Source organism: Prunus avium, chromosome 5 (assembly GCF_965620075.1).
Source record: "Prunus avium chromosome 5, drPruAviu1.hap1.1, whole genome shotgun sequence".
Classification (NCBI taxonomy): Eukaryota; Viridiplantae; Streptophyta; class Magnoliopsida; order Rosales; family Rosaceae; genus Prunus; species Prunus avium.
The window spans coordinates 11,745,723-11,817,175 of NC_142288.1; the positions used below are offsets into that span (position 1 = coordinate 11,745,723).

General features: G+C 39.7%; 5 protein-coding genes, 1 long non-coding RNA gene and 1 other non-coding gene across 11 annotated transcripts; 2 read left to right on the plus strand and 5 right to left on the minus strand.

The window, feature by feature from the left end:
* Window positions 1–17,526: 17,526 nt before the first annotated feature.
* LOC148294300 (uncharacterized) lies at window positions 17,527–18,291 on the minus strand. Its single transcript, XM_088253690.1, has one exon. The coding sequence runs from the start codon at window positions 18,289–18,291 to the stop codon at window positions 17,527–17,529; it is 765 nt and encodes a 254-aa protein (XP_088109816.1).
* Window positions 18,292–20,388: 2,097 nt separating this feature from the next.
* LOC148294301 (uncharacterized) lies at window positions 20,389–22,979 on the plus strand. The gene is made up of 6 exons (XM_088253540.1): window positions 20,389–20,540; window positions 20,620–20,781; window positions 20,866–21,654; window positions 21,798–21,891; window positions 21,971–22,066; window positions 22,149–22,979. Exons 3-6 carry the CDS (start codon window positions 21,200–21,202, stop codon window positions 22,539–22,541), a joined length of 1,038 nt encoding a protein of 345 aa, XP_088109666.1. The 5' UTR covers window positions 20,389–20,540; window positions 20,620–20,781; window positions 20,866–21,199; the 3' UTR covers window positions 22,542–22,979.
* A 1,963-nt stretch (window positions 22,980–24,942) lies between these two features.
* LOC110773904 (uncharacterized) lies at window positions 24,943–26,575 on the minus strand. Of its 5 annotated transcripts, none has more exons than XR_015835734.1 (4): window positions 26,244–26,575; window positions 26,063–26,140; window positions 25,399–25,500; window positions 24,943–25,287 (listed from the first exon to the last, which is right to left on the minus strand). It is a non-coding gene; the product is annotated as an uncharacterized LOC110773904 (long non-coding RNA). The 5 variants fall into 5 exon arrangements; XR_015835735.1 differs by having other exon boundaries at window positions 24,943–25,144; window positions 25,399–25,488; window positions 26,244–26,574; XR_015835732.1 differs by having other exon boundaries at window positions 25,399–25,488; window positions 26,244–26,573.
* A 4,428-nt stretch (window positions 26,576–31,003) lies between these two features.
* Window positions 31,004–33,110, minus strand: LOC148294302 (protein FAR1-RELATED SEQUENCE 5-like). The gene is made up of 2 exons (XM_088253691.1): window positions 31,447–33,110; window positions 31,004–31,073 (listed from the first exon to the last, which is right to left on the minus strand). The coding sequence occupies exons 1-2, from the start codon at window positions 33,108–33,110 to the stop codon at window positions 31,004–31,006; spliced, it is 1,734 nt and encodes a 577-aa protein (XP_088109817.1).
* Window positions 33,111–35,399: 2,289 nt separating this feature from the next.
* Window positions 35,400–36,668, plus strand: LOC148294303 (uncharacterized). The gene has a single exon (XM_088253692.1). It carries the CDS (start codon window positions 35,400–35,402, stop codon window positions 36,666–36,668), a length of 1,269 nt encoding a protein of 422 aa, XP_088109818.1.
* Window positions 36,669–38,601: 1,933 nt separating this feature from the next.
* Window positions 38,602–41,174, minus strand: LOC110766353 (uncharacterized). Its single transcript, XM_088253693.1, has 2 exons — window positions 39,439–41,174; window positions 38,602–39,331 (listed from the first exon to the last, which is right to left on the minus strand). Exons 1-2 carry the CDS (start codon window positions 41,172–41,174, stop codon window positions 38,602–38,604), a joined length of 2,466 nt encoding a protein of 821 aa, XP_088109819.1.
* A 7,078-nt stretch (window positions 41,175–48,252) lies between these two features.
* Window positions 48,253–48,359, minus strand: LOC148294304 (small nucleolar RNA R71). Its single transcript, XR_015836219.1, has one exon. It is a non-coding gene; the product is annotated as a small nucleolar RNA R71 (small nucleolar RNA).
* Between the last annotated feature and the right edge of the window lie 23,094 nt (window positions 48,360–71,453).

Sequence of the window (71,453 nt, forward strand, 5' to 3'; positions counted from 1 at the left end):
TCCATACTTACAATAAAAAACATGGTATTAAGAGTAACAGCCAGAACTCAATAAGACCGTACCATACCAGAACTCAATAACCAGCAGTTGGCTTTCTTTTATATATTTCTGATGTTTGATTTGATGGATTGATTGATCGTCTCGGAAAAAAGTTGACAAGAAACCGTCCTTTCCCTGTGAAAACGTTAAAACATGTTTAAAAGAGAATCCAAATAGTTTGCAGTTGTTATAGAGGGCCCTGTGAAAAAGTTAAACCGTCCTCCCCCATGTTAGGTCAGTGCATGTTTAGTTCTTTCTTGTCTTTGGCTTCGGCCTTCCCTGTAACCAAGAAAAAAAAAAGGACACCATTGTCTTTGGCTGGCACTCTGAAATGGACACCATTGACCATGAGCCATGGTCGTTTGGGGAAGAGGTTTGTCATGCTTCTGCATTGTGAATAGGCTGCCGACATTGTCCAAGTCGGTGGACTTGGCTTTTCTTCTCACATAACCAATAGTTTACAAGATTTTTATTAGGACTTTGTCAAAGTTGGTGGATATTTATTGAGGTTTCTACTTTTATCTAGATTTTTTAAAATTCTTCAAAATAAGTGTGTATTAAATTTAACACTACTTATATCCGTTATTATTATTATTATTATTATTATTATTATTATTATTTGTATTAGAGGGGTTTCGATCATGAATCATGTTTGTATTAGAGGGTGAGTTCTTCCCTTCAGATGTACTTGCATTTTTGGCTGGATATACCCTTATCAGCTTTGCTCCTTTTAGCGTTCATTGATATGTCTAGGTGGTCCTTGGAACATGTGGGACATTTATATGCCTCCTGATTCTTCAGCTCCTTTACCCACCGTATGACAAGTTTAATGATTTTTGTGATTGTGATTGTGCCTCTTTTTATATTTTTTATAAATATATTTGCACAAGATACACCAAATCATTTGCATTTTCTTCTTTGTACCAAATCCCAAATTTTTCCTCCTATCTGGAGTACGTGCTGAAACCCGAATATTCTCCAAAACTACCATAAGTGCAGCAAACTCCTCAATCTCTTGTTCATGTAAATTCTTCGAAAGAACATTCCAATTTACTTAACCTGCATGAACCTCTGCCAATGAGCCAACCTACAATTTTGACCCCCAGTCAGCCTGAAAAGACGAGGAAATTTAAGCACAAAGGATAGACATGAAGTGATAAACATTAAAGTGGTGGATAAAGACCAGTTGAAGGAAGTGATGACTAGAGCTCCAGTGCTTGCTCTGCTAGATTTCTCAAAGAACTTTATTATGGAATGTGATGCTAGTGGATCCGGAGTATTTTTAATGGCATTTCTTGTTCCTTCCATTTATTCTCTGAAATGTCCATGCAGACGGAATCTTGAGCATGCTGGCGAGGAGGAATCTCGTCTGTTAGAAGGTGATATTGGGGGTGGTTTGGTTCTTCAACGACAGATATATATATATATATATATATATATATATATATATATATATATATATATATGCCAAGGAATGATCCCAAGGTTTTCCGAATTGACTCTAGCATTATAACGTGCAAAGTTTGTGCTGGTTCTGGTGGATTTTCAAGGTTTGCTCCAACACCCCACTCCTATTTTTGATACGCGCGCGCACACATATATATATGTACAAAAATATAAATGTTTTAGGTCTGCACGGGAATATATTTCAAATGTTTGCTAAAATGTCTTCTCGCCATATGTTATGAACCATCTGCCCTATGTTTCCATTTCCGGATGGTTTGAAATGGTAGACTGAACCAGTATTTTGTATCTTGGTCAAGTATGCACACAACTGCATGTTAGGTTGTGTGGTTAGTAGTAGGGCATGTGTTGTTGAACTCTCATCTATGACCCTGAATATTTTGTATCTCGGTAAATAATGAAGGTGTTTAGGGGTGGTAGAAATCCACCTAACTCGAGCACGAGAATTGGCTGGGCACGAGAAGAATAGCGGCCGGGCTTCTCAACTACGAAGTTGGGCCGAATGGAACTGGGGACGGATGAAATTAGGCTCTTGGAATTGCAGCCGAGCCTGAAGCATTGGAGGTTTTGCAAAGTTACGGCCGAGGCTTGGAGAGTTTGGGCAGCTAGGCTACACGCTGGTATGGCCGGGTTATGGAAGAATAGCGGGCGAGATTCCTAGCGAGCGAGAATTCCTAGCTGATGAAATTCTTAGCGGGCGAAATTCCTAGCGGGCGAGAATTTCTAGCGGCCGAGAATTCCTAGTGGCCGAGATTCCTAGCGGACGAGATTCCTAGCGGGCGAGATTCCTAGCGGCCGAGAATTCCTAGCGGCCGAGATTCCTAGCGGCCGAGATTTCCTAGCGGGCGAAATTCCTAGCGGGCGAGATTTCCTAGCGGCCGAAGTACTTTATCAAAAAAGTGGCCGGGCGCTCCTTAAATACCTTGGTCGGCCACTCCTCTTACAAAAAGCTGGGCTAGGGCGAATTTTCTCCTTGCTCACCCCGGCGCCCTCCTCTCAACACTTGGGCAAGCAAAGTCGGGCCAAGGGAGTTGAAGTTCGGCGGGAGGTATGTCCGCCGAGTGCCCAATATTCGAATATTTGAGAACTCAAATATAGTCCAATGTAGGGCCTAGCCCAACATCCAAATATTTGGAGTTCCCATACCACCTATCTTGGCGGATGGTTGACGGATGGTAAGGCAACTCTAGAATTCTAAAAACTCAAGGGGCACAAGGTTCCACCAAATGTCAAGATGAAATCTCAGAGGTCAAGGCCCAAGCCACGGATTCACGCCCAAGATTTCCGGAGGTCAGTGTGCATGTGATGGAGGCCTCACAAGGAAACAAATGAAGGAGATTGATGATAATTCATAATATTCCAAAACAAGAGAGAATCAAGCAATCAGAATATTTCAACCAATGTAATCCCACGGATTCAAGGGGCCTCAAAAGGAAAGATTTTTAAAAGAGTTGACATTTGGCCATTCAATGGTCAGCCCATGGGCTGACGGAAGCCCTATATAAACCTCCCCAGACGAAGACAGAAGACACACAACATCAAACAGACAAACCTATCTTTCGTCTCGCACTTTTCTTTTCCTAGACTTAGGATTTTATTTTTCAAGCACCTAGTATAGTGAGTTCTTCATTTTTCTAGTGTAAGTTTATATTTCTTGTCATTTAAATTCAAGTTTATTTCGATTCCTTTACATTTCATTGTTATCGCACTTCAATTAAGTTTAATTTCAAGTTCATTTTACTTTATTGTTCTTATCGCTTTCATTTCGTTCTTGCTTTATTTATTGCTTTGATTCATTTTATCGCACTTTAATTCTCGTCTTTACGTTATTTATCTTTCGCACTTTACTTTACGCATTTTTCTTTAAATTATATTTAAGTTTAAGCACCTTTACTTTACGCACTTATTCTTCGTTTCATTACGTTTCACCTTCAATCTTCATCTCCAACCCACTCCACATTATTTGGTCGCTCACATAAAGCCTTGATCCCGAGGTAGTGAAAGAACCTAGGCCGTGAGGAGGTTCCTTGCTCGGCCGAACAATCGTTTGATTAAAGTCAAATCTCGGACGCAACACATCCATCTACTCACATTCCATTCAAGCCCAAATTCGGGGCTTGGTGGTGGCACGCCCCGCACTCAAAAAAGAAGAAGGACCAAAAACTCCTTTAGTCGGCCTACCCGGCCGAAAAGAGACACTACTACAAAAAACACTTTGCGCGACGAAATAAGTTTGTTGCGCAAAGAACAATTGGTCGCGCAAGTTCTGTCGCGCAAAGATCATCAAGAAAGGGTTTGCGCGACAAAAAATATTCTTTGTCGTGCAAAGCTACTTTGCGCGACGAATACTAACGTCGCTCAAAGCTACTTTGCGATACGAATCTTAACCACTTTGCGTGACGAATTCTAACTACTTTGCGCGACGAATACTAACCACTTTGCGCGACGAATATTATTTACTTTGCGCGACGAATATTATCTACTTTGCGCGACGAAATATTCAATTTTTAAAAATTTTTTTTTTAAAATTTTTTTTAATTAAAATAAACTAGTTTAATAGTTTGGGTGATGAAATATTTTGACATTTTGTTTTATTATTTCTCTTATATCAATTTCAATATATTAATTTTTTTCAAATTTTTACTTTTTAAATTTAATTTAATTGTATGATTTTATTTTTTTAATTATTTTAATTTAAATTGACATATTCAAAATAAAATTACATATGAAAAATAGTGGTCAAATTATCCAATATATATAACATTCAAAATGTACACATAAATTAACAAAGTACAATAATAAAATCTACAAGCCTATTGTGGTGGTAGTGGGGCGGAAGATTCCCAAATTATCCTCAACTTTAGCCGTAAAAGTCTCAACGATTCCCTACCAAAAAAAAAATATATATATATATTGTCAAATAACAAAAAAATAACATAAAATAATAACAAAAAATTGGCATAAACTCAAAACTAACTCCAAAAACACATATTAGTGAAAAAAATTTAAAATTTGGAGAGAATATACCTTTTGGCAAGATTTTGAGTGAGTGAGAATGAGAGAGGGAGAAGTGAGTGAGAATGAGAGAGAATTTGAGAAGATAGTGAGAGAGAGATGAAAGAGTGAGTGAGAGTGAGAGATGATGAAAAGAGAGATAAGAGAGTGAGTGAGAGTGAGAGATAGTGAAGAGAGAGATGAGAGATTAAGTGAGAGGAGTGAGTGTGAGAGAAAGGGTAGGATTTGGGGAGAGGGAAAGAGAGAGGAGAGGTAAGAGTAGAAGACATTGAGAAAATGGTGGAGGAGTTATTTTGGTTTTAAAAGCCATATCACTTTGCGCGACGAAATAATATATTGGTCGCGCAAAGTCTCGAAAAAAATTTTAAAAAAAATTTCCCATTTTTGGTGTGCGCCCAAATTTTTAGGGTTTTGCACGACGAATTTTTGGTCGCTCAACGTTTTGCGTGACCAAAATATTTCCACGTCCCATTTTTGGTGCCCACCCAAAATTTTAGAGTATACTTTGCGCGACGAAACCTTATATATTGGTTGTGCAAAGTCGTATTTTTTTAAAAAAAAATTTCCCATTTTTGGTACCCGCCCAAATTTTTAGAGTATACTTTGCGCGACGAAACCTTATATTGGTCGCGCAAAGTCGTAATTTTTTTTTTTAAAATTTCCCATTTTTGGTACCCGCCCAAATTTTTAGAGTATACTTTGCACGACGAAACCTTATATTGGTCGCGCAAAGTCGTAATTTTTTTTTATTTTTAAATTTCCCATTTTTGATACCCGCCCAAATTTTTAGAGTATACTTTGCACGACGAAACCTTATATATTGGTCGCGCAAAGTCGTAATTTTTTTATTTATTTAAATTTCCCATTTTTGATACCCGCCCAAATTTTTAAAGTATACTTTGCGCGACGAAATAGTATATATTGGTCGCGCAAAGTCTTAAAAAAAATTTAAAGCTACTAATAAATATATATACTATTCAATTTCTTAAGTGTTATACGTACAAAATAAACAAATTTAAAGCTACTCAACGATCCAATCATCAAACTTGTTTGTTTATACTTCGAGATCATATACGCCAAAATTCAGAAGAAATAAACATTAAGGGATCAATTAATGGGACAAAACATTTCGATGGTTATAAAAGAAAAATCAAGATTTAACGGTTATTTCAACTCTGATTTTGATGATTTTTTACAGCTACACTCCTTGACCCTATATGAATACAATGACTGCATTCGATCGTCAATTTAAAATATTTACACTAGGAGATACCACAAAATCTTATGTTATATTTAACAAAAGTATAAATAAACTCTTAATTGTTAGTGAATATATTGTTTTGATGGCATATGTATTCTATGAAACTAGTTTCAACGATCCAACCGTCAAATTTGTTTGTTTATACTTCGAGATCGTATACCCCAAAAAATCAGAAAAAATAAACATTCAGAGATCACGGAATGGGACAAAACTTTTCGATGGTTATAAACAAAAATCACGATTTAACGGTTATTTTAACTCCGATTTTGATGATTTTTTACAGCTACACTCCTTGACCCTATATGAATACAATGACTCAATTTGATCTTCAATTTAAAATATTTACACTAGTGGATACAACAAAATCTTATGTTGTATTTAATGAAAGTATAAATAAACTCTTAATTGTTAGTGAGTATATTGTTTTGATGGCATACACATTCTAAGAAACTAATTTGAACGATCCAACCATTAAACTTGTTTGTTTACACTTCGAGATCATATACGCCAAAAATCAGAAAAAATAAACATTCAGAGATTAAGTACTAGGACAAAACTTTTCGACGGTTATAAACGAAAAATCATGATTTAACGGTTATTTCAACTCTGATTTTGATGATTTTTTACAGCTACACTCCTTGACCCTATATGAATACAATGACTCAATTTGATCTTCAATTTAAATTTTTTGCACTAGTGGATACCACAAAATCTTATGTTATATTTAACAAAAGTATAAATAAACTCTTAATTATTAGTGAATATATTGTTTTGATGGCATATGTATTCTATGAAACTAGTTTCAATGATCCAACCGTCAAATTTGTTTGTTTATACTTCGAGATCGTATACCCCAAAAATCAGAAAAAATAAACATTCAGAGATCACGTAATGGGACAAAACTTTTCGATGGTTATAAACAAAAATCACGATTTAACGGTTATTTTAACTCCGATTTTGATGATTTTTTACAGCTACACTCCTTGACCCTATATGAATACAATGACTCAATTTGATCTTCAATTTAAAATATTTACACTAGTGGATACCACAAAATCTTATGTTGTATTTAATGAAAGTATAAATAAACTCTTAATTGTTAGTGAATATATTGTTTTGATGGCATACGCATTCTACGAAACTAGTTTCAACGATCCAACCGTCAAACTTGTTTGTTTATACTTCGAGATCATATACGCCAAAAATCGGAAAAAATAAACATTCAGAGATCAAGTAATAGGACAAAACTTTTCGACGGTTATAAACGAAAACTCACGATTTAACGGTTATTTCAATTTCGATTTTGATGATTTTTTACAGCTACACTCCTTGAGCCTATATGAATACAATGAACCAATTCAATCATCAATTTAAAATATATATTTTCTAACAAAAACCCAATCCGAACTACAATAATATATTTTATTTATTTTTATAAAGACTTTGCGAGACGAATATTATTATTTCATCGCGCAAAGTCATCCAAAAAATTTTAAAAATAATTTTTTATTTTATTTATTTTCGTAAACACTTTGCGAGACGAATATTATGATTTCGTCGCGCAAAGTCATCCAAAAATTTTTAAAAATAATTTTTTATTTTATTTATTTTTATAAATACTTTGCGAGACGAATGACACTTCGTCGCGCAAGACTTTGTGCACCGAATTTTTGTCTTTCGTCGCGCAAAGTCATGCATAGATTTTTAAAAATATTTTTTTATTTAATTTATTTTTTAAAAGACTTTACGAGACGAACCACACTTCGTTGCGCAAGACTTTGTGCACCGAATTTAAGTTTTTCGTCGCGCAAAGTTACTTATCGCGACGATGCTTTGTCGTCGCGCAAAGTGACTTTATGCGACGATTTGTGTTTAGTTGCGCAAAATTTAGTCGCGTAATATTTTGAGCGACGAAGTTTAATTTTTGTCGCGCAAACTCACTTTGTGCGACGAATTGTGTTTCGTCGCGCAAAGTTTGGTCGCGCAAGGGGTTTTTTTTACTAGTGAGAGGAACAGAAGGTAAGTAATTATACAAGCCGTTGAATACATATATACGTACATATATAAACATATATTATATATATATATATATATATATATATATATATATACCCCAAATTTCCTTGTTTTTTGTTTGGAATGAGCCCCATGAACATATAAGTTTAACAGCAGTATACCCCAAAAAAACTACAAAATTTTGTCAAGTAGAAATAAAAACCTCCTTCTCTTGTGCCATGCTTGTCCGTGAATGTGGCTGATTGTTTGGGGCTGTTGAAAATCACAACCGAATTTGAAGCTTGTGAAGAGGTTGCAGCCGAAATCTTGGAGTTATCGGCCAGTTGCGCTGGAAGATGAGGCCAGATTTTTGCTATCAATGCCCAGTTTTATCGGCCGAGAGCCATAGATTTTTGGGCAAGAGTCCTCGGGGTTTTCGTGGAGACTAAAGTCTGTAACTATTTTGCAAGTCGGCTGGAGGTTTGGAAGGTAAAGTTTCATGTGCTGTTTCGCCAACTTCAATAACCGGGTGGCCCATGCAAATTAAAGTGAATGAATGAAAAAGCTGGATGTTTTTGAGAATGTGCAGCCGAAAGTTTCTCTGTCCTATTTTATATATATAATAAGTAGATGAACGAACAAAGTATGGCTGGAACCTCTTGGTTATCTGCCTATTTGGTTGAAAAGCTGCGGCTGAAGAAAATTGGGCCGAAGGTTTTTGGAATCCACTTGTCTTATTATATATATGCGACTGAAGGGCTTGCCAATACACGGTTGGAGGCTTTGGGGCTTTGCAAATTGACTGAAGGGTTTGCAAGTCAAGAATCTAATTGCATATATATGTATATAAAAGAAACGAATACAAGGTGCGGCCAAGGTTGGATGTTTTTTAGAAGATGGGCCAAAAGTTTTTGTGTCCTATTATATATGTATAATAGGTGGATGAATGAGAAAAGCATGGCTGGAGCATTTGGATGATCTGCCAATTTGGCTGAAAAGCTCTTTGTCTTAATATATATATATATATATATATATATATATATAGGAAGGTGAGTGCAAATGTTCGGATGAAGCTTTGGTTGGCATGCAAAGTATGGCTGAAAAGTTCTTTGCTTTATATATATATATATATATATATATAAAGTGAATGAATAAATGTTGCCAAAGTTTGGAGTTTATGGAATTGGGTTGGCCAAAAAGTTGGTTGGGAGAGAGTTGGCCAAAAAGTTGGCTGGAGAAGTGCGATAACAATGAAATATAAAGGAATCGAAATAAACTTGAATTTAAATGACAAGAAATATAAATCGAACAAGAATTTAAATGACAAGAAAAATATAAACTTACACTAGAAAAAGGAAGTACTCACTACACTAAGTGCTTGAAAAATAAAGTCCTAAGTCTAGGAAAAGAAAAGTGCGAGACGAAAGATAGGTTTGTCTGTTTGATGTTGTGTGTCTCTTTCCTTCATTTGGTGAGGTTTATATAGGGCACTCGTCAGCCCATGGGCTGGCCATTGAATGGCCAAATGTCAACTCTTTAAAAATCTTTCCTTTCGAAGCCCTCCTAAATCCATGGAATTGCATTGATTGGGATATTCTGTCATGCTTGATTCTTCCTTGCTTTGGAACACTCGGAGTTACTATCAAATTCCTTGATTTCTTTCCTTGTGAGGTCTCCGTCACGTGCACATAATCCTCCGAAAATCTGGGCTTGAATTGGTGGCTTAAAATTGGGCCTCCGATTTTAATAGAATTTTATTACATATATTATATAAATATAAAATAACACAAGAAGGGCTAACACTCTCCAGCCCGGCTGCCCATTCTTATTCATATATATACATATATATATAAGCCACCAATCTGTAAGGGCTCCAAAGGCTCCAGCCACATATGTATATTTATTATATGTATATATGTATTCCCAATTTGGAGACCAAAGGTTCCAGCCTCATTCACCCAGCCGCAAAGAACTTAAGTATTAATTACCAAGTCTCAATTCATCCACTTTCAAGCCTCCAGCCATATATATATAGTTATTCTCTTATCCGGATGTCCGCACGTTATTATCGTGCGGATCCTATTGTAAACAGGCAGGAAAACAAAGAGGGGTAGTACAAAATACACTGCGTCCGCACGATAATAACGTCCGGATGTCCGCATAAGAGAATTTCTGTATATATATATATATATTAATACAATCAACCTAAAACAAAACCTCCAGCCCGATTTGAAATAGACCCAAAAGCTCCAGCCGCAAAGATCCCTCATATTTACTTATATATATATGTAGGTGTAAAAGGCAATTGGATTTCTGCCCTGCCAAACCTTTTTTTGTTTTTTTTTGTCTGAACCATGAGGTGGTCCTGGATGGGCCCCAACTATGGGTGGCACCTTTAAGCCTTAACCACAACCCAGACTAATCACCACTCACACCGGGTCGGCCCATAAGGGGTAAAGTGTTGGCCAAAGTGGTGACTCCGTACGAGAGCAGGGATCGAACCCCTGACCTCTCTTAAGGAATGAGAGTGCCGAACCACTCACACCAACCACCTTAGTTGCCCTGCCAAACCTTTCAGTCACATATCCAGCCGCAAAATTCCTTCAACCCGTGCTCCAATTCTTGGCCGCTAATGCTTCAAGACTTCAACTCAAAGGCCCGTCACAAATCCCCTCAAAACCCGGCCGAGATTCCCAAAAGCCCCGGCCGTAAACCTTCAACAGCCCGGATTGCTCCAGCTGCCAAGCTTCCAAGTTCCTGCCCCAGCAGTCCCGGCCGTGACACACTCTGAGCCTGGCCATACTTTTCAGTTCCTAGCCCCGGTCGCAATCCAACAAAACCCGGCGGCTCAAGCTCTTCAAACCTCGGGCTCTCTGCAAGACCTTTGCCCGGCCGCGATTCCATTCTCAAAGCCCCGCCGACATTCTAAGAGTCTAGCTGCCTGGGTCAATTCTCAACAGCCCCAAACAATATATATATAACATATAGAAATAAATCTAAATACTCTCAAACATGAAAACGGAATAAATCTTTACTATTTTCAAACTTTTCCAATCTGAAATGCTAAAGGGCATTTTACTATGTTTATACGAAGGTTCTTATAGTTTAATAAACGAATAAATTAAGTACAATGCCAATGCATGAATTTCTATTTTCTTTTACAGGTTTTTCCTAATAAACTAAAGCATCAAAACTTTGTTCTAATAAACTACAATATTGAGCAGTGTAGACTATTTTATTGGCTGTTTGGAGATAGGAAAATTCACCCAGGCACCTTGGAATTACGGCCGGGTTCTTGGGCAAAGGAGTTGCAGCCGAGTCCTTTTGGTTTGGAATATTAGAATTGTTGTGGCGGGAGGTATTTGAAATGCCGCAAATTGGGCTGAAGGTCTCTAGGCTTAAAATTATTTGTTATATATATGAATGAATGCGGCTGGAGGGTTTTTTGTTTAAGCCCTCCCTATCCTACTTTATGATAGTATAATATATATATATATATAAGTGAATGAGGACATGCAGCCAGGTTGGAAAGTTTAGGCCTTCCTCATCCTTATGCTTATATATATATATATATATAAAGTGAGTGAATGCATTCAAAGTTGGGATGATGGTTGGATGAATAAAAAAAAATTAAAAATATATATATATATATATAGTAAATGAATGAATGAAGTAAGTGAATGAATGCGGCCAAAGCTTGGAGTTTTTGTAATTGATGTGGCTGAAAAGTTTTTTGGCAAAACAAATTACAAAGGTGCGGCTAGAGCGGGCTGAAAAGTTTGTTATTGAATTAATAGATTGCAAATGGTGAAATTCAAAGATGGGAAGACTTGTAGCCAATACCAAGACTTATTGCATCTCAAATCAAGGGGAGAGTTTTCACAATCCCAATGACATTTTGGGCAGTTCATGCCTAGAACTCCGGAAGACATTAATATTGGAAGGATTTTCAAGATAGAATTAGTTGTGGCCATTTAATGGCCAAATCCTGTGAGCTGAAGGAAGCTCTATAAATAGGTCATCAGAAGAAAAGAAGAAGGGCTCCGACTGAACACATGAAACCAAAGTATCAAAACCAAGAAATCGATTTCCGAAGTGTGTAATGAAGTTGATAGTAGACAAAGCGCTGGTTTATTTACCACCTGCAGTAGTACAGATATCATCACTTTACCCAAAAATTTTAAAAAAAAATTCTAAACAAAACAAGCGGAAGAATTGGAAATAGTCGTCAGAATTGAAAATACTTCTCTGGTGGAGTCTCTTCGAGAAGACACTTCTATGGTACCCGTTGAGAAAACACTTCTATGGGAGAAGACAAATCTTTGTTGAGGAGACAAAAACTTTCTCATTTATTGTACTTTCAGATTCCAAAAATATCCCAACTAAGCCATTATTTCATTTTGTATATTAATGTATGAATCAATATGAAAATAGTTTTTAATTGGATTGTATATAATTACAAACGTTTAATTTGGAAAGATCTCTACAAGGTTTCTCATTTACTCCACCGTCACGTCTTACATGTAAGTTTAACAGCAGTATACCCCAAAAAATCTACAGAATTTTGTAGTAGAAATAAAAAACCTCTTCTCTTGTGCCATGCTTGAATTTAAAAATAAAATAAAATAAAAGTATCAAAACCAGATAACTGTTATACCTACAGGTCTCCAGCTACATCTTCTACTCTATTAGTTTTGCTACTTACTTTTTCAGATCCGTGTACTTGTGTAGTGCCCCTATGATCTGAATTTCTACTAGTTTTCTACCTGTAAAAGAAAACACAAGAGGACCTAGGTTTTGGATGTATTTTCTAAGCAGCTCCATTTTTCTTTATGTATTTTGAGTTTTCAAGGAAGTTGGAACCATATATTTTCTTAAAGCAAGGCCTAAAAATGTCTAATGCTTCTTTGGTTGCTACCAGTTGGTTTTTAGAAGAACAATAATGTTATTTTATTTATTCAACAATAGATGGGTACAAGGCTTTATAGAGGACTAGGCTTATTGACCTTTATCTACTAGAAACTGTTTACTAGGCTTATTGGCCTCCTTCCTATTTTCTGGCTTATTGCCTCTTCTCTCTTAGTTCACAAGAGGCAACATCTATTTATAGATATAGGTTGCCGACATTGTCCAAGTCGGTGGACTTGGCTTTCTTCTCATAGCCAATAGTTTACAAGATTTTTATTAGGACTTTTCTAGGATGCCTACAACAATTATGTCTTAAAGCTAGACTTTGTCAAAGTTTGTGGATATTTCTTGAGGTTTCTACTTTTATCTAGATTTTTCTAATAAATTCTTCAAGATTTAACACTACCTATATGCATTATTATTATTATTATTTGTATTAGAGGGGTTTCAATCAAGAATCATGTTTGTATTAGAGGGTGATTTCTTCCCTCCAGATGTACTTACATTTTTGGCGTTCATTGATATGTCTAGGTGGTCCTTGGAACTGTGGGACATTTATATGCCTCCTGATTCTTCAGCTCCTTTACCCGAATATTCTCCAAAACTACCAATAGTGCAGCAAACTCCTCAATCTCTTGTTCATGTAAATTCTTCGAAAGAAAATTCCAATTTACTTAACCTGCATGAACCTCTGCCAATGAGCCAACCTGCAATTTTGACCCCCAGTCAGCCTGAAAAGATGATTCTCTGGTGGACTCCCTTTCATGACCACAGCCTTCACGTGAGTGACAAGACAGAGGAGGCTCTATCGTATTCGTACCCGTTGTTGGGTCATCAAATTTGCTTGTTTTTTGTTTTCCATGAGCCCCATGTTTCTCATCTCTCATTTATTATTGTACTTCTCAGATTCCAAAATATTTCAACTAAGTCATTATTGTACTTTGTATATTAACGTATGAATCAATGTGGAAACAGTTTTTAATTAGATTGTATATAACAAACGTTTAATTTGGAAAGATCTCCAAATGATTGTAACTTGTAATGAATGAAGGAATTAATTCAGAAACATTTTTAAAATTTAACAATAAATTCATAATGGGTTTGTTTGATAAAAATGTTTATGTATTTTCTTTTTATGAATTATACATGACTAATAATCTACTTTATAATTGTTTATGAATTACTAAACCTATTACTTGCTCTATGAAAAATAACTAATAATCTTTTTATTGCTTGTTTTATGAAAAATAATTTACCTAGTATGACATCACATGCATGTTTTACTCTTCTTTTTCTTCTGTTTGGCTGCTGCTACATCCTCATCAACATGGTCACCTTTGTCTTTACTCGTTGAGAAGACAAAGCCTTCTAGTACTTATTGAGGAGACAAAGCCTTGTAGTTTTCTATATAAACTCCCCAACTCACCACATTCACTCTCACCCCTCACCCCCCTCACCTCAACTTCCCCACTGCCTCCAGATCAAAACTAACTCTCTCTCTCTCTCTCTCTCTTCAGCAAGCACAAAACTGAAACCAAGTCTCCTCCTTCCTACCCATTAATTAGCAAATTCCACACAATACAAAACTCTCAACCATCATGCCTAACGATCAACTTGAGGTACATAATTTATACGTTTCAATACATGAATTCTTTTTCTTTCATTTTTGACATTTCTTGCTACTAAAAGGAATATTAATGTTGTATTTTGCAGATCAAAGCCATGAAAAAGAAAAAGAAAAAGAAGAGGCATAGTATCGTTGGTTAACAGAAAGTTGGAATGGGTGGAATCGGTAAAAAGAGGTATAAATTTTTTACATCTCTCGTTTGTTGCTCTGTGATATTACTAAACCTATTACTTGCTCTGTGATATTTTTATTTTTTAAATAAATGTGTGGGTCTTACCACCGAATACGTATATGGGTAATTAAAACTTGAGTGTGGGCCATGGGGCACATGGTAAACCGTTGAAAGGAAATAATAATAGGGAGCGGCTCAGGTGGGAACATCTTTTTGCGAACCTCTATTTGGGGCTCTATCTCAGCCATTGAAGTGATCTCAACGGCTGGATAGAAAAAACAAGCTCACAGTAGAATCGGGTGCAATGTGGTTTCTCTTTTGCCGCGCGCGCCTTTTTTATTATTTATAATTCCTTGCACCATTTAATTAATTTATGAATTATCAGTGCAAACCCCAAAATCTGCAAACCCCAAAATCTGACAACAAATACCCAAAAGTCATAACTTCACCCAAAAACCAGATTAAAGAAAAAAGAGGTTTTCATTTGTGGAAAATATCAACTTCTCACCCATTTCTGAACTTCTCATCTCAAGACCCATTTCTAAACTTCTTCATGATCGAGTGTTGCATCTGATATCAAAACCCTTTCCAGTCGCGCATTCCTTCCCTCCTCCTCCGTAATCGAGTGTTGCCTAAGAATCATCAACGGTATGTGCAAAATCTGCATTTCTGAACTTCTCCCAAATCGAGTTTTGATATTATAAAGAAGCATCAGCCAGTTCTGTGGGTATGTGTTGATCATATTTTGATTATTATGGATATGGGTAGCCGATTCTGTATCCAAATGTGTTGATTGTATGCGAGTAGTATGTATATGGGTATGATTTTTGTATCTTGCCAATAGGTGAGTAGTACGGTACGGATATGGGTATCAGTTTTGTATCTTGCGAATAGCTGAGTATGGATTTGGGTATCATTTATGTATCTTTCCAATAACTTAGTAGTATAGATATGGGCATCATATTCTGAATTTGAATGTGTATCATTTTTCTATCTTGATAATAGGCAAGAAATATAAATTTGGGTATCCGATTTTGTATCTGAAGGTGTTGATAAAAGTGCAAATAGTATGGATGTGGGTATCATTTTTGTGTCTTTCTAATACGTGACTAGTATGGATTTGGATACCAGATTCTGTATGGATATGGGTAGCCGATTCTGTATCCAAATGTGTTGATAGTATGCAAGTAGTATGTATATGGGTATGATTTTTGTATCTTGCCAATAAGTGAGTAGCACAGATATGGGTGTCAGTTTTGTATCTTGCGAATAGCTGAGTATGGATTTGGGTATCATTTATGTATCTTGCCAATAACTGAGTAGTATAGATTTGGGTATCATATTCTGAATTTGAATGTGTATCATTTTTCTATCTTGATAATAGGTAAGAAATATAAATTTGGGTATCCGATTTTGTATCTGAAAGTGTTGATAAAAGTGCAAATAGTATGGATATGGGTATCATTTTTGTGTCTTTCTAATACGTGACTAGTATGGATTTGGATACCAGATTCTGTATCTCAATGTTTATATATTAGATATTTAATATTTATGTCTACTTTTACACCAGATGCTAGAGCTTTGTTTTTCTCATTTGAATAGGGGATCTGAGATAGTGAGTAGTATAGATATGACTTTCAGATTTTGTATCTGAACGTGTTGAACTTTGTATGTTAACTTGGGTACATGTTGTATGTTGCAGGTATAAAATGGAATATGGGTTCGAACTTTGTTTTCCGGAATCAGAGGTGTATTCAGCTAGGGTAAATAATTTGTGTGTGCCGAGTACTGTACTTTCTAATTTTATGTTGCAGTTCAATGAAGAACACAGGAGAAGATTTAGAGGGTCATGCTTTGGGCACTTGATGGACCTAGATAAAATTCAATTTAGTGGTCAACTCGTGCATGGTCTGGCCCTTCGCCGCGTCGCTGGACTCGGTGTCAAGGACATGCACGGGCTTAGTTATGCAATAGGGTCCAAAGTGGTGCAGTTCACTGCAAAAGACTTCTGTCTAATTAGTGGGTTGAAATTTGGAGTAGAGCCTTCCATACGTAGTGCAGATGGTGGTGTGCATCAGCTGCTTAATCGTCATTTCACCAACAAGAATCACATGACCTTACACGACATAGAAAAAGCATTCTTAAACTCCAAAAGGGGAAGTGAAGACTGCTTCAAATTGGGAATGCTTTACTTTGTAGAGTTTGTGATATTGGGGAAAGCCCCCATTGTTAGGATCAATGAGGACTATGTACACTTAGTACATAATATGGAGGAATTCAACAACTTTCCATGGGGTTCTATATCATTTGAGTACCTACAGGATTCTTTGTTGTTTGCTCCTGGGAAAAAAGACATTGATGAGAAGGATCATGAGAAAGGAAAAGGACAGAGCAAGGGAAAAGAGGAGGTGAAAAGGGCCGTGAAAAAAAGGAAGAAAAAGGTGGAGAACGAGAACAGTGCCGGTCTTGAATTTTTTAGGGCCCAGGGCAAAAGTAAAAATTAGGCCCCTATATATACTTAAACTTAGTGATGAACTCACTCTTATTTTTCAACCAAGATCTAACCTGTTCAAATTAACTAAAAATTTAACATTCAAGCCAAATAAATTGTATCGATTCAAACTTCAATATATTAAAATTTAGAATAAAAAGTTATAATATATAAACAAAATAAATACTTATAACAATTCAATAAGTTCGTTTTCATCCAGCAACAAGCAACTAGCCAAAAGAAAAATTCTCTACATGTTGAATAGCCTAAGCAAAACAACATCAATCTATTTGAAATCCTTTTGCATCCTTAGCAACCAGCAAAATAAAAATGTCTTTACATTCTCAATAGCCAAAGCAAAGTGCAGTAGCCTACTTGAATCTCTTTGCATCCTCAGCAACCAGCAAAACAAAAATGTATTTTCTTCCTCAATAGCCAAAGCAAACAACAGCCGCCTACTTGAAATCCCTTTGCATCCTCAGCAACCAGCAAAATATCAACATCACCACCTGCAAGATAAGGTGAAAAACAACAAAATCACAACTAAAAAGGTATTATTTAAATGATTTTCTTCTTGCATTTTGAGAAGCAAAATCCTCAATGATGCTTTCAAATTCAAGCTTTTCTAACATCTCCTTTTCAATGGATAAGATTGCTAGCCCATTTAGCCTTTCTTGTGACATGGTAGACCTCAAGTAAGATTTCAATAATTTTAATTTAGAAAAGCTTCTTTCTGCAGATGCTACAGTCACAGGTACAGTCAATAGTATTCTATAGGCAATCAAAACATTTGGAAAACAATCCATATCTTTAACAAACTCTACAATTTCAAGTGTTGTGTTTACTGCTGATGGTAAAAGATATTGCAGCACCTGTAACTCTGAAAACAAATCACTTGCATCAACATCAGAAGACTCACCATTTCTTAAAGTAGTTTCAAGCTTCAGACAACAATTTTTCAATTCCTCATCACCCAATGAAGTTAACTTCTTTGAATTAAACAAGAACCCAAAAATACCATCATATTGTTGCATTTGTTCAAATCTACTCCTTAATGAAGAAAGAGCCATATCCACTACACAGATGAAATAATTGACTCTAAATGATTCTTCAACTGATTGTACTGTCTCATCATTGGCATTCTCATCAAATTGTTTCTTTCTATGACTTTGACGTTTTTTAGGAAATTCGGGTTCAATCCCCATATCACAAGCAATAGTTTTAGCTTCAATCATAGCAGATGCAAATCCATTTTCTCTATAATTCTCAAAAAAAGAAATGAGCCCCTCCAAATTTTTTAAAGCAGTATCAATGCACATATCTTTATATTGTAACTTTTTGCTGACTAAGTTAATTTTCAACAAAATATCATGCCAAATAACCATGCCTAATAAAAACTCAAAATTTTCCAGTTCATGTGTTGCTAAACTTTCAGCTTCACTTTTTGCTTTAGCATCTTCACTAGTTTCTGCTACTTTAAATAAAGCTTCTTTTATTTGAGCAGCTTGGTATCTTATTGCTTTAACACTCTCTACACGACTTTCCCAACGTGTAGTTGACAATGTTTTGAGAGTTAAACCATCTACATGATCTTGTAAAATCTTCCAACGCTTTGTAGAATTAGCAAAAACACAATAAATGCGTTGAACCACCCCAAAAAAGGATTTCGCTTTCACACAACAGTTTGCCATATCACATAGTGTTAAATTAAGAGAATGACAACCACATGGCATGAACAAAGCTCTAGGATTTATTTCAAGTAATCTTCTTTGTACACCTTGATGTTTTCCTTTCATATTAGAGCCATTACCATAACCCTGTCCTCTAACATCATCAATTTTAAGACCAAGAGACTCTAGGACAGATTGCAATTCATTAAAAAGTCCTAATCCTGATGTATCTTTCACAATTAAAAACTCTAAAAAGTACTCTTCTATTTTCACTGGACTCCTTGACACATCCACACACCGTATTATCAAAGTCATTTGTTCCTTGTGACTTGAATCAGGAGTGCAATCAAGTATCACTGAAAAATATTTTGCTTGTTTGATTTTCTCAATGATTGCACTTCTGACTTTTGAAGCCAGCAAAACTATCAGCTCATTTTGAATCTTATGGCTTAGATAATAATAGTGAATCTCATCATTTTGAATTCGTCGAAAATGTTCTCGCATTATTGGATCAAATTCTGCAACCATTTCCAATATACCTAAAAAATTACCATTATTTTCTTCATAAATTCTCTCTTTTGTTCCACGGAATGCAATATTATTTTTAGCAAGACATTTGACAATAGAAATTATTCTTACCAAAACATGTTTCCAGTGTTCCTTCTCTCTCCTAATTTGTTCTTGTATGCCTTTATCAATTGTTTCATTTTTTTTCAATCTGTTATGTAATTCAATCCAAGAACTCATGTTAGTTATGTGTTCAATGCTGTTTTCATGTTGTTTAAGCCTCTCACTAAGATGTTTCCAATCTCTAAGTCCTTCGTTTGCTAATTGGCTTCTACAACACATTGTCTTAAACAACTTACAACAAAAACAAAATACCTTATCCAATTCCTTTGAGTATACTAGCCATTTTCTATCATGAGTCTCCCCATTTGGTAACTTTCTCAAGTAATAAGTTGAGGAAAAATGTCTAAAACTTTTGTCCTTGGGAAATTTGATATTATTATCTCTTGCAGGACCTTTTTCCACAAGTAAAGCTCTCATTTTTTCATCTAGATTATCCCAAATTCTAGGATCAAAAATGTTTAAAGGAAAACTTGGTTCTACACCCTCAGGTTCAGTGTCTTCATTATTACAAAGATGGTCAAAATCTTCATTCTCAACATGTTCATCTTCACCTAAGTCACCTACCTGTGCATTAAAATCATTCTCAGTTCCTACTAATTCTTCCACATGATTTTGTTGTTCAGATTCATTGACTAAATCATTATCAATTCCTACAAATTCTTCAACATGATTTTGCTGCTCAGATTCATTGACTAAATCTTCAGTTGAGTTATCAAGTGAACTATTTGTTTTGTTTTGAAAAAATTTATCCAGAGCTCCCTTTTGAGATTGAGTTAATTCTTCTCTCTATCTTTTTCTTTTTCTTTTTTGACTTCCAGATGGGTGTTTCTTAGAGAACATTGTTACTTGAAAACAGAAACAATATACAAGGAAAGCCAATGCAATTTTAATACTTCAAAGAATAAACAAAAAACAACATAACCTGGAATTTGAGAAACCCCCTTCGAGAAATCCCTGTCCACAGAAACAAATTTGATATTTCCAAGAAGAAGAAGAAGAAGAAGGAAAAGCGACCTAGAGGAGTGGAATAGATGCACAAAAGCGTTCTTCTTTTTGAGGAGTGGAACAGACCATCGTTGGTTTAGGGTTAATAGTTATAATAATCTAATATAATACTTACTATAAATAAAAAAAATTTGGGCCCCTCTAAATTTTGGGCCTAGGGCGATCGCACTGTTTGCCCCTGCTCAGGGCCGGGCCTGAACGAGAAGCGTATAAGAATTAACAGACCAGCGTGGAGTATAAAGGGATTGAGTTTTGCTTTCCAGGTATTGTTTAGTTAATAATTTATGTTTTGTAAAATTATGTTCATAAATAAGTATTGACTCAGGAAATGATTTGGTGTAGATTTGGGCTTATGAATTAATTCCTGAATTGGAAATGGCTCCCCTGAGATATTGTAAGCGGAAGGATGAAGCTGAATTAGTGCCTCAGATTTGCTGGTGGGAATCTACAGATAAAAACCCCGAGTTTAGAAAGCTGAACGCGTACATTTTTCAGAGCAAAGAGGTATTCACCAAATAATATCTTTATTTGATGAGTGATGTTGTTATGTGTATTGTACATAACATGTTAACTATGTTTTTGTGACAGCCTCTTTCGTTGCGCCTGCTGCGACCAAGTCTACGAGAGATGCAGCAAAATTACTGGAGTTGGGGATCAGATTTTCCTGAAGGTGATGCACCTAATATTGGTCCTCAACTATGTAAGGACCTTGCTGAAGTAAACCATGTTGTGCAGCAGTTGAGGGATGAGATTGCATTATTGCATCACGAGAAAAGTGAGCAGTGGGAGAAATTTGTACATTTCAAGGACTCTACCGCTCATGGAATGGAAGTCATGAGGTTAGAATTGGTTGCATTGAGAAAAAATTATAGGCGATGGAGGTGGCAATGTGGTTCCGCCATCTTTTGTAAAGGTGACCCCAATGGAAAAAGATGATTCTATAGGTGGAAATGAGGGTCACGATCATCAGCCTGAAAATGTTGTTGTAAATGATAAGGGAGAGCTGGAATACATACCCCCTGAGATAAACTGGGATGATCATGCATTGGTTTGTCGGACCCTAGTTACATTTCTTCAAAACCCTTGTCGAAAGAGGAAAATCTCAATTGAAGATGATGAAGCAGATGAAGATAAGAATGATGTTGATGATGGTGTAACTGTTGTCCAAAAGAAGAAGGTTCGAGGACGGGGTACGACTGTTCAGCCTGCCATGAAGAGGCCGAAATCTGTGCTAAGAGAAACTCCATGGCAAGGGCAGGAGTTTCCCAATATTGAGGATGACACAGTTGGTTTTACTTTTGACCCCCTGAGGCCAATTCCTCATGATTCCCTTCTAAAGATGGCGAAATTCTTGTGGGAATGGGGCCAAGAAGAAGAGTAAGTTATCCCGGTTTTAGCCTTTAATGAATTTCAAAGATTGTATTATGACAACTTATTGACCTGTTGGTGAATCCGATTGCCTTTTCTCCTATCGAACTTGGTGAATCTGATTTGATTGCAATATTTGTTGACAATTGCAGTTCGCATGTGAGATTATGTGGAGAAGAAGGTGTAGACACTTCACATGACTTCTTTGTTCGCCTTCTGAGCAAGAATGGATGGTTGGATGACACGGTAAGTATAGAGAGCTCCATTACTCCACCATAATATGAGATTTATTAGGTTAATATTGAAAACAACACTTTTGGTGTAGAACATTGACATGGGATTGTATCTGGTACGAGAGCGGCAGAAGAGGTATCCAAATTTAGTGGGTTCGGACTGGACGATAGTCGATACTCTGTTTCAGGTATAACTCTTTCATAATTAAGCATGATGACTTGGTTCAATTGGTATCTAAATTGATGCATAACTGATATGGTGCTATGTAGAAGTATGCTACAATAGATTTGAAGCATATGCGGCTTTATGGGGGAAAGGACGACAGGCCCCATAGTAGAGCTCTAGTGAAAATGGTTAACGGCGAGCTGCATAAGTGGAGTAAACCTTGGATGTCTGTTAAGAAGGTTTTTCTGCCTTACAATTGTGTAAGGCAGAAGCACTGGGTGACACTCGCTTTAGATTTAACCACTTGTGAAATATTTGTGTACGATTCCAAATTAGATTTGTGCAGAACTCAAACATTGATAAAAGCATTGCAGCCGGTTGCGAAATTGATCCCTATGTTGTTAAAAGAAGTTGGATATGTTGGTGGTTGTCCTCTACGAACAACTGAGTGGCCAGTGAATCGAGTAACTGATGTTCCCCAACAAGTTGGTGGGTGAGTAACTTTCCACCTACAAATTTACATATGTTATTTGCAAATTGATAATGTAAATTTTTTACGGTGTCATGCTAACTTTCAAGGGGGACTGCGGGATATTTGTCCTAAAATATTGTGAATTTCTCAGCTCCAATGTAGAGTTGGTGCAATTGTGTGCTGATGCCATCCATTTATTCCGATTAAAGCTTGCAATAGACTTGTTGCAGGGATGCTGCAGTATATAGGTGTGATTGTGGGTGATGGAATTATTGAACTATTTCGGTAGAGCTCTATTTGGGTAGTTCAGGTTTTAATTTTGTTGGTAAGAATGGTTTAGGTACTGGAAGAGGATTCTGTTGAGATTACCAGATCCCCTCTGATTTGCACTGAGGGTAAAATATCTTTTGCTGGGGCTATGCCTCCTTTGTTTATAGAACAAATATTGAAAAACTGTATTTTACTAGCAACGCACTCCATTTTAGCTAATCACAAATATTTTTTTATTTTAAATTCATTATAATTATAATAAGGAGCCAAAATGACCATCTTAGCACCGCGCCGACTTTTCTTTCTTTCAGTGTTGGTTGAAGAAGTCGACATTCCCCACAATGAAATGCATGTATTGCACGTCTCGACCAATCTATAAAACACAGGGGAAAAAAATACTTTAAATACAAAAGTTAAACAAAATAAGAATACAACAGAGTTGCACATGTTCAGTCAAAAAGGGAACTTCTGATCGGCTGGTGGTGCACTTGTTCCTTCACTGGTAATCCCATAAGTGGATCCCCAAATGTCCCAAAACTGGTTCCCCGGGTGTCCTAGTAGTGGCTTTGGGATTGGTTTCGGTTTCTTTCTTCTTTACCAGTTCCGAATGGAGACAATGACATCAGGACTTGATCAACCACATATAGTATTTAAAGCATTAACTTGGGTTTTCCAACGTGCACATGCACAATCTTGGGTTTTCCAACGTGCACATGCACAATCTATACCCACCCCAAGTTATTCTTTCTTGATAGCATAAAAACATATTATATATGAGAAAGTTATTCTTTCTTGATAGCCTAAAACATATATAATATGAGAAGGAAATATTCATATTTCAGAATACTTTTTACGAATAATTCATGAAACCTAAACCCTAAACCCTAAACCCTAAACCCTAAACCCTAATCCTAACCCTAACCCTAACCCCTTACTATATAACCCCTAAACCATACCATTTTTAATAAATTTTGAAGTGTTAAGAAATATTTTTAAGAACTAGTTATAATCAAATTTTGTTGTAAATACGTTTAAACCATAAGGTATTGTGTTTTGATCACATAAGGACTTGATCAAAAATCGGATGTAATGTAGATAATATATCAAAAATCGGCATATCATCCAATTAATTATTCATTTTTACTTCAAAATTAAATTTAAAAATCTATTATAATTCAAAGAAATTCAAAAAAAATTATGTCCGGATTGGTATGACATTTCCTTCAATCATGTAGATCAAATTTCACCATTGTATTGAAATGTCGATCCAATCCTTATGTGATCAAACAAACAATAACTTAGGGTTTACAAAGTTTAGTTATGTTTTGATTTGCATCATTCATATTTAGGGATGACCCCCAAAATTAATTTTAAAACAATTGTAAACCACTTTTTGGACTTGAGATACGAAGTATTGGTGCTCAGAAATACGTATGTATTTTATTTTTTTTGTATTTTTCCCATTTATTTTAATATTTTAAACGATTTTACAAGAAAATATGATTAAAATATAACAAATGTGACACTTGTCAACGCAAGTAGAGCCCAGCATCCCTTCCACTTCCACGTGTCAGCAGGGGACGCTGCCACATCGCATCTCATCCAATTAACTATTTCTTTTTACTTCAATATTGTTTTAAAATGATAAGGGTTAGGGTTTAGGGTTTAGGGGTTATGGGTTATGGGTACGAAGTATTATGGAATCAGTGTTTTCATACGATACACTTCTCATATTATATATATATGTTTTTGTGCTATCAAAACACAATAACTTGGGATGGGTATTATATTATATTCTGCATGCAATAGTCATGCTGTCAACTTGTTCTAAGTAGGGGATGTGGAATGTCCATGTCTAGGCCTGGGCACGGTTCGGGTCGGGTTGAATTTTGCATGACCCGTGGGCCGAACCGAGTGAGACATCGGTTCTCGGATTGGATCGGGTCAAAACTCAAAGCCGAAAATGGGCCGACCTGATAGGCTCCGGTTCGGTTCGTGTTTTTTGGTCGGTTTTGGGCTTTAGCCCAAATTAGTTTTTTTAAAAGCCCAAATCACTTTCTGGCTAAAATCTGTTTTTTTTTTGTCAAATTACCAAAACCTAATCAGTATTAACAGGCCCAAATCAATTTTTTCTACTCTTTCAAATGCTGAAATCATGCAAATTCAAGTATAATCCATAAAAAAAATCCATCATTCAAATCTAAGTTTCTAAAGAACTATTAATCACAAATTTAAACAATCATCACAAAAAAATACACACAAATAATAAAACAAGAAATCCAAATTATAATGATTACAACCCATGACATAAAAATAACAAATATCCTTCCAAAAACCTTGAACAAAACCTGCATTCATCTGTCCAAAAATACACTTGTATCAGTCAACAATCAATCACCAAACATATAATTTCAGTAAAAATAGAAATAAATTGTTTGCTTATCTTCAAAACCCTTCAAAGTTTAACAAACGAACATGTCAAAAATCATGAACTACTACTCCTGAATAAGAAACAGATAAAACAAAAAAATTATATAACCTCATATTAGAGCTTCATAAAAGTAAACATAGTAAACAGATAAAACACAAAACTACATAAATAATAGACCTACCATGGAAGTCAAGTTTTTGCTTTGTTCTTCCAGTTCTGCATTCTTCCTTTCCATGTCTTTTATCTGAGCAACCAAAACGCCAACGTCGCTCTGCACAAGAAACTATAATTACATGAGAATTTAAACTTGACTTTCTCAGCAACCAAACGAAAGCTTAAAAAAAAAATTCTGAATCTTTTTCTTTTCTTAAAAAAATACAGAAACTAGTTCCTCCTACTGCAAATATCTTTTTCTGTCATACTGCAAATATATGATCACCCTTCCAAGAATCCAAACCACAATAAAACATATAAAAATTGTTCAAAAAACCAAATTCTTCCTTACTCTATCAAAAAACACACAGCAGAGACAGATTGAATGGAAGAATTGTTCAAAAAAAGCAAAAATTAATTCTCAAGTTCAGAGCATAAATCCATCGGATATAGGCAAAACATTAGCTAATTAATACTCAAAATCAAACTCGTATTTTTTCTCTGTTTTTCTCTAATTCTCTATGTTTTTCTCTTTCTTCCTTACTCTATCAAAAAACACACAGAGCACAGATAGATTGAATGGAAGAATCGTTCAAACAAAATGCAAAAATAATTTCTCAAGTTCAGAGCATAAGTATAAATTTCAAAATAAAAAAAAACCCTAGAATGTACAGAGGAGAGGGAGAATTTACCTTCGGCAAGGGAGGTGGTTGTCGTTGCTGCCTCAAGCGTGCAAGTATTAGAATTGATAGGGTTTGTGCTGTGCGTGCCTGAAACAGAGAGGGGTGATGTTGTGGGTTAGGTTAGGCTTAGGTCGACGAGAGAGAAAGGAACATAGAGCCAGACGAGAGAGAGAGAGACAAGAGATGATACCTGGCGGCAGATGACAGATCGAGAGATCGATGAAGGAAGGAGCGACGCTGATGTTGTTGTTCAAAGATCTGAGCTTTGGTGAGGTGAGAGAGAGAGAGAGAGGCGCCACACACAGCCCCTTAGGTCAAAACCACAGAGAGAGAGAGAGAGAGAGAGAGACGCTGATGTTGTTGTTCAAAGATCCGAGGTCGATTGAAGATCTGAGCTTTGGTGAGGTGAGAGAGAGAGAGAGAGAGGCGCCGCACGCAGCCCCTTAGGTCAAAACCAGAGAAAGAAAATGAAAATAGAAGAGAGAACAGAAGAGAAGTCTGAGTGAAAGTGAGTGAGTGAGAGTCGCGTGCGAGAGGTTACGGGAAAAAAAAAATAGTGAGGGATCCGCTGCAAGCAGCCTCACATTAATATTTTTTTGGCCAATCAAACGATGCCACGTGTAAAATATATATATATATAAATATTCACCGGTTCGGTTCAGGTTCACCGGTTCTGAAATTTTTAGACCCGAGAGCCGAACCGTAGACCTTCGGTTCGGTTCATATCCAGATTTGACTTTTTCGGTTTGGTCAAAAAACACTCTTTTTCGGTTTGGTTTGGATTGGTTCGGTCGGTTTGATCGGTTTATCGGTTTTTATGCCCACCCCTATCCATGTCTATTGTTGAGACTAAAGTGGAGGGTTATCACAGTGCATGGGGAGAGCCTAAAGTGGCGGCTATTTTCATGCGTATCCAACGTCTGTCAAGGCTACTGTCCATAAGTGGATAAGCCGTCAATTGAGATATATAAACATTAACTACAATCTACTATAAAACAACTAAAGCTATTGAAGGGGATTGAGTGGAGGTCGTTTTGGCGGGAAAAAGGTCATGACTTAGTATTTGTACGCTCTCCCACAGCAAGCATTTCCTCAAAAAATTCCAAGACTTATAATGTCTTCACGTAACAAAATTCTCCCTATAGTTTTAAATACTCCACCACAAAAAAATCCTGATGCGTTCTCGCATGGGAAGAATAAAGCTGCAGATGATGTTGAAGGTGTTGCCAAATGCCTTAAGTTTTCATATGAGGATGCAAGTGGTATTGGACAACCTAGGTATGAGATGTTGATGCTGGCAATCAAACGACAACAGATACGTCTAAAGTGGCATGAAGAAACCTTGAGGGAGCAGAAAAAACAAGCAAAATTTTACCTAGGAACCGTAAAGAAGATGAAATTAAAGGTTAAGCTTGCGAAACAGGATGCCTTTCGAAAGTTCTGTGCTTCAAAAGAGGCAGTTCAAATGAGGGAAGCTGAGTCACGTAAAGGATTTGATCTATTCCGCGAGTATGCTAGAGGGGTTGTGCCGGAGTACAACTGGGATGCTATTACCATGCAGTAAAATCCAAAACTGCAATGTTTTTTGGGTTATGTGGAGGACCTTCGTTTCAACCTTATGTACAGCCATGATCTTGGGTTTAGCTCGTTGGTGTCCAAACAGTATGTTTATGTATCCTTATAGAGTCATAAGTGATTCTCGAAGGTATGTTTTGCTGATGTAAGATGACAAAAAGGTTTGATTTGTATAATGTGTGATAATCCTAACTAGCAGTGTGTAAAAACTGTTGGTAAAATTGGCTCATCTAACTCTCTCTTCTTAGAATTCCAGCTTCTACCACTTACTATTATTCAACTTGTTTTCTCCTCTTGTGTTATCTTACTTCACCCCATTTCCTACACAAGCCAATGGACATAAGATAAGGCACCATCTTTGTCCTCCACGTTCCTCCTTTAGTCAATAACTTAGACTAAATGTCAGATCAAGTAGGTAAATGATATTCCACTCAGCCACCTCCCACTTACACCAGAAAATGGAGAGTGATATCTTTGAAATAAGATAACCAATTAGCCATGAGTGCTCTCCCAACTATCCAGCAGGTAGTCAACATTCATTTAACTCAGAAGTGACCCACTAAGCCTCTGAAATCTTGTGGAAAGCGATAGCCATCGAAAACACAGTTGAAAACACGTAAGGAAATGTCACAGCACGACTGGAGCGATCGGTCGTCAGGAATGGGCGACCGGTCGCCATAAGTTTTTCCTCCAGACTTTGAATCTGCTTCTAAACGACCGATCGCAAATGTCACGCGACCGGTCGCTCGTGCTTCCTGCGACCGGTCGCAAAGAACTAGCGACCGGTCGCTTGTCGATTTTGCTCCAGACTTCGAATCTGCTTCAAAACGACCGGTCGCAAATGTCCTGCGACCGGTCGCTTTTAGACAGATTCAAACTCATCCTTTCAGCACCAAAACACACTTGTATCCTTAGGTGAGCCATTTTTTCCAACAATTTATGACTGGTCGCTCCAGGCAGGTTGAGTTTGGTTTCCTACGTGTTTCTGGTTTTTTTTAATATGGGATGATTGCATAAGTGGTTCACTGTGCAAAATAAACGGTGTCTGTAACAATTTCAATTAAGATCACATAATTTCAGTTCAAATGGGGTCAACTGGTAAAACACCAATTGAAACAAAAATGTGGTCAGTCAGTGCATTTAAAAATAGTTAGTGGGAATTTACCAACAAAAAAAAAAAGGTTACCTTAGATTTAAAAATTAGTCAGTCTTCATTGGTTTTAGGTGTCCGAATTTTTTGGGAACTGCATTACATTAAATTTCAAATCTTGGAGAAATTCATATTTGTAATTGTTTTCCACAAGGTTAAAAAGGGAGGCTTGTCGTGCATCAAGTTTTAGTTTCAATTTTGAATATCCATGGCCAGTTCGACTGCTAATGCGACTGAGGGAGATTTCGATGGGTCATTAGAGTATGCCCCCCAATTTCCAAGGTCTCCTCCACCACCACTGCCATTTCCAACCTCCTCCGGAAGCGAGGGGGGACTCTGATGATCTTGTTCTGGAAATAGATGATATGCGCAACAAACTCGCTCACAACTCTTCCATGGTCCATTATTGGACAGAAAAGTGTGTTGCAGCTGAGCGGAAGTTGGCAGATTTGACTAGGAAAGTTAACAATGCTAATTACAAAAGAGAGAAGCACAAAATTCGTGCCCAAAGTAGAAAGTTCAAAGTTGAGGATTTGCAGATGTCAGAGGAAGATGCCAAGTATGAAACCACGACCATCCACAAAAGGGGTGACAAGCATCGTCAGGCCATACGTGGGGCTTTCAACGAAGGTTTCGAGAAATTCCGACGCATTGCTGCTGATGCCCACAGAGATATTGACTGGGATGCCGTAACAGTATCTGCTGCCCAAGAATTCATCTATGGCGGTGTAGACCCGACTCAACACAGCCACTAACGAGGTGGTGACTAAACCATCTTGATCGGCTAATGAGAATGCACGACTATTGATCTCCTGTATGAATCTCTTATGAAATAGTTTTGAGTTCTTATATTTTATATTTGTGTTAACGGGTGTATCATGGTGTCATGTCTTTTTAATGCTGTTTTTTTCTTCATATCTTGGAAATTGCGTAAAGTTATGCACGACTATACTCTCCTGTTTTTACCTCACTCACACACTTAGAGTGGTACACACTTAGCTCTCTCACCCTCACAGATTTGGAGTGGGATACTGATGGCTGTTTGGATGGTGTTGTCTCACTTCTCTCTCTTGCTCTCGGCTTCTCCTTTGGTGCAGCACAAGCACTCTCTCTCTGGCTCTTCTATGCAACAACCACAGCACACGCACACTTGCATGCCCATTATATAAACAAATGAAAGAAGGCTGATTTTTATCTCCAAAGAGCATCCACGTGCATGCCAAAGAGACCATAATGATGTTGGTCAAATAGCCTCTCCACCAAAAACATCATCATTTGCTAAAGACATTTATCATTTTGTCCTTATTATATTGATTTCATCATTGCGTTGGATATCCATCTTTTGACTACCGAAAGTGTATTCTTTCATCATGGGGTGGACCAATATGCCAACAGTAAAATGGCTCACATTTAGTATAGGAGGAGGCGACCGGTCGCATGCAATGCTGTGCTGATCTTTTTCACGCGTTTTTCAACAACAAGATAGGAGTGAGTGAAAGTCTTGTTTCATTTTCACAAAAAAATGCACGCAGAATTTTAACCACAACGTGAACTCACGGCAAAATGTGAGCTAAGGAAGGAAAAGGCAAATGTCAACACGTTCAGTCAATTCTGTCAAGTCCAAACACCCCATTCGTCCTTGTCGTATAACAGCATGATGCCGGTGCTAAAAGGGAAAAAATATGTCAATTTAACATAGAATATCATTATCGGTAATTTTCAACCATATTTACTAAAACATAAATTTTATGTTGAATGGAATTGTTCGATAAAACAAGTGGGTGTCATGCATTTTCATTATTTCCAGATTCAATTTACCAATCGATGGTTAAATTCATGATATCAACAACTGGAGTTTACTGAAGCATTATGGCTTGGCTTCCACATACATAAATTTATATGTTGAGTTAATCTTTAGTATCATTATCGCTGATTGTCAACAAAGAAAAAAAAACCTTCAAGATTATGTGAGTAGTACGAAATACAAGAGTGTTTCAAACGCTTGACGCACATTGAAAACCAAAGCAAACAGGTACCAATAAGTACCAGTAGGTACTCAAACTCTGTCAGTGCATATAAGTATCACAAGGTACTCAGAAAGGTATCTGTAGTCATGCAAAAAGGACGCAATAAGACTCACTAGATACTCAAACTTCGGGTCCATGCATTAAATCAAACTCCTGCATAAATGCCTCTGCCATAGAAAGCTGAGTACTTTCATTGTTCTACGTCCTTTGAGTGGGCTGCATATTCTCAGTAACTGGAGCACCAATGTCTGCTTCAGGAGATGAAGACCTGCAACCAGTGCACAACAAAAATTCATACATAATGACAAATCGTTAAAAGAAAATATCTTCAACTAAAATAGACGATATCTTTGCTTACGGGATCCCAAGTCTTGGACATCTCCTTCTATCATGATCACTCTTCCTGCACCCAGTGCACCGACGTTTATGTCGTCCCGCAGCCTTCTCACGTTGTCCTTTAACTCTTTTCGGACGACCTTTTGATTTTACTCGGTTTGGATCTTTTATTCTCACTTGGACAGAACTAGTTTCCCCCTCGTTATTGGCTTCTTCAAGAGGAGCTCTTGATGACACCAAGCTAATAAGCTTCCCACGAATGTCGTTAAATGTTTTTTTGCAGCAACTCAGAACCTTCATCATACAACAACGCCGAATCAATCAAATCGGCTGCAACTTTGCACAATGTTGATCTCTTAACCAAAATACAACCATCAACGTTATCTTTAACTTTTTTGCCATCCTTATCGAAAACTACACCAGCCTTCGCACTTTTCATCCATCTTTTTAATATATACTTCTCTGGCAAATACGCAACCTGTTTCATTCTTAAAAATGATATGATGTGTCGGCACGGAATACCACGAAATTCGAATCCACGACAGCTGCAAAAAGCTTGATCAATATCTTTTTCATGCACAATCTCCTTTGTCCTTGTAACCCCCGGTTGTACCCTCTCAATAACTTTGTATGTACAAAGAGTGTCATCTTCCTTTATAACTTCAAAGAAGCATAAAAGGCTTTCGAAGTCCTCACGCTCAAAGATGTCAAGAATTCCCCTTGTGTAAATGCCTCCCATTTGAAGCTGCATTGGTGTGAGAAATGGAGTTGGAGGTTTTTCGTTCTGATCAACATGATCAACCAATAATTCCTTGTGCCTCTGTGAAGCAAGAGCTCTTTCAAAACGTACTATAAATTCCATCAACGTGTTGTTCTTGTTAATATATTGTTTGAAAAACGAATGACAGCTTTCGGCCCGTTGACTAATTGACATCCCAGCCGAAAACACATGTTTTACATATGACAGAACCCAATTCTCCCGCAAGGCATGAATTGAGGTCAGCCACGTATGCTCTTTCAGCCCATTGTTTGTGATAACTTCGTCCCATTTCGCATCAAATTCTTCTTTGGTGTCCATATCCCATATGCAATTGCACAGCTCTAAAAAACATTCTCCTATGCCGGTTTTCTCGGTCAACTTATTCATTATATGCCATATGCAATATCTGTGGAATGTTGTAGGGAGACTTACTGCAATTGCCTTTGCAATGGCTGCATCTTGATCAGTAATGATCATTTTCGGTGCCCCACATGGCATGGCTTTCTTAAATTCCTCAAACAACCAAATAAATGCTTCTGTGCTTTCACTGGTTAAGAAAGCACAACCAAACAATATTGTCTGACGATGATTATTAACACCTATTAAAGGCGCAAACACCATGCCATAACGGTTGGTGTTGAAAGTCGTATCAAATACCACCGCATCTCCGAAACTACCATAAGCTCGTCTTGACCTTGCATCTGCCCAAAATACATTACCCATTCGTCCTTCTGAATCTACCTCTATCTTGAAATAGAATGATGCATTTTTTTCTTGTTCACGCAAAAAATGCTCATTAAGAAGATCTGCGTGATGACCAGTCACCTTTGCTCGCATGTCTCTTTGGTAATTATAGACATCTTTCCTTAAAAACCCAATATTTTCCATTCCGCCTGCTTGCACCTCAAGAATGCTTAATTGTTGATGTACCGGGATATTAACTTTTGAAAGATATGCATTATATACCTTTGCAGACTCAGTAACTTTACGGTGGCATCTCAACAAATGGACTTGGTCGTATGTTGTCATTTCATGGTTGTGTTCCTCCTTGAAGGCTACAACAATGTACTTGTTCTTCAAAGATGGCAACAAAACAGCAAGTTTAGCCAAGCAACCAGTTCGAACCCATCCTCGTCTTCTGTTCTTACCCGTAATATTGGTTGTCCCTTGTTTACAACATACAAATTCTTTCCTTATTATCTCCCCCATCACACTTGACGTTTTGGTTGTAGAACAACGAACACCAAATCCTGCTTTTAGTGCATACAGATTATATACATCTTCAATGCATCCTCAAGGGAATCAAATTCAAGTCCTAGTTTTGGTTTGAACTCCACACTAACTTCCGGTGTCACCTGTGCTTCAGACTCCATTTCACAATTCTTGCAATTTAACCCTGAAAATCATATTACCATCATAATAATATTGCCACATACATTCAAAGAGCTTTCAAATATCACAATACTATATGCAAAATATAAACATAGAAATATCAAATTTTCAACAAATGTCAAATATACTATCGAAACTTTAGTAATAATGGAGCCTGAAACGAAATATTCTATGAATCATTAGTGAATACACATGCTTTACCTAAGAATACTTTTGGAGTCTCTAGTGACACCTTAAACAACCCACATCCAAACTAGCGTAAATTATGCCCAGATACTTGGTCAAATATTTTCCTCTAGTATGCTCTAATTAACAAATATTGGATATCAGTTACCTCGTAAGTGATTTTGATCTTCAAATTTTCAACAAATATCAAATACACTATCAAATGTTAGTAAATAATGAAGTCTGAAACGAAAAATTTCAACTATTAGTGAATACAAGTGCTACACCTAAGATGCATTTTGGAGTCTCTAGTGAAACCTTAAACAACCTAATTCAAAATAGCGTAAATTATGCCCATATATTTGGTCAAAACATTTCCTCCAGGATACCAAAATTAACAAATACAAGATATCAATTACCTCATAAGTGATTTTGATCTTCAAATTTTCCACAAATATCAACTAGACTATGCAACATTAGTAAATCGTGGAGTCTGAAACAAAATAATCTATGAACCTATTACTGAATATAAATGCTACACCCAGGAGGCCTTTTGAAGTCTCTACTGAAACTTTAAACAACCTACATCCAAACTAGCGTAAATTATGCTCATATATTTGGTCAAAACATTTTCTCAAGTATAAATAGAGGGTTACCTCGTAATTGATTTTGAGCTTTTAAATTTCAACAAATATGATATTGTCGTCGATTTGAAGCGACAACCCCAAACAAATTCGATCTTCGTCTTCTCAACTATTCGAACTCAACGCTAGTTTCCAGTTTGCTCCAACACTTTCAAACGACGACTCCAGTTTTCGATTTGCTCCAACACTTTTTCCTCCAAGTCAATGCTAGTTTCGACTGTGCTCAACGATTCTATCAAGGTGTTACGCGCACCAGTTTTTTTGGTACCAGATGGGTCCTCAAGTCTTCACAAGTGCACAGAACACAATCATCAAACCAGAAAAATGAAAACACAAAATGAATTACAGTGCATGTGCTCATCAGGATAATACCTTGCTTTGTATTATTTGAATCACCAAACCAGAAAATTGAATAGCTCTCTTTCCTCAAACAAAATAGCAAATCAGAAAACAGAAGAAAACCATGTTCTTTGAGACACAGAGAGAGAGAGAGAGAGAGAGAGAGAGAGAGAGAGAGAGAGAGAGACAAATAGAGACAGAGAAACAGAACTTTTTTTGGAGGGAGATATTGTGGTCTTCAAGAGCACAATGAGTGTGTTTTGGAGGGAGGAAGCCACGTTCCAGTGGTACGGTTTTACCCACTTTCAGTTACACTTGCTTCTTATCATCCGTTAGATTTGATCCAACGGTGTTCTGATTTAGAGGTTCGCAAAATGACGTTCCCACCAGAGAATAGCCCATAATAATAAAAGCCGATGACAACACGGGGCCTTATCGTTGACAAGACAAAGGAGGCTCTATCGTATTCGTACCCGTTGTTGGTTCCTCAAATTTGCTTGTTTTTTGTTTTCCATGAGCCCCATGTTTCTCATATCTTATTTATTGTACTTTTCAGATTCCAAAAATATCCCAACTAAGTTATTATTGTACTTTGTATATTAACGTTGGAATCAATGTGGAAACAGTTTTTAATTAGATTGTATATAATTACAAACGTTTAATTTGAAAAGATCTCCAAATGATTGTAACTTGTAATGGATGAAGGAATTAATTCAGAAACATTTTTAAAATTTAACAATAAATTCATAATCGGTTTGTTTAATAAAAATGTTTATGTATTTTCATTTTATGAATTATACATGACTAATAATCTACTTTATAATTGTTTATGAATAATACTGTACATACTAATTATGTTGAAAAAATAATGTATAAGTGAAGGGAAAGGGAAGCTGTGCCTTCAAATGACTGGTGGATATGAATTACCAAGCTGTGGGACATTCACGTTGAGGCAAGGATGCTCCGCCACGTGGTCTGGAGGTGGAGCACCGCCACTCACACCTTTGTACGTTCATGGGGTGAATTTGCTCCCACTCTCGAAGACGTAGCAAACATAACTCGCCTCCAGGTCTGTGGTGATCGAAGTCCCTTTGATATTGCTCTTACTCCGGCAGAGATAGACACTCTTGCAGTCCTGCGAAAGGGCGCTCCTACTTCTCCCAGCACCTCACTCCGCTTCAGCAACTGGATACAACATTTTGGTGATGCGAATAGGCGGGGGCCTTGGCGGTTGGCTGCGTTTATAGCACTGTGGCTCGGGCGGTTCGTGCTTTGTGACTTCTCCCAGGACTGCCTTCACGAGCGAGTATTTTCTTTGGCTTTGGCTATTGCTCGTGGTGACTCGATTCCCTTAGCCCCGATGTTCCTAGGGCACTTGTACAGGTTGCTCGATCAGTGCCATATTTTGGAGAAGAATGCAGCAGGAACCATGGGCGTAGAGACTCTTCTGAATTCCGGCTTCTTGCAGGTGTTTTTGTGGGAACACCTCAAGGGGCTGGATGTGTGCCCGCTCCCTTATTCGCGTGCTCTGCAGTCTGCTGATATGGGCAATGGTTCTTTCATGCCGGATAGTCTCCCTCTTGTCTGCAGGTGGTTTAAGCAAATGCAGAGGAAAGGCCAGAATTTTCTAAGGCTGCTGGATGATATTGAGTACTTCATCTTCCGCCCATATGGCACTTCAGCGGAGACCTTCACCTTTGTGCCCTTTTATGCTGACGTTGACGACACCGTTGAAGTTCCAGCAGTAATGTCTCAAGGCTGCTGCTTCAGAAGATATTCCTTGTTGAATGCCGCATGCCTTTCACTGCCCACCTTAGGCGACAGACGCTCGGAAGTCTCTGTAATTTACTCACCGCACCGGGTCAGACGGCAGCTTGGACTTAACCAAGGCGTGCCAGCCGATCCTAACCATGGCGACCCCTGCCTACTTCACAGGGTCTTTTGGAGTAATCGTAACGTACCGGACAACGCTAGGCCCCCTTTCCTAGCCGGCAAGAGAAGAATTGGTGGTTTCTCACCTGGTTATCAAGCCTACTGGAACCGCTGCCTTGCTTCCATGCGTGAGTTCCAATCCTCCCCTTGTGACAGATTGCCTCCGACTGTCGCTTGCCTTGCTGGCCTAGTATCGGAAGAGAAAGCAATTCCCTTAAGCGTGAAGCGCAATCTGCCCTTTATTTCTAAAAGTGGTGACGTTGTCGGGGAGTTCTCCAAGACGAAGCAAAGATAGAGTCCCTGCAGTTCTGGGAAAAGGGCAACGCCGGCATCAGGTAAACAGAAACGGGAGGAGGAGCCAAGCGCGAAGAAGGAGCGGACCGCGGGTAAACCTAGAAAGTTTATTCCAAAGGTGGCGGCGAGCGGCCCTCCTCGGACTAGAGAAGTAACTTCCCCAGCACGTCCACAGCCTTCAAAATCTGCTACTTCTGGGAGCCAGAGCCATGCCGGCAAGGTGCTGGAAAGCACCCCTCTTCGTAGTAAGTACCAACTACTTCCAAGCTTTCAAGTTGTTTTGCTTCCACCCGTCCTCCTTTTTATATTCCTCGCCACACGTGTGTGTGCCTATATATTTATGTACTTATATACTTTTGCTCTGCTTTTCTCTTTTTTTTCTTTTCCCTCCTTTTTTTTTTATAGGGAAAATGGGGACCACCCCGAAGAGGAAAAGGGGCGATACGACTCCTGTGACCCCACACACGTCTCCAAAGCGCCGTAGTGTGCGCATCCGACAGGCGAGATTCACTGGTGTTCATGCAAAGAACAATGAAGCTTCCGGGGCTGGCGCCGTGGTGACCATTGATGATGATAGTGATGGTGGTGATGCCACTGAGACTGAGACTAGTGTTCCGGCAAAAGAGGATGTTGGCGATATGGATGGCACTCGTGAGGATTTTGGTGAGGGTGATCATCACGATTATGCTGAAGATGCATTTGCACATTCCAGCAACTACTCAGAAGAGCAGGGTGGCTCGGATGCTTTTACTAGTAGCAGTGTGCGTCACATCAGCATTGAATCGGTACCCGACACGTCTCATGTCCTGTTTTGCTTTTATTTCCTTGTTCCATGAGTTGCTTATTTAGCCTTTGCCCTTACCTTACAGATTATCGACGTTACTGATGATTTGAACCTTGCTGCTGCTGTTGCTGATCTTGTACAGAGTACCCAGGAGGTACCCGATGATTTTGAGGTCCGTGACTCTCCATCCTTTCTTATTTATGCTCCTTCTTTAGTAATCTTGCTTCGTACCAGCCTATTTTCTTCTAACATTTATCCTTACGTTGTCTCGTAGGTTGTTCTTTTGCTTTGACTGGCCTGACATGTTGAAGAACACATTAGCTCCAGCTTGTATAACTTCGTTGTGTTTAGGCCGTGTTTCCTTTTGATGTTCCAACACTTGTGCTGTAACGTTGCTGTGTTCAAGCTGCTGGAACCTAAGTTTTTCTTTCTTTTAGACGCTGGAGACACATTGTAATCTTTGTTTGGTATATATATATATATGCTGCCTGGTTGGTGGAATTTGTTCTTGTGAGTTGTTTGAGGTCTTTTGAGATTTTCTGACAGATCGGATATCTTTAAAACAAGGCATATGCTGCCAAAATTTTGGTAGGATCCGAATCCCTAAATTTCCTTTGCATGGCTTGTCTAATTATCAGGCCTGAAGAACACCTTCTTGTCATGCCTTAAAAGGGCCAGACTAGTGTGAGTGATTTTTACCAAAATTCCAAATGTTTTGAATTGCTTATTGAGAGAGTACAATGCTTCCATTGTTCCAGCACCTCAAAAATTGCATGCCCGTTTTTTTTTTTTTTTTTTGTAATAGCTTGGCTTATGCGTGATTAGTAAGTTTGGGATACGTAAAGGAAAAGTAGTATTTCAGAGACAGATTTTTTTTTTTTTCTCAAAATACTCCTTCATTTTCATTGCAAAGCTCATGCTACCATAGTGGTGCATCATACAAGAATTTTCCAAAATACCAAGTGAGAACATAGAAGGAGTTCATATCCGAAATGAAAAGAAATGCAATAGCGAAAGTGCAGAATATAAAATCAACTTAGCAGTAGTACGGTTTGAGCCACTTCCCGTTGATGGGATCCGTTAGCACGCCTTCTTTGACAGAGACCAAGCGATAATAGCCGCTGCTGTAAACTTCTTTGACTGCAAATGGTCATTCCCATTGCGGGGCGAACTTGGAAGGTCCCGATACTTGTCTCCTCACATGCTCGACGACTTTTAGCACGAGGTCTCCTTGCTTGAAGGCTTGCAGCTTGACTGTTCTGTTGTAAGCTTGGGCAATGGTTCTATGGTAAAGTGATGTTCTTCTTTCGGTTTCCACTCTTCTTTCATCCAAGGCCTCGATGTCAAACAAGCGCCACTCCGAGCATGTCTTTGTATCCCATTCAAGGTCATTGACAGCCGATACCCTAGCAGTGGGGATGGTGATTTCGACGGGTGATATGGCATCGAAACCGTACACAAGCGAATAGGGTGAGAAACCTGTGGTGCTCCTTGGAGAGGTGCGATAAGCCCATAAAGCATCCGGCAGGTGGATACTCCAGCCTCCCTTATACTCATACACCATGTTGCTTAGGATTCTTAACAAAATTTTATTTGTAGCCTCTGCTTGACCATTTCCTTGCGGATAATATGGCGTGGAGCGACGATGCTTGATACCATAGCCATTAAGTGTCGAACTCACTTGCTTGTTAACAAATGGGGTACCGTTGTCGGTGACGATCTTGTATGGGATTCCGAATCTGCAGACGATGTATTCACAGATGAAATTTGCAATGGCAGCCCCCGTGGCTTTTTGAAGAGGAATTGCTTCAACCCACTTTGTGAAATACTCAGTGGCTGTGAGGATCCATATATAACCATCGGAAGGTGGGTGGATAGTTCTGATCAAGTCAAGCCCCAAGTGTGAAAAGGCCAAGGAGTACGCATGTCCTGTAATAACGTGGGAGGCTTGTGACTTAAATTGGCATGAACTTGACACGTATGGCACTTCTTCACGAAATTGTATGCATCATCCTTCATGGTAGGCCAGTAATACCCAACATTTAGCAGCTGCCGATGGAGCCTCTTCATCCCCTGGTGTTCACCACATTCTCCAGCATGAATTTCCTGCATCACTTGCTGCGCTTCTGATTCTCCTAAGCATTTCAAGGGTTCACCATTAAACCCTTTGCGATAGAGAGTGGAACCGTCTATGAAGTATCTCTTCAGTGTCTTTTTGAGCTTGTGGGCATGCTTGGTGTTGCTTGGTAAAATTCCTTCAATAAAGAACGCTAAGTACGGCGCCCTCCAATCTTCCGCAAATGAAATGGTGAATGATTCTTCGGTGGAGGGTATTGTTGCACACTTCGGACAATTGGTTTGAACCTCAGCTGCTTGTTTCTTCATTTCTGGCCAATAATAACCCTTGCGTTGCAGGCGCCGATAGAGGCTGATTATTGGCTCCAAATTGCAAGTGGCTTCATGTACCTCTTGGAGTCTTCTCCGTGCTTCTGTCAGTCCTATGTAGCGAGTCAAAATACCTCCAGGCAGGCGTCTGTAAAGTTCTCTGAAGATAACCACATAGTCCTTCAAATCCTTGATGTTGCTTCCCTCGCTCAACCCTTCCTTCACGAATTTTCTCCAAACTTTTTCCTCCAGCATCCCCTCTTGAGCCATTGCTTCAACTGCTGGAACATCTCTTTTTACTACGGTGATGTTGGGTTGCTCTTGGATGAATGAGAGCTTTGATCCCAACGTAGCCAAGGCATCTGCATACCTATTAGTGACTCCCGGGATATGTTCCAGCAGAACCTCCTCGAAAGAACTGACAAGCTTTTCAGCAGTTGTGCGATATGGCGCTAATGTTGACTCTTTCATAGCAAAGCTTCCTTGTAACTGACTTAGCACCAAATTTGAATCGCCAATGATTTTAATCCTTTCTATGCCCATTTCCTTTGCCGTAGACAATCTCATAATGAATGCCTCATACTCCGCCACATTATTCGTGCATGAGAAATTTAGTTTGAACGAGAGGGCCGTGGCTTGCCCTTCGGGGTTGATGAGTACCACACCTGCTCCTCCACCGTTTGACGTAGAAGAACCATCAAAGTAGAGGGTCCACAGCTCCTCCTCTGTAACAACAGCCACTGTTTCCAGCAGCTCTCCCAGAACCTCCCGAAAGAATCGATCTTTCTTCTTCAGGAAATAGAGAAGCATGTCAATCACGGCTTGTCCTTCGATGGCCCTAGGAGTTGTGCATGTGATATCAAATTCGGACAGCTGCAATAGCCACCGTGCAAGACATCCGGACAGCACAGGTCTTGTGAGCAAGTACCTTACAGGGTCAGACTTCACTACGAGCTGTAGCTTATGAGTGAGAAAGTAGTGACGCAAGCGCTGCGCAGCATAGACAAGGGCAAGGCATAAGAGCTCGGTCTTTGGATATCTTGTTTTAGCTCCCCTTAATTGCCTACTCACATAGTAAATCGGGCCTTCTTTTCCACCATGATCGTCTTGAGCGAGTAAGGCCCCAACCGCTGTATTCGTTGCAGCTAAATAAAGCTTGAGAGGAATGGGTGCTCTCATGGTGGGCAGCTTGGTGATTATTTGTTGTACTTGCTGATAGGCCTCTTGGCATTCCTTGCTCCATTCGTATGGCCTGACCTTCTTAAGTAAGGGAGCAAAAACACTCATAATGGCAGCAAGGCCCGGAATGAAGCGCCGAATATAGGATAATCTCCCCATGAAACTTTTCAACTCCTTTGGATTTCTTGGAGGCGCAAGGGAATTTATAGCTCTTGTCTTTTCTGGATCTATATCTATGCCTGTCTGCCGTGCAAATCTCACGGCCTGGAGTTCCGGGCCGAGGGGATGTGCGTTGACACGCGGTTTTCTGCTTTTGGGTGCGGTGCGGTTGTGCGCGGGCGTGCCAGCACGGTCTACCGTGCGTCGAGATGTTGATGAGTGTAGGATGGATAAGTGGTGCGCCTGTTTGAACTCGTCTTCTAATCAAACGATTGTAGCTGAGAGAGGAACTAGTCTCGGCTGTTAGGTTCACGGCCTGAACTACAAGGCCGTTTAAGTGATGGTGTTGGTGGTGGGTTTTGGGCGGTGCTCCGGCGCGCTGCTCAGGGAGCGACGGTCGTATGATATATGGGGTGAGGGAACGAACAACAGAGATGGTGCTCCGGCGCCTTGAAAATCAAGGGTCGTTGTTGTGTAGATTCAGGTGCACCAAAATGGATTAAGCTGCATCCTCAACTTGTGATACTCGCAAGTGCACGAGCCGTTCGGTAGTATAGCGTATGTAAATGCGAGGTCGATCCCACGAGGATTGGTGATTGAATGATCCCATTCATTTCTCCTACACAAAACAGAAATGAAAAAAAAAGAAATAAATAAAACAAGAAAAAGGAAATTCCTCAAGCAAATAAGTTCCCAAGTTCAATTAGATTAATGGATTGATTCTAGCTAAAGTATGATTAAGCCATGGTGTGTGGTCATAACCTTGTGTTCCTAATTCCCTAATTTGATCATTTGTTGTCTAACCTAAAATTAAGCATTAGGAACCCATTAAGCATAGAAGAACAATTTAAACAACCAAGCATGTATCTAATCCCTGTTGTCGAATGTCCATACATACTCTTCCTATTCATAGTTCAATTCGAATTAAAGCATGGTGTATACTCTTAATTCAAACCAAGATAGCTAACATGCAAGCCTAAATGGTGATCAATCATTCAAACTAGCATATTAACTTATAAGCATAATGAATAAGAACATGAACCATAATTGAAACTTGGAAACTAATTCAACTTGAAAACTTAAGAAAAGAATTTACATAATGAAAAGTAAAGTGGAACTAAGAAAAACTTAAGGAGAATTTCAGCACAAATATTTCATTACAACAATTGAAAACTAGAAAGAGAAACTAAGAGAATTTGAGGGAGAGAAGGGAAGGGAGCTCTAGAGAAGTGTTTGAGAGCTCCCCCCCTTGGGGTCTGTTTACAAGCTTAGAGAACTTCCCTATTTATAGGCCTAGGGGAAGTGAAAATATGAATTCAATATGACTAATGCATACAACACTTGTTTTATAAAATCTGAAATGGTTGATGCACTTGTATTAGAAAATCTAAATTGGGTGATGCACTTCACCAATAGATCCCACCAGCAGCCCTAGCTCATCTTCATGTCACCATGACCAAGCTTCCAACCAGAAATGATAGCTCATACCTAGCTCACCATGACCAAGCATCCAACCAGCACATGCTGAGGTCAGCATGACCAGCAACTTCAAGGGCTTACAACTTGGGCTTCTCTTAATCAAATTAGGACTTTAAGCACTCGAAATTGAAGTTCAGAATGTATTCTTTCCAGCCATATGTTATTTGGGCCAATCAAAGGTCGGAGGAAGAAGTTAAGGCCGAAACAAATTGCTAACTCATTTTCCGCGCTGATAAGATCCATCCTGAGCATGGTTCTGTGTTTGCTAGGTACCGGACTCCAGATTTATCCAATGGGGCTGAAATTTGGATATGTTATAGTACACACCAATTGGAACAACTGTCATGAAGAATGTGGCCTCATTAGAGCTATGTAGGTTGTTGAAACAAAGCTTGCAATATGACCTACGGAACTGGACTGGCAAGGGGCTGTAGCCAAAATGAGTTTGTCTTTAAGCTCTTCATCCATTCATCCAAATTAGGCCTTAACATGCTTGAATTGCATGAATTATGCTCTCTTGCTCTATTTGCCTACAAAACACACAAAGGGAGGCAAATAACTTAGAAATCTAAGAAACTAAACAAAAGAAGTAAGTAAATAGGGCATGTATATATATGAAATTATGAGCTTAACACATATGATATATTGATGAATGAATCTTCATTACAAACTATCACTACTCCTAGGAAAGCAAGTAAAATATTGAAAGTGCATTACAGGAAAATATAAGTTGCTCCGTGGGAGGCTTTTGTTTGGTGTTTGAACCCTTTGAATGTAGCTCGAGCCTTGTATTTATAGGAAGAGTTCCTGGATGAGTAATCGAGGCTGAATTTACGCATAGTGGAGTCTGATTAGCGCAAGTGGGTGTCCAATCGACATTTGGGATCGTGAAGCATGGTGGTGTGACCCCATAAATCCTGGTGAATCTCGGCCGCCGCCCTACTCGTTGTTTCTGCGCCGCTGGCCGTGGAGACGCATTTATTGCTCTGATAGCTGGTGACCTAATCTCTCAAGCTGCAAGAATTCTTGTGAGAATGTCTATGTCTAATCACTTTGTCTTCTGTCACCAAAACCTGACTTCAGTCACTTCCCACCTTCCCTCATGCATTAAATGCTTATTTGTGGCCAGTGGGTTTGCTGCATTAAACAGGCGCTATTTCTTCGCGTTCATCGCCTTTTTTTTCGTATTTCCCCCTTAAACACTCATCTTAAACCTGTTCTAATGGCCTCCAGTACCCCCACATCTGTCGAAGTTCGGTCCCAAGCCTTCCATACTGAATTCGAGGCTATTTGCTGAGACATCCAGGGCTCGGTCCTCCCTGACATCATCGCGCCCTGGGCTGATGACGATGGTGCCCCTACTGATTCCTGCGTTCTCGGCCCCTCCATTGATGGCGGAATGCTAGAGAGGCTTGTGGCCCATTTGAAGAACAACCTAGTGGATCTCTCGGCCTTTGACGGGGGGACTTCCAAGATTGGAACGTCCTCAGGCCGCAGCAACAGTGGCCAACCGTGACCCCAGATTGGGAAAAATGGCTGCCGAGGATGGAGCACTTCTTCGGCCAGCAATGGAAGGATCAAGGCATCTACCACTTGATCAAACTGTTCGATCGGCCGCCCGTCATGGATCGGTCGCTCTTGGCCGCGGCTTTGTGTTTTTGGTCGTCAGCCACCAACACTATGAATTTTCGGTTCGGCATGATGACGCCGACCGTGCTCGACATGGCCGCCCTGTTCGGCCTTTCTCCTCTCAGCGTGGAAGTGAACGCCGCACTCGTTACTCCTGAGGCGGAAGGGAGTTTTAAGGCCACGTGGCCTACTCTTGCGAGGGTCGCTGGGAACAAGGTGAAGAACATGCTCAACTACTCCAGCTTCTACAGCAATTTTGGAGTGGAGGACAGCGTCGAAGACGACGCCATCGCCCCCCTCGGCGAGGTTGAGCATGCTGCATTCTTGCTGTACTAGTTGTGGAAGTTTGTATTTTGCACCCAGGCGAACAAGGTTACCCTGGAGTTCGCCCATGTGGCCGATTATCTTGCTCAGGGCGGAAGGTTAGCACTCGGCCCATTCCTGCTCGGCCACATCTACCGCACGCTTCACGACATCGTCACCGATGGGATGAAGCCGAAGCATGGTGATCCGCTGTGGGCTTTCCAGTTCTGGCTGCAAGCCTACTTCCCAGAGCTGAGGGCAGCGGTCGATATCAACGATGCCGAGCCGTTGGCTAATGCATTTGCCCGAGCCCCCAGGAAGCATAACACCTCGGCCCTCTGTTACAAATTTTTCTATGGCCTGGCTGAGAGGACTGGTACGCAGTTCCGAGTTTGGCTTGCTCGGCCGTTCCCCCTATTCCTAACTCACGATCTCTCCGTCATTCCTGATGTTGAGACGGAGAATGATCTGAAGGAGATCTGGGCTCCTTCCTAGTTTCGCGTGACCTTCACTGTGGCCTGTCTAAGGCCGGGGCCGAGGTTTATCTGCCAAACTTCGTGGCGCGGCAGTTCGGCCTAATCCAGACGGCCCCACTACCTCCTCTGTCAACCAACCGGCTCTCGTCATGGAGGGCCGATGTCTCTCAGCAGCACGGCGTGGCTGGCATAACCTTCCAGCTTCAACAGGGGATGACCTTCCTGACTCTAACGCGCTGGTCGCACCGTAATGCGTATGACGAAGATGGGAGGGTCTGGTACGAGGAGTGTATCTCGGCCAGATTTATCCGGCCTGTTGAAGAGGCCGCAAGGGTGGCCCTGAAGAATGCAGACTAGGACCCTCTTACTCCCAAGGGCAGTGATCGGTTCATAATTGTATATCATTTTGTACCCTTCTAGCTTAGGATTTGGTTATGTTTTTGAGTTAAACTTGTGCTTTTAATCCTTTTTGTGTTTATCTTTCAGCTTTAGGTAACAATGATGGCTTTGGATATGAAATGATGTAATCCAAGTATGTTAAAGCCTGATTTGGATAAAGGGATGAAGAGCTTAAAAGACAAACTCATTTTGGCTACAGCTCCCTGCCAGTCCAGTTCCGTAGGTCATATTGCAAGCTTTGTTTCAGCAACCTACACAGCTCGGATGAGGCAGCATTCTTCATTAAAGTTGTTTCAATGGGTGTGTACTATTGCATATCCAAACTTCAGCCCCATTGGATAAATATGGAGTCTGTTACCTAGCAAACACAGAGCCATGCTCAGGATGGATTTTATCAGCGCGCAAAATGAGTTAGCAATTTGTTTTGGCCTTAACTTCCTCCTCCGACCTTGGATTGGCCCAAATGATATATGGCTGGAAAGAAGACATTCTGAACTTCAGGTTTGAGTGCTTAAAGTCTTAATTTGCTTAAGGGAAGCCCAATTCGTAAGCCCTTGAAGTTGCTGGTCATGCTGACCTCAGGATGAGCTATTGTTTCTGGTTGGAAGCTTGGTCATAGTGAGCTAGGCATGAGCTATTGAGCTTGTTGGAAGCTTGGTCATGGTGACATGAAGATGAGCTAGGGCTGCTGGTGGGATTTATTGGTGAAGTGCATCAACCAATTCAGATTTTATAATGCAAGTGTTGTATGCATTAGTGAAGTGCATCAACCAATTTAGATTGTATAATGCAAGTGTTGAATGCATTAGCCATATTGAATTCAGATTTATCACTCCCCTCTCCCTATAAATACCACATCCATTCCACATTCAAGAGACAACAAATCTTGGGATTCACAACCCCACAATTCACTCCAACCATCCTCAAACACTCTCACAATCCCAAACACTCCAACAATCACCAAAACAACTCCAGCAAACTTCTCTTCCATTTCCCTACGAATTTCATCTTCCTTAGCCATCACCACTCACTCAAACTCATCCCAAATCACCTCCATATCCTTCATACATCTTTCTAGAAGTGGGGAAGCTCTTGGAGAAGCATTAGAAGTGGAGAAGCACTTGGAGAAGCCTTGGACACCACAAGAACTTCAGAAAAAGGGTTTTTCTACTCTTATTGCATTCATTATGTTTTCTCATTTCTGTTCAAGTCTCTTTTCCATTATGAGTAGCTAAATCCATAACTAGGGCTTCGATGTAACCTAACATGAATATTCTGGGTTTATAAGTTTGGAGTTTCAAGTTTGATTCATGATTCATGTTCTTATTCATTATGCTTATAAGTTAACATGCTTGTTTGAATGATTGATCACCATTAGAACTTGTTTGTTAACTATCTTGGTTTGAATTAAGAGTATACACCATGCTTTAATTCGAATTGAACTATGAATAGGAAGAGTATGTATGGACATTCGACAACAGGGATTAGATACATACTTGGTTGTTTAAAATGTTCTTCTATGCTTAATGGGTTCCTAATGCTTAATTTTAGGTTAGACAACAAATGATCAAATTAGGGAATTAGGAACACAAGGTTAGGACCAAACACCATGGCCTAATCATACTTTAGCTAGAATCAATCTTTGAATCTGAATTAGGAACAAAAGGTTAGGACCAAACACCATGGCCTAATCATACTTTAGCTAGAATCAATCTTTGAATCTGAATTAGACTTGTTACTTGAATCTTTATAACCCAGAATTGAATTGTTATGGTGATTCGAATGCCCTAGTCTCAAAATCTGTTTTCCAACTCTTAAAACCACTCTTTGTTACATTTGTTTACTTGTTTTTGTTTGCAATTTCATTTTGCTTCTTTTGTTCAACAATCACAACCACTCTTGTTTTAAATTCTGTTTTAGACATAACCTCCTACTTTCTTGAATTTGGTAATCTAAGTACATAACTAGTTTTAACTTCTCAGTCTTCGTGGGTACGACCTCGTACTTGTCTTGCTATACTACTAATTGCCCCGTACAATTGCGAGTTAACATAATATTAACAACAAATTTTGGCGCCGTTGCCGGGGACTGAACGAAAGTTCTTCCTTGGTTATGTGCCCAAGGTTACCCTATTCTTTTTAGTGTTTCTAATTAATCTAATATTCTGTTTCAGGTAGTTTATGTCTAAAAAGCCATTACTTGAACAAGTGAGGTCTTTGTTCCAACGTTCTAGATCTTTGAACGCAGGACCATCATTGCAACCCAGACGAGTGACCTCTGAAATTCAGAATCGTCTAGAAAGGGAGTTGTCAACTGCAAAAGAGCAAGCTCTTGCTACATTTACAAGTCTTGCTCTCCACACTGAACTTCCTGGTTCTTCACTTTCAAATTCGGAAGCAAGTTCAGACCAAGAAGAAGAAGAAATGATGGCTGCCATTGAGTTCATGGGAGAACTTGATATCCCAACAATTCCAGCATCTCCTTCAAGCATTTTGCTGCCCACTGTAGCTCGAAATTATGAGCTTAAATCTTCTCATCTTAATATGCTGCCTTCCTTTTATGGTTTACCTAATGAAGATCCATTAACCCATATAAAGGATATTTTTAATGTTGTGAGTTCTTTTCCCTTGACAGGTGTGACAGAAGATCAACTTCGAATGAGAGTGTTTCCATACACTTTAAAGGATAAGGCGAAGTATTGGTTGAATTCTTTGAAGCCTGGTTCACTCACTACATGGTCTGCCATTCAAAAGAAGTTCCTGGAAAAATACTTCTCCACGCAAAAGACCGACATGCTTAGGGACAAGATCTTGTTATTTGCACAGCAAGATGATGAATCATTTTGTGAAGCATGGGAGAGATTCAATGGGCTGCTCAACCAATGTCGTCATCATGGGATTCCATTGAAGCTTCAAATGCGTATGTTTTATAAAGGACTAACCCCTTCTAGTCATAATATAGTCACCAATTTTGCAGGTGGTTCTTTTAAAACCAAAACTCCAGAAGAAACGTACGAACTCTTTGAGGAGATAGCAATGGAGACCCAACATACGGATACAAGAGGTAAACGTGTTATTAATGGTTCTAATGATGCTTCTAGTGTGCAGATTTCAAAACTGGAACAAAAGCTAGATGCTCTTCTTGCATTAAACTCAAGAAGCCCTCCGAAGGAAGTGTGTAGCATTTGTGAATCTCATGACCATGCTACCACAGCTTGTCCACTTGGGGCTGGATACCCAGAATTTGTGCAAGAGCAAGCTAAGTTGGTAAATTCCTACAACCAAGGTCCAAGAAATGATCCATACTCTCAAAGTTATAATCCAGGTTGGAGAAATCATCCAAACTTTTCATGGAGAAATACCCAGAATCAAGCAAATCCCCCTTCATTCCAAAGGCCACAACAATCATCATCATCATTGGAAGATATAGTGAAGCAGATGGCAATCAACCAATCCAATTTTCAGCAAACTACACAAGCTGCCATCTCCAAATTGGAAGTCCAATTAGGCCAAATAGCTGCTGAAATAACTCAAAGAGTGCCTGGGAAATGGCCAAGCCAAACTGAGATCAATCCAAAGAACCCAGAAGCCAAGGCCATTCATGTGCTCAGATCAGGTAAGATCATTGATAATAATGATAATTCTAATCTTTCAAATGATGTTGTGATTGTAGAAGATAAAGACGAGGAGACCATGGCCACGAAAGGAGAACAACTCAAAACTTCTCAATCTGCTCCTAAGGCCAAATCAGATTCTCAGAAATCCGATCAATTCCAATTGCATAAAAGGGATGACAAATTTGTGCCACCACATCTTCAAGAAGATAGATACGTGCCACCCGCTCCATATGTTCCACAGATTCCATTTCCAGGCCGTCTTAAGAAAGCAAAGCAAGATAAGGCTTTTAAAGAGATTTATGATATTTTGAGTAAAGTTAATATCAATTTGCCTTTGCTTGATCTTATTGAACAGATTCCTGCATATGGAAAATTCATCAAGGACTTGAAAACTCACAAGCTCAATTTCGCTCCAAATGAAGGAGTAAAGCTCGACCAGAATGTAAGTGCTGTATTGCAAAGGAAGCTTCCACCAAAACTAGATGATCCTGGCAGCTTTGACATTCCCATTAACATTGGAGGCAAGAAGGTTGGAAGAGCCATGTTGGACTTGGGAGCAAAAATCAATGTTTTGCCATATTCAGTTTATCAAGAGCTTGGCTTAGAAGGGATGAAGAAGACTTCAATGCGACTTGAACTAGCTGATCATTCTATAAAATATCCAAAAGGTATTGTAGAAGATATTCTAGTTCAAGTTAATACACTAATTCTCCCTGCTGATTTTGTAGTGATGGACATGGAAGACAATCCAAATGGAGATCGTGTTGATCCCATTCTCCTAGGCAGGCCATTCATGGCCACTGCAGACACAATCATCAAAGTGAAAGATAGCACCCTCTCCATGACTGTTTTGGGTGAAACTGTTGAATTTAAAATGCTTAATGCTCTATCTCAACCTTCTATCTCTCTTGATTCTTGCTTTTCAATTGATGTTGTGGATCATGAGGTTTCTTCCATAATTTTGCAGAGAAAGTCTAATGATGCTCTAGAAGCTGTCTTAACACAAGAAGAGGAAGATCTTTGTGAACCAGAGTTCCAAGAAGTGGTGGCTGCCTTAGAAGTGTTTCCGCCATACCCACCATCCTTTAGGCCACCAATCGAGCCTCTTGGACCATCATCCACGAAATTGGAGCCATCCATTGTCATCCCACCAAAGCTAGAACTTAAACCTCTTCCTAATAATCTTAAATATACATATTTGGGTGCTAACGAAACTCTCCCTGTTATAATTGCTGCAGGTCTCTCCTCACATGAAGAAGAGAGCTTAATTAAAGTTCTAAAAGAGCATAAAACAGCCATTGGGTGGACCATAGCAGACATCAAAGGAATTAGTCCAAGCATGTGCATGCACCGGATTTTAATGGAAGAAGACAGCAAACCATCTCGTGATGCCCAAAGGAGGCTAAATCCCAACATGAAAGAGGTGGTTAGAGCTGAAGTTTTAAAGCTACTTGTTGCTGTTGATTATGTGTCTAAATGGGTGGAAGCCATAGCCACCAAAACCAATGATTATAAGGTGGTGCTGAAGTTCTTGAAGGATAATATTTTCACAAGGTTTGGTACTCCAAGGGCTGTCATTAGTGATGGAGGCAGCCACTTCTGTAACAAGCCATTCGAAGCACTCATGAAAAAGTACAACATCACCCATCGAGTCTCTACACCATATCATCCGCAAACTTCTGGTCAAGTGGAAATAAGCAATAGAGAAATTAAGCACATCCTGGAGAAGGTGGTGAACAATACAAGGAAAGATTGGGCAGCTAAGCTCAATGATTCATTATGGGCTTATAGGACTGCATATAAGACTCCCATTGGAATGAGCCCTTATCGTCTTGTGTTTGGGAAAGCTTGTCACCTGCCAATGGAGCTTGAACACAATGCTTTTTGGGCCATCAAGAAGTTGAATTTTGATCTAGACAAGGCAGGCCATGCAAGAAAGTTTCAGCTCAATGAATTGGAAGAAATTAGACATGAGTCTTATGAGAATGCAAAGCTTTACAAAGAACGAACCAAGAGTTACCATGACAGAAACATTCAACGGAAAGAGTTCTCCAAAGGTATGTCAGTTCTTTTGTTTAACTCACGTTTGCGTCTCTTTCCAGGAAAATTGAAGTCTAGATGGCAAGGCCCATTCACCGTGGTCAATGTTTCTCCCTATGGAGCTGTGGAGATTCAAAACCCTAAAGATGGCTCGACTTTCAAAGTAAATGGACAACGTTTAAAGCCATTCTATGAGGGAGTTTCAGCTGGCATCCAAACTGGCCATGTGGTAGATCAACTTCCCTTCGTACCATCAACTTAGCTGATTGCACAATGTCTTGCCAAGACAGTAACTAAGGCGCTTCTTGGGAGGCAACCCATGTGTTCAAGAAGAAGGTGCTCGGTAGCAATCGACCTAATCGCATCAAGGGGAAGCATTTCAATCCTTTCTCTTTACTTGTTTTGTTTTTATTTTAGTCATTTTAAGTTTCTGTTCCTTTTTATAAATAAATAAATATATAAATAAAATTTTTTTCATATAAGCTAACTTTTGGTAACCCCAGTGAGCACCTCCGTCAATACAGTGTCTAGGAGTTCTTTAGGCGACACCTTCGGTGTCTAAGAAGTTTGGGTTTTAAGCGGGACCATTGTGACCCCTCCAACCTTCCCGGATCCCCTGGCTGTGTTTTCTGAGGCCCTTAACTGGTCATCCATGAGTTGCTTATATATTCATTTTTTTTATTTTTTTATTTTTCCTAAACCTTCTTCTAAACTTTTCCCTTTATCATTTGTTTGTTCTCAATCATCTTTTGTATGCTTTCACATTGAGGACAATGTTCAATTCAGGTCTGGGGGGAAGGTTTTCAATTTCAATTTTCTTATCCATTTGTGTTTTCAATTTTCGTTCTCTTGTCACTATTTTTTTTATTTTTTTTTATTTTTTTAAAGAATGTCATATAATCAATGCTATGGAGCTGCTATTTGAGGTTTTCATATCAGAATTTTGCACTTCACAAAGCTTTTGCTCTTAGAATTCTGGTGGCTAAAGTACCACGCTCAAATTCTTGAAGGAAAATAGTGGAGACTACCCTAGTGAGCTATATCGAGTCGAATTGCTTTCTTGAGAGGGTTTAAAGTGTTCTATTTCTCATCCATACTTATTTTCTTCAATTCACTCTAATTGATCTCATTATTCCATTTTGATTGAATACTAAGGATGATTCTCTTTTGCAGATATCATGTGCTTGCTCTCATTCATGAATGAACTCATTGAAGTGATGCTAGGCTATGTGTGCATAACCATTCTATGTGCTTTCTTTTCACCCTACCTATATGTGTGTTCCATCAACCCTCTTGAAGCCAAACACTTAAAGCCTTTTCTTCTATCACCCTCATCATTTCCCTACCTTTGTATCTCAATCTGAGATACTTGACCTATTGTAGCCATACCCTATAGCTTAGAAATATACCAAGGTGTGCCAAGATAAAGTTTGAAGCAAGGAAGTTGCAGCCATGTACCTAAATAAAGATGATGTGAATCTGTGCAATGAAGTTAATGAAGATGCAGATCAAATCAACGAAGATGAAAGTGTTTCGATTTGATCTAAGTGTGAAAAATAAAGTCTATGCCAGGTGATACCATGAAGTTTGCTGCCATGCCAATCTAAATCAATGATGCCTTGCAGATTAATGAAGCATGCAACCTTGGTATGTTCTTAAGTTATTTGTTTTTCCTTCCAATTCTTCCATTTCCCCTAAACCTTAGCCTTTCATTACAACATTGTGAAAGACCTAGCTGATCTTTGAGGATGTATTCATGGGTGCTGGTAAGTATGTGTGTATCTCTATTCTTAGTATTTAATTCCTTTCATGAGATCTAACCAAATTTGTGCTTCTATTTCATACACTCACTTATGCTTTCTTGAGAGAATTAAAACATAGGTTCTGAGTGATTGAGTGTTATCTGTGAGAATTAGAGTCGAAGCATGTTCTCTATTCAAGGTTTGAGTGTGCTTGCTTTGAAACTGTGTGCCTTTGAGCTATAGCTTCCACTTGTACACACTGATTGATGACCTATCTTGGCAACTCTATGGTGTTGGAGGTATGACTAAAACTTTCTTTCATTTTCATTAGTTGATTTCAAAGTTGTTTTTCTAACCATTTTGTTTTGTAGAGTTAGAAAAACATTTGTGGGTATCGTATCTGTTAAACCCTCAGGAGACACAACTCCTCCTACTAGGGATGCCTAGAGGTTTAAAGGCTTGTTGCATACGCTCAATGCAATCGAGTTACCTACGAAAGTGGTCTAGTTAACTTCTTGTTTTGTTTTTATCTTTGTTTCTCTTTTGTTTTGCTCGAGGACTAGCAAAATCTAAGTTTGGGGGTGTGTTAAGCTCATAATTTCATACATATACATGCCCAATTTACTTACTTCTTTTGCTTAGTTCCTATAATTCTAAGTTATTTCCCTCCCTTTGTGTGTTTTGTAGGCCAATAGAGCAAGAGAGCATAATTCATGCAATTCAAGCATGTTAAGGCCTAATTTGGATGAATGGAAGAAGAGCTTAAAGACAAACTCATTTTTCCTACAGCCTCTTGCCAGTCCAGTTTCGTGGGTCATATTACAAGCTTTGTTTCAGCAACCTACACAGCTCGGATGAGGCAGCATTCTTCATGAAAGTTGTTCCAATGGGTGTGTACTATAACATATCCAAACTTCAGCCCCATTGGATAAATATGGAGTCTGTTACCTAGCAAACACAGAGCCATGCTCAGGATGGATTTTATCAGCGCACAAAATGAGTTAGCAATTTGTTTTGGCCTTAACTTCCTCCTCCGACCTTGGATTGGCCCAAATGATATATGGCTGGAAAGAAGACATTCGGAACTTCAAGTTTGAGTGCTTAAAGTCTTAATTTGATTAAGGGAAGCCCAATTCGTAAGCCCTTGAAGTTGCTGGTCATGCTGACCTCAGGATGAGCTATTGTTTCTGGTTGGAAGCTTGGTCATGGTGAGCTAGGCATGAGCTATTGAGCTTGTTGGAAGCTTGGTCATGGTGACATGAAGATGAGCTAGGGCTGCTGGTGGGATTTATTGGTGAAGTGCATCAACCAATTCAGATTTTATAATGCAAGTGTTGTATGCATTAGTGAAGTGCATCAACCAATTTAGATTGTATAATGCAAGTGTTGAATGCATTAGCCATATTGAATTCAGATTTATCACTCCCCTCTCCCTATAAATACCACATCCATTCCACATTCAAGAGACAACAAATCTTGGGATTCACAACCCCACAATTCACTCCAACCATCCTCAAACACTCTCACAATCCCAAACACTCCAACAATCACCAAAACAACTCCAGCAAACTTCTCTTCCATTTCCCTACGAATTTCATCTTCCTTAGCCATCACCACTCACTCAAACTCATCCCAAATCACCTCCATATCCTTCATACATCTTTCTAGAAGTGGGGAAGCTCTTGGAGAAGCATTAGAAGTGGAGAAGCACTTGGAGAAGCCTTGGACACCACAAGAACTTCAGAAAAAGGGTTTTTCTACTCTTATTGCATTCATTATGTTTTCTCATTTCTGTTCAAGTCTCTTTTCCATTATGAGTAGCTAAATCCATAACTAGGGCTTCGATGTAACCTAACATGAATATTCTGGGTTTATAAGTTTGGAGTTTCAAGTTTGATTCATGATTCATGTTCTTATTCATTATGCTTATAAGTTAACATGCTTGTTTGAATGATTGATCACCATTAGAACTTGTTTGTTAACTATCTTGGTTTGAATTAAGAGTATACACCATGCTTTAATTCGAATTGAACTATGAATAGGAAGAGTATGTATGGACATTCGACAACAGGGATTAGATACATACTTGGTTGTTTAAAATGTTCTTCTATGCTTAATGGGTTCCTAATGCTTAATTTTAGGTTAGACAACAAATGATCAAATTAGGGAATTAGGAACACAAGGTTAGGACCAAACACCATGGCCTAATCATACTTGAGCTAGAATCAATCTTTGAATCTGAATTAGACTTGTTACTTGAATCTTTATAACCCAGAATTGAATTGTTATGGTGATTCGAATGCCCTAGTCTCAAAATCTGTTTTCCAACTCTTAAAACCACTCTTTGTTACATTTGTTTACTTGTTTTTGTTTGCAATTTCATTTTGCTTCTTTTGTTCAACAATCACAACCACTCTTGTTTTAAATTCTGTTTTAGACATAACCTCCTACTTTCTTGAATTTGGTAATCTAAGTACATAACTAGTTTTAAGTTCTCAGTCTTCGTGGGTACGACCTCGTACTTGTCTTGCTATACTACTAATTGCCCCGTACAATTGCGAGTTAACATAATATTAACAACAGGCAGCAAAGTGAAGAAGGTATCAGCCGGGTCTCCTCGACCGAGTACCCCGGTCATGGCCCCTCCCCTGGCTAGAACAGCGGCCGTGGTTTCCACCGCGGCCCCATCCTCAACTGCAACCCCCGCTCGCAGGGCGACGCCTGTGGTGGGGGCGCCAAAGACGCTGGCGCACAGGACCGTGCCGTTCTCCCTGCAAGCTCGACCAACCGCTGTCGCTGGTAAGCCTCGCTTATTTTCTCTATTTATCATTTATTCTTCACCGGCCTCTCTGAACCATTTTTGTCTCTGGTCATCTCACTTTTGTTTCTTCTCTTTGTGTACGTAGCCTCGGGTCGCAAGAGGAGCCGAGAGGCGCCAGGTACTGAGGCCGCGCCGACCCAGAGTGCCGCGGCTGAGACGGCGGCCCTGCAGCGGCCGAGGAAGAGGACCCTTTTTACCTCTTCCTTGTTTTATTTATTTCCCTTCTTTTTCATTTCTGTTTTGTGTAGGGAAAATGAATTGAATCATTCAATCATCAATCCTCGTGGGATCGACCTCGCACTTACATATGCTATACTACCAAACGGCTCGTGCACTTGCGAGTATCACAAGTTGAGGATGCAGTTGAACCCATTTTGGTGCAGCTGTATCTACGCAACACCTACCCTCCTCTTTTCTTCTTCTTGACTTTTTTGTCGTAGGTCCTCGGCACCATTTCCTTTTGAACTTGCGCCGAGTTGTAGGCGTCGAGTTTCAACTGTTTTGAACTCTCTGAACTCCTGGGCATCATTCGCGAGTAGTCCTCCTTCTTTCCGCCGCGTTGCTTGACACCTCGAAGAAATCGAACCGTCAATCTTAATAGCTTAATAGTGTCTCGGCCAATGGCCGAGACATAAGTAGATGTGTCCACGGCCGAGTTTTTTGAAACGCGGTGTGCCCAAAGAACTTGAGGAAATAAATTACGCCAAACCATGGGTTTGCTTAATGGGCACGGCTTTGTGCACCCTGGTCCCCCCGGCTCCCCCTGTATTGAAACGTCTTTCAAGACAGATCGGATGTCTTCGATTTGAAACCTTTGAAAGGGCTTGCCCTGTCGCGCATCGTTTCGCGGCCTTTCCTGTTGGGCCTTTTGAGCACGGGGCCCGGTCATTTCGACCGAGCCGGGTAGTTTCAGAGGAACGCCGTGGGTTTGGCCGAGATGAGCTCGGCCCTCTGGCCATCGAGGTATAATCACCTGGTTCTGTTGGATGACATTATACTGGGAACCTAGATAGGTCTGCGTTGTCGTCGGAATGGCCGGATCGTATATTCGTACTGGCGGCGCGGCGGCCAAGCCTTTCTGATCGCATTGTTGTGGTAACGCTTCCGTTACGTCGCTCTGGCCGGATTGTGCCTGGTCGGCCAAAGTATGGGTTGGGCCAAGATGCTGGATCATAGACAACGTGGGGCTACCCCGCCTTAACGCTTTGGCTAAGGCATGTAGTGGGCCGCATGCTGTCTTCGCCGGATGGGTTGGTCCAGGATTCGCCCATTTGGGCTGGGATTGCCCCCAGCTATTTGCCGGCGGAAAAGAATGCTGGTCGTGGCCTGACGCTTCGGTGTGGCCAGAGGTGCCGAAGCTACTGCTTTCGCCGCAGGGCTCGACCCTTTCATGCTTTTGGCTTTGCTGTCCGGCTCTGGGAGGTGTCGCGGGCGAGGCTGCCGGCATCCTCTCCTGAAAAAGCATTCGCAATTCCAAGGAGAACCTGTCCATTGCAGCCATGAAGGATGTTTCTATCCTGTAGGCCTGCTAGGACATCAGCTCCTCTACTACTGCTTGTTCCTGCATGGACTCGGCCGTACGTTCCGTCGTTACTGGAACGCTAGCCGAGATCCCGACCGTATGTTCAGTCTCGGTATTTGTGATTGGTGAGGTGGACTCAAGAGTCTCAGAAGTCATTTCGACTGCTTTGTTTTTTAGCTTTGCCTGTGCCCTAGTCTCCACCATAAGTTTGACAATGAGATCCCACCGGGCGTGCCAAAAGTGTCTGCCGCGCAAATCTCATGGCCTGGAGTTCCGGGCCGAGGGGATGTGCTTTGACACGCGGTTTCCTGCTTTTGGGTGCGGTGCGGTTGTGCGCGGGCGTGCCAGCACGGTCTACCGTGCGTCGAGATGTTGATGAGTGTAGGATGGATAAGTGGTGCGCCTGTTTGAACTCGTCTTCTAATCAAACGATTGTAGCCGAGAGAGGAACTAGTCTCGGCTGTTAGGTTCACGGCCTGAACTACAAGGCCGTTTAAGTGATGGTGTTGGTGGTGGGTTTTGGGCGGTGCTCCGGCACGCTGCTCAGGGAGCGACGGTCGTATGATATATGGGGTGAGGGAACGAACTGTTGGAAAATGGCTCACATTTAAGGTTGCAAGTGAAGGAGGCAGCGACCGGTCGCTAGGTTTGGGCTACCGGTCGTTTTAGAGCAGATTCGAAGTCTGGAGCAAATGCATGGGGCGACCGGTCGCAGGAAGCATGAGCGACCGGTCGCGTGCCATTTGCGACCGGTCGTAAAGAAACAGATTCGAAACTGAAGCCTCAGTCCAAAAGCGACCGGTCGCCAGGAACTGTGTTTTCGATGGCTATCGCTTTCCACAAGATTTCAGAGGCTTTGTGGGTCACTTCTAAGGTAAAAGAGGGTTGACTACCTGCTGGATAGTTGGGAGAGCACTCATGGCCAATTGGTTATCTTATTTTGAATAATCTCCTCTCCATTTTCTGGTTTAATGGAGGTGGCTGAGTGGGATTGTATTACCTACTTGATCTGACCCTTAGTCTAAGTGGTGACTAAAAGGAAAGAACGTGGAGGACAATCAGATATCCTATCTCTTGTCCATTGGCTTGTGTAGGTAATGGGATGAAGTAAGATAACACAAGGGAGAAAACAAGTTGAATAAGAGGAAGTGGCTGAAGCAGAAACAAAGTGTGGTTAATCTCAAGGTGGTCAAGTAGCTGGGTACTATTGTGTTCAAAGGAGGTTAACTCACCCAGGGAGAACGTGAGGAAGAGCAATCAGTTCAAGTTTAGAGCTGAGTTGGGGTCTTGAGAGTCTAGACACCAAGAAGGGAAACACCAAGGGTTGTGAGAGTATTCACAAGTGCATCAAAGTGTTGAGCAAGGGGTGTGAGAGAAAAGAGAGCTTGGGGAGAGAATAGAGTTCCAAGGGGGTTTTTCTGTGTAAAAACCAAAGTTGTAACTTATTCTTTCATGAAGTGAATTTCTCAAGGGGATCACCAAGAGGATGTAGGCAATTGCTGAACCTCTATAAATTCTTGTGTCACTTTGTGCTTGGTTGTTGTCTCAAGTGTGTGTGTGTGATTCATCCATCATTGTGTGTGTCACAAAGTCCATCAACAACAAGATCATTAGGGGAGTTAGTGAAAGTGTTTGTCCAATTTTTCACAACACGAACAACAGAGATGGTGCTCCGGCGCCTTGAAAATCAAGGGTCGTATGATATATTGATGAATGAATCTTTCTTACAAACTATCACTACTCCTAGGAAAGCAAGTAAAATATTGAAAGTGCATTACAGGAAAATATAAGTTGCTCCGTGGGAGGCTTTTGTTTGGTGTTTGAACCCTTTGAATGTAGCTCGAGCCTTGTATTTATAGGAAGAGTTCCTGGATGAGTAATCGAGGCTGAATTTACGCATAGTGGAGTCTGATTAGCGCAAGTGGGTGTCCAATCGACATTTGGAATCGTGAAGCATGGTGGTGTGGCTCCATAAATCCTGGTGAATCTCGGCCGCCGCCCTACTCGTGGTTTCTGCGCCGCTGGCCGTGGAGACGCATTTATTGCTCTGATAGCTGGTGACCTAATCTCTCAAGCTGCAAGAATTCTTGTGAGAATGTCTATGTCTAATCACTCTGTCTTCTATCACCAAAACCTGACTTCAGTCACTTCCCACCTTCCCTCATGCATTAAATGCTTATTCGTGGCCAGTGAGTTTGCTGCATTAAACAGGCGCTACTTTATTAAATGAAGCATGGGTCCCTGCTATCACGTGATGATCTGACTTTAATATTTCTGGCCGTGATTTTGCTCAGCCTCGGCCTCGGCCTGCACTCGAGGCCGAGATGATCATGCCTTAGCATTTTTCTTTTTGTCTTTAGGAAGGCAAAGTACCTTGTTGAAACGCTGCGTTTCAGTTTTACGAGCAAGTGCCGGGGCCGAGAAAGGGGGCTCCTTCGGCCAGCTCACGGCCGTGATTTATTAGGCACAAACAATGCCACGCTGATGCACTTGGAACCCCAAGAATTTTCCGGATGACACCCCGAATGCACACTTCTTGGGGTTCATCTTTAACTCATACAGCCGACACCTTTCCAGCACCTTCCTCAGCACCTCTCGATGGCCTTCTCTAGTTTGTGATTTTACCACAAGATCATCCACATAGTCTTCCACCTCTTTTCCCATCATATCGTGAAACACTGCTGTCATGGCTCTTTGATAGGTGGCACCGGCATTTTTAAGACCGAATGGCATGACCATGTAATAAAAATTCCCATATGGTGTTCGGAAGGCTGTCTTCTCAGCATCTCTGGGTGACATTTTAATCTGATTGTAGCCGCTAAACCCGTCCATGAATGACAGCAAACCTTGACCCGAAGTTGAGTCAATTAGGATATCCATGTTGGGCAGCGGGAATTCATCCTTTGGGCAAGCTCGGTTGAGGTCTCGATAGTCCGTGCATATTCCAATCACTCCGGTCTTCTTTTTTACCGGAACAATGTTTGCTAGCCATGTTAGGTGCTTGATTGGTTTGATGAATCCAGCAGCTAACAGCTTCTCAATTTCCACCTTTATTTGCTTTTCAACTTCGGGATGAAAATTCCTCCTTGGCTGCACAACAGGTTTCGTACCTAGCTCAATATTCAACGTATGACTTGCTAAATTTGGATTTAAGCCGGGCATTTCTTCATAGCTCCAAGCAAATACATCTCTGAATTCTTTTAGCGAAGACACCAAAGCCTCCTTCTCTTCATTTGTCAAATGAATGCTGATGGAGATAGGCTTTGGGGCAGAGGGGTCGTCACCCAAGTCGATTGCTTCCAACTGCTCAGCTACCGCTGTCGATCCATCTTACATGTGTCTAGGGGCTGTCATCGGCTCCTGGAAAGCACAAGACATGGATGTCTTGTCATCTGGACCCTTATGGCTGTTTGTTTGCATGGCTTCTCCTCCATACTCGGGGCTTTCCCGTAGGATACGGTCGAGCCCCCAATCCCGTCATAAGCGGTACACGGTGCGTCCATCTGGCAACGTCACTTTCGAGCATTGGGGGTGATGGTAGGCATGGTTGTTGGCTTCCGAGTGTCTCTTTCTTTCTCGCTCAACGATGATGATGAGTTCTTCGTTGCTTAAATCATGAATTTCAGTCCATGAAGGTAGGTAGATTCAGAAATCCTTAGAGGGGCTGCTTCCAGCGCCTGTGCATTCAGTGTAAAATTCTGCCTCAGAGTAGTGGGCTTCGTCTTTGTTGAACGGCGCTTGATTCCCAGGTATGCGAAGTGGCCTTAGCCCAATTCTTCCCTTCACGCACTGATGGTAAGTAGAGACCACAAGTTTATGCTTGTTGAGCCATGGCCTTCCAAGTAAAGCATGATAAGCCACATCTACATCTACCACGTAAAACTTGGTAAGCGACCTGATTGGCCCCACCTTCAAGTTTACTTGCATGTGCCCGACTGTGATCTCACTTTTATTCCTGAAACCGCTGATGCTTGTTTGAGATTGCACTATTTTGGACAATGGAATACCAGCTGCCGTAAGCACAGACAGAGGCAATATGTTGACAGAGGAACCTATGTCCACCAAAGCTCTTCTTATAAACACATCGTTGATTTGTCCCTCCAAGTAAAGTGGTCTTCTATGATCTGGATATGGAACTTCCATGTCTTCATCCGTGAAAACGATAGCATTGTCATTTCCCAAGAATGACCCTTGTGGTTGAGTGGCGAAGCAATGAGGATTCGACTCCACAGAGATGTTCATGAGAGCTACAGCAGCTGCTTCCCTTGCTTGAGGCCCAAAGCCAAGTTGGTCAAAGAGTGACTTGAATTTCGGATTCCTCTGGAGGACTTGTGAGCCCGTGGGTCCCTGCTTCAGACTTAGATAACGTTTCATCACACTTGTTTCGGCCTCCATAAGGTTGTGAAACGTTACAGCAGCTGTTTCCTGCTGCAGAGACGAAGCCCCCAAGTAGCATTCTTCCGGCACATCCATCGAAAAGACTTCATTGCTTGTGCTATCATTCCATCCATCAGCAAACAGCCATGGGGTATTATAACTTGAAGGTTTCGAATATTTGCACCAGTAAGCCTTCTACATATTTCCGCAAGGTTCCCACATAGCCTCCGGTGACTTCGGGTCATTCTTCCAGGGGTGGCACAACTCATCGTCGTAGAGAAAATCATCAGAGCACGTGATGACAGCAGCTATCTCTTTTCCTCTTCGTTTTGGCAAGGGGTCTTCATCAATGGTTTGCTTCCTAGAGGGAAGCTCGAGGACTCCCTCATGTATTTTAGCATGTAAAATCCTCCTTAATCTCTGACAAGCTGTGGTTAGATGCCCTACAAATTGAAGGTAACGGCAGTACCTAGGATCATTTTTCTCCTCTCGGGTGGGGATTTTGTAAGGTATGAGAGGCTTGATTGCACCATCAGCAATCATTGTGTCGAGAATGGCATGGAATTCTTCGTCTTTGCAAGGTAATGGCGGGTATGTCTCCCTATCCTTTCGCTTGCTTGAGTTGTAGTCACCCGATGATTTATCGTCCACAGCTAATGTCTGATGCGCCTCCTTCTTCTCACTCCTCCAGCTTCTCTGTCGAGCTGGTTTGACAGACATACTTGTTTTCCTTACTGCTTCCAGCAGTCGAGAAAATTGACTAATGCCAATGTTTTCCAAATAGACTCTATAATCTGCCACGATATTGCTGATGCAAATTTCAACCAGCGGCTCCTCATCCTTTTCGTCGTAGTAGTCCAAAGCTAGGTCCCGGAACCTGTGTACAAAGTCAACGGGATCCTCCCCATGTTTTTGGCGAGTGTTGTTGAGTTGAGTGGTTGTAACTCTCTCCTCATGCTTGAAATACTTTTTGCAGAACCTACTGACCAAATCTTCCCATGAACGAACAGAGCCTGGTGCTAGTGTCGTATACCATGTATAAGCACGATCGATAAGGCTCTTTGAGAACTCACGGAGCCGGAGATTATGGTTGCCAGCATGTGGTCCCAAGGCATCAAGGAAACGGTTAACATGCTCCTTCGGGCTTCCTTTCCTCCCGTCAAAGAGGACAAAGCTTGGTGTCTCATAACCCTTAGGATATGGTTGTTGGAGCAAGCTCGATGGATACGGCGGTTGAGGAATATACTTCCAATCCTCTTGGCTTCTACTCAGCTCTTTTTCCAGCATAGCAATGACATTTTCTTGGGTGACAAAAGATGGTCCCTTTTGTTCAGACCCTTTTCCAGGAGCAGCAGACTCCTCTTGTGGGAGTTTCTCATTTTCTTCGCTTGGCTTAGAGACCGAACTTTTCAGCTCCTTGATCGTGTCTGCCATCTCCTTCTGAGTTTCTCCCATGGCACGGATGGCAGCGATGAGGTCTGAGAGGGTGAAAGCTCCCTCACTTGCACGCCCTTCTTCTCTAGAGGAGGCATTTTGTCTTGATTCCGAATCACCATGGTCTGGCCCCTCTTGAGAAGTCATGTTATTGCTTCTAGTCTTCTTCTTTGGAGGCATCGGTTCAGATATTGGCTTAATCCCCAGCAGAGTCGCCAATTTATGTAGGGGTCTTTTTCTTCCGGCAGCAAGTGGGCTGGGCTACTGCAAGGAGAAATCTAATGCGAGTGTCCCCTTTGTATCTGAGTCCGAAGATTAAGCCCCAAAGATGTCTCGAAAGGGTGATGACGCCTTAGGAAACTCTTTGGTTATCTTTACCAATGAAAATAACAACAAATTGCAAGTAAATCTTCTAGCTTGGCATGAGAGAGTTATGGCATGGGAGCAAAAATTATCATGGGTTTAGCACTTTAGGAGAGAGAGCTGCGGGTTCCTATGAAGGTCAGGGGTTCTAATGGAAGGGAAGAGGGGTTCTAAGGAGGTTTGGTGAATAGGGAAAAGGATGTTGAAGAGTTTTGGGTGATTTTCGTAGTTTCCGGCAGCTTGACAGTGACTCTGTCAAAGCTTCTGTCAATCTGCCAAAACAGGGGAAAGAAGGGAAAAAGGGCAAGATAGCACGAAAATTGCTGAGTTTGGCAAGTGAGAGAGAGAAAGCTTGCTCTCTGAAGGTCGTGGGTTGTGCTGTGTTGGGTAGAAGGGGTCCTATTTATAGCTGTTGGGAATGGGTCTTCTCCAAGAAACCCTAATGGCTTCTTCCCAATATAACTAAGCTTTCCTCTTCCTTTCTTCTCCTCTTCCTTTCTTCTCCTCTTTCTTGACTTTCCTTATGGTGGCAAAAATCAGTTCTGCTCAATCCCATAAAATCATAGATTTTTGGGAGCTCCAGGCTTCTTCCGGCAGCTGCTTCAGAGGGGAGCTTCCATTTTCGCCCATCTTCCTTTTCTTCTTTCCTCCTATTTTCATGGCCAAATCCGATGAAGGAAAGGAAATGGGTGCGCCTGCTGGTTTAAGAGATAGCATCTTCCCCTGCGTGCCAATACCCCTTGGTTTCTTGGATGCTTGCACTTGGGACTCGTTCTCCCAGCAGTCCCTCACATGTGAATCCTTGGCCTCTTCGTGGGCTTCTGCTTCAGCCAAGTGTTGAGGGCCTTGACTTTCTCTTATTCAAATGGTTTGGGCCTCTTAATATAGAAAACCAAGTCATCTAATAAGTGGGTTGGGTTCACCAAATATTTGGGCTTTATGGGCTATCTAAGATAATGGGGTTTTTTTTTTTTACTAAAGTGATGGGCTATTTTGGTTGGGTTACTCTAGTTGAAGCAATGGTCCATCTCCTCCCTTGTGCTTACCCATGTTTGGGCCCAAGAAGATGGGCCTGAGTCCCGAGGCCCCCAAGCGACCCGAGACTTCCATTTCTTGACCCATCAATGGGCCCCATGACAATTCGTTACCATCCATACCGCAACCCACTCAAGCAAGCCCCGAGCATTTGAGTGGCTTGGGCCCACTTAAGCTTGTTGTGGGATAATAATTTCTCGCTTGGCACGGCGTGTCGCTTGGCATGCTTTTGAGTATAACGCTGGATAGGATAATTGGCATGGATTTGCAAAGCTAAATGCATCCTCATGATTTTATTTCAGTTTCTAGCATGATAGATTTTTATTTGGCATGGCATGTAGGATATGGCTCGCGCACGGCGAACTTCTGTGCACTTCAAATTAGGCCTTTTTCCAATAATATATCGGCTTGGGCTAAGAATTTATTCAGGCCTAGCCATGGATTTTTTTGGGCCTCAACAAAATCTTTACTTATTTTCAAACTTTTCCAATCTGAAATGCTAAAGGGCATTTTACTATGTTTATACGAAGGTTCTTATAGTTTAATAAACGAATAAATTAAGTACAATGCCAATGCATGAATTTCTATTTTCTTTTACAGGTCCTGTTGAGGCCGTTGAGAAGACACTTCTTTGGTACACGTACCCGTTGAGAAGACACTTCTATGGGAGAAGACAAATCTTTGTTGAGGAGACAAAAGCTTTCTCATTTATTGTATTTTTCAGATTCCAAAAATATCCCAACTAAGCCATTATTTCATTTTGTATATTAATGTATAAATCAATATGGAAATAGTTTTTAATTGGATTGTATATAATGACATACGTCTAATTTGGAAAGATCTCTACAAAGTTTCTCATTTACTCCACCGTCACCTCTTACATGTAAGTTTAACAACAGTATACCCAAAAAACCTATAGAATTTTGTCAAGTAGAAATAAAAACCTCCTCCTCTTGTGCCATGCTTGAATTTTAAAAAAAAAACAAAAAATCAAAGTATTAAAACCAAGAAATCGATTTCCGAAGTGCGTAATGAAGTTGATAGTGACAAAGCGCAGGTTTATTATTTAGCACCGGCAGTAGTACAAATATCATCACTTTACCCAAAAATTAAAAAAAACTTCTTAAAAAAAAGGGGGAAGAATTGAAAATAGTCGTCAGAATTGAAAATACTTCTCTGGTGGACTCTGTTTCATTACCACAGCCTTCACGTGAGTGGCTTTCTAGGTTTCTTTGTTAATTAATTTTTTTTAATAAGTGGACAAGTATGTGTGGACTTATTTTTATTTTTTAAATAAATGTGTGGGTCTTACCTACCACCATGTATGTATATGGGTAATTAAAACTTGAGTGTGGGCCATGGGGCACATGGTAAACCGTTGAAAGGAAATAATAATAAAAGGCGATGACAACACGGGGCCTTATCGTTGACAAGACAGAGGAGGCTCTATTGTATTCGTACCCATTGTTGGTTCCTCAAATTTGCTTGTTTTTTGTTTTCCATGAGCCCCATGTTTCTCATCTCTTATTTATTGTACTTTTCAGATTCCAAAAATATCCCAATTAAGTTATTATTGTACTTTGTATATTAACGTCGGAATCAATGTGGAAACAGTTTTTAATTAGATTGTATATAATTACAAACATTTAATTTGGAAAGATCTCCAACCAGCGGCGGACCCAGAAATTTTTCAACGGAGGTGCAATTCTTAAAAGCTAAAAGCTAAAAAAAAAAAAAACAGACAACTAAATATCTTTATAATTTAAATAATACTAATGTTTAAATTCCATGAGCAAGATACAAATTAAAGCATACAAACTAACATATACAATCTATTCAAAAACCCCTAATTTATTCAAACTAACCAAAATAAATTCCCAACAACTAATAAAACAAAAAATGTATAAGAATATTCATTAATTAACAAACACAAAAACTAATCCAATTTATTAAGATATGATATAACTAAAGCATATACAATCTAATTAAAAAAATCCTAATTTATTCAAACTAACCAATGAGGATGTCGTCTGCTAGGATTAGGGTTTTGGGGATTTAGGGTTTTTTTTATATAAAAAAAATGGGCAAAAAGATCTTCATAAACACAGCCAAAACAGGCCAGGGCAACAACCAAACAAAGCATAAAGAAAAGAAACACACGCAAAGCTAGGAGGCAGCCAGAAACAAAAGGTGCCTAAGAAAGCCAGCAAAAACAACTGAACTGCTAAAAAAACTATAAAATTAAAAAGAGAGAGGGGGGGTTGTGTGTGGGGTGTTGTTTGAAAATGGAAAAAACGAGTGAAAACTCATTTGGGGATGGGGAGTTATCGGGCAGCAGCTTTGCTGCCTCTTTTTCAGTTTTTTTTAATTTTTAAACTGAGCCAAAACGATCGTTTTGGCCAGGTTTTTTAAAAAACATAAGTGGAACGACGTCGTTTTGACGTCGAAGGAGCAAAAAAAAATTGACGCGCGCTGGAGGAGGGTGTTGTGTAGATTCAACTGCATCAAAATGGATTCAGTTGCATCCTCAACTTGTGATACTCGCAAGTGCACGAGCCGTTTGGTAGTATAGCATATGTAAGTGCGAGGTCGATCCCACGAGGATTGGTGATTGAATGATCCAATTCATTTCCCTACACAAAACAGAAATGAAAAAGAAAGGAAATAAATAAAACAAGAAAGAAAGAAAATAACTAACTCAAGTAGATAAGTTCCCAAGTTCAATTAGATTAACGGATTGATTCTAGCTAATGTATGATTAAGCCATGGTGTGTGGTCATAACCTTGTGTTCCTAATTCCCTAATTTGATCATTTGTTGTCTAACCTAAAATTAAGCATTAGGAACCCATTAAGCATAGAAGAACAATTTAAACAACCAAGCATGTATCTAATCCCTGTTGTCGAATGTCCATACATACTCTTCTTATTCATAGTTCAATTCGAATTAAAGCATGGTGTATACTCTTAATTCAAACCAAGATAGCTAACATGCAAGCCTAAATGGTGATCAATCATTCAAACAAGCATATTAACTTATAAGCATAATGAATAAGAACAAAAACCATAATTGAAACTTGGAAACTAATCAAACTTGAAACTAAAGAAAAGAATTTACATAACAATGAAAATTAAAGTAGAACTTGGAAAGACTTAAAGGAAAATTTAGTAAAAGGATTTTTGTTACAATCAATTGAGAACTAGAAAGGAAAACTAAGAGAATTTGAGGGAGAGAAGGGAAGGGAGCTCTAGAGAAGTGTTTGAGAGCTCCCCCCCTTGGGGTGTGTTTACAAGCTTAGAGAACTTCCCTATTTATAGGCCTAGGGGAAGTGAAAATCTGAATTCAATATGGCTAATGCATACAACACTTGTTTTATAAAATCTGAAATGGTTGATGCACTTGTATTAGAAAATCTAAATTGGGTGATGCACTTGTATTAGAAAATCTTGAATTGGTTGATGCACTTCACCAATAGATCCCACCAGCAGCCCTAGCTCATCTTCATGTCACCATGACCAAGCTTCCAACCAGAAATGATAGCTCATACCTAGCTCACCATGACCAAGCATCCAACCAGAACATGCTGAGGTCAGCATGACCAGCAACTTCAAGGGCTTACAACTTGGGCTTCTCTTAATCAAATTAGGACTTTAAGCACTCTAAATTGAAGTTCAGAATGTCTTCTTTCCAGCCATATGTTATTTGGGCCAATCCAAGGTCGGAGGAAGAAGTTAAGGCCGAAACAAATTGCTAACTCATTTTGCGCGCTGATAAAATCCATCCTGAGCATGGCTCTATGTTTGCTAGGTAACAGACTCCACAATTATCCAATGGGGCTGAATTTTGGATATGTTATAGTACACACCCATTGGAACAACTTTCATGAAGAATGCGGCCTCATCCGAGCTGTGTAGGTTGCTGAAACAAATATTGCAATGTGACCTACGGAACTGGACTGGCAGGGGGCTGTAGCCAAAATGAGTTTGTCTTTAAGCTCTTTATCTATTCATCCAAATTAGGCCTTAACATGCTTGAATTGCATGAATTATGCTCTCTAAAGCCATCATTATTACCTAAAGCTCAATGAACTGAAAGATAAACACAAAAAGGATTAAAAGCACAAGTTTAACTCAAAAACATAACCAAATCATAAGCTAGAAGGGTACAAAATGATATACAATTATGAACCGATCAGAGGGCAGCAGCAGCAGCAAGACAGAACAGCAGCCCCTTTGGGGACTTTCATCAAACAGCTTCGGTGCATGAGCAGAGGTGCAACTTCAGCAGCTTCCATGGAGTTTTCCGGCGACCGGAGGTGCAGGTGCACCTCCTTGCGCCTGCACAGGTCCGCCACTGTCTCCAACCCTCCATTTGGATGAGGGAAAATAACTCGGAATTTAGCTAAAAGTCGGGAATTTAAGCGGAGAAATTGACAATTCCCTTGTTTGGCAACTTAAGCGCGGAATTTATTAAATGACGCACGGAAAAAATCGTGGAAATTGAGGCATCAAATTCCCGAGTTTAATTTCCACCAAAATAGGCGTCATTTCACAATTTCCATAGTGCGGGAATTCATATTTTCCAGTGTGCCAAAACTTACATTAAAAAAAACAGCCAAACTTTTCATTAATTTAATAAAAAAAAAGTACACGTCTCTCTGGATCAAATTTGAAGGTTAGTCTTCAAGCCTTTCTCTCCTTCAATTTATGTTTTTCTATTTTAGGGTTACCAGGGTTTCTAAATGGCTATCAAAATTGGGTGTTTCTGACTAAATTTATGAATATGTGTTGAATGGGTTTTGTGATCTTTGCGGCACTATGGCTGGATTTTGGGAAGTTTTAACAAAATATTCTATGCCCATGGATATTGGTGTGTGATTTGTGTTTATGGTACAGCTCTGTAGTTGTTTGCTAGCTTTATCGCTTTGTGTTATCGCCTTGTTCAAGTTTTACCCTTCGTTTCCTTACTCTAAAGAAAAAGCCTATGTTGCTGAACAACTCAAGGTCTTAGTGAAAATGAACAACTCAAAGCATGTGCTTGGCTGATTGAAAATGACAAACAATTTCAGATGCTGAAGGCACTCCCAATTAAGAAAAAAAAGAGTATGTTGTTGATGTTTATTACACGTGGGGAGTGATTTGGTTTGCTAATATGCTCTGTTTGTTTAAGTTGAGTTATTTAGTTCATCAAACGATATGTTATTTTATACTTCGAGGAATATCTTCTATGTTAATTATTAGTTTTTTTGTTCTTTCGAAATATTTAATTTCTGTCATTGACAATTTAAATGAGCTATCCAAACAATGAAATTTTCAATTACAAAATTTGACATACATAAATCCAAACACTGAAATCTTCAATTGCCAGAAATTGAAATGACGGAAATCTAAATTCCGTCATTTTAGAATTCTATGTAATTTGCAATTCCTTCATCCAAACAGAGCACAAATGATTGTAACTTGTAATGGATGAAGGAATTAATTCAGAAACATTTTTAAAATTTAACAATAAATTCATAATCGGTTTGTTTAATAAAAATGTTTATGTATTTTCATTTTATGAATTATACATGACTAATAATCTACTTTATAATTGTTTATGAATAATACTGTACATACTAATTATGTTGAAAAAATAATGTATAAGTGAAGGGGAAGGGAAGCTGTGCCTTCAAATGACTGGTGGATATGAATTACTAAACCTATTACTTGGTCTATGAAAAATAACTAATAATCTTTTTATTTCTTGTTTTAGGTAAATTATAATTTACCTAGTATGACACCACATTCATGTTTTACTCTTCTTTTTCTTCTGTTTGGCTGCTGCTGCATCCTCATCAACATGGTCACCTTTGTCGTTACCCGTTGAGGAAACAAAGCCTTCTAGTACTCATTGAGGAGACAAAGCCTTATGGTTTTCTATATAAACTCCCCAACTCACCAAATTCACTCTCACCCCTCACCCCCCTCACCTCGACTTCCCCACTGCCTCCAGATCAAAACACACACTCTCTCTCTCTCTCTCTCTCTCTCTCTCTCTCTTCAGCAAGTACCCCTTAATTAGCAAATTCCACACAACACCTCAAAACTCTCAACCATCAAGCCTAACGATCAACTTGAGGTACATAATTTATACGTTTCAATACATGAATTCTTTTTCTTTCATTTTTGACATTTCTTGCTACTAAAAGGAATATTGATGTTGTATTTTGTAGATGAAGGCCATGAAAAAGAAAATAGAAAATTTGGCATAAGTCCAATTATGAGGAGAGATTTTGGGTGCAATCCACGTAAAAATTGTTGTTGATCCAAGTCCTTTGACTTTTGCGTCACATAAGATTACATGCCTTTTTCAATTTATTGATATTTACTTTTATTTATTTTTTATATTTTGTTCCAGTTATGCACCTAAAACATAAATAAGGTAAATTATGAATTCGTAAAATTGGTAGGTTATTGATTTGTAGGATATTAATTATCATATTTGATTTGAATTTAATTGCAAATCTATTTATTGAATTCTGAAATTTTCTCAAGGTATACCGACATCAAAATTTGTAATAAGAGTTCATAAAAACTTCATACCTTAACAATAGGTAAGGTACCTATGCATACACCTTGTATGCAGTATGCAGGTAATTAAACCCATAAATTACCTCTGGTCCAGGTAATTAAATCCATAAATTACCTCTAGTCTAGGTAGTTATACCCTCTAGCCCAGCTAATTGAACTCATATAATATCTTGGTATGGATCTTTAAACTCAACTGAGATAAAAGTCCATACAAAATTTCTTTGGAAAAAAAAAAACACTATTACATGGAAGACATGTACGTATGTATATAAATATGAAGCTCCAGAAAAAACTGCTTAAGAAAACTCAAGAAAAAAATACTTACCTGTAAGGCAGGTACATATATACCTGTATGTCAGGTACATAATTTAATGTGGGTGCTTGTCTGATCGATTGGTATAATATGTGAGTCTTTACTTTTTATTGATTAAATTGTATTTTATCTATATATTAGGAATATTATCAAGGAAAA

What these genes read in the sequence shown, in the direction of transcription:
- LOC148294303 (XM_088253692.1), top strand. Translation starts at nt 35,400, where the DNA reads ATGCTCCGCCACGTGGTCTGGAGGTGGAGCACCGCCACTCACACCTTT.
- LOC148294301 (XM_088253540.1), top strand. Translation starts at nt 21,200, where the DNA reads ATGGAAAAAGATGATTCTATAGGTGGAAATGAGGGTCACGATCATCAG. An exon ending in GAATGGGGCCAAGAAGAAGA is followed by an intron (nt 21,655 to 21,797) that starts GTAAGTTATCCC and finishes TGACAATTGCAG; the next exon opens with TTCGCATGTGAGATTATGTG. An exon ending in ATGGATGGTTGGATGACACG is followed by an intron (nt 21,892 to 21,970) that starts GTAAGTATAGAG and finishes CTTTTGGTGTAG; the next exon opens with AACATTGACATGGGATTGTA.
- LOC110766353 (XM_088253693.1), bottom strand. Translation starts at nt 41,174, where the DNA reads ATGGGGAGATTATCCTATATTCGGCGCTTCATTCCGGGCCTTGCTGCC. An exon ending in GCATACAATTTCGTGAAGAA is followed by an intron (nt 39,332 to 39,438) that starts GTGCCATACGTG and finishes TGACTTGATCAG; the next exon opens with AACTATCCACCCACCTTCCG.
- LOC148294302 (XM_088253691.1), bottom strand. Translation starts at nt 33,110, where the DNA reads ATGGGGGAGATAATAAGGAAAGAATTTGTATGTTGTAAACAAGGGACA. An exon ending in TTGATTGATTCGGCGTTGTT is followed by an intron (nt 31,074 to 31,446) that starts GTATGATGAAGG and finishes CACTGGTTGCAG; the next exon opens with GTCTTCATCTCCTGAAGCAG.
- LOC148294300 (XM_088253690.1), bottom strand. Translation starts at nt 18,291, where the DNA reads ATGTGCATTGATACTGCTTTAAAAAATTTGGAGGGGCTCATTTCTTTT.